The 72089-nt window shown below is 36.9% G+C and overlaps 5 protein-coding genes and 1 pseudogene across 33 annotated transcripts in view; 2 read left to right on the forward strand and 4 right to left on the reverse strand.

Moving 5' to 3' along the window:
* The first annotated feature begins 3017 nt into the window (after nt 1-3017).
* Nucleotides 3018-17695, forward strand: LOC103717934 (putative lactoylglutathione lyase, chloroplastic). Of its 5 annotated transcripts, none has more exons than XR_015972333.2 (10): nt 3018-3370; nt 4188-4392; nt 4497-4621; nt 4975-5039; nt 11050-11262; nt 11376-11423; nt 12358-12465; nt 12644-12784; nt 14851-14968; nt 15835-16407. XR_015972333.2 is itself a non-coding variant. In XM_008806552.6 (9 exons), the coding sequence occupies exons 1-9, from the start codon at nt 3217-3219 to the stop codon at nt 14890-14892; spliced, it is 1101 nt and encodes a 366-aa protein (XP_008804774.4). In that variant the 5' UTR covers nt 3071-3216; the 3' UTR covers nt 14893-15218. The 5 variants fall into 5 exon arrangements, 2 of the variants coding, with proteins under 2 accessions (XP_008804774.4, XP_088565412.2); XR_005513388.3 differs by lacking the exon at nt 15835-16407 and adding an exon at nt 16727-17695 and having other exon boundaries at nt 3071-3370; XR_005513387.3 differs by having other exon boundaries at nt 3071-3370; nt 15607-15962.
* LOC103716984 (casein kinase 1-like protein 4) lies at nt 6932-32979 on the reverse strand. Of its 21 annotated transcripts, none has more exons than XM_089926639.1 (22): nt 32704-32979; nt 32568-32608; nt 31863-31932; nt 31627-31775; nt 30223-30318; nt 30054-30124; nt 28759-28820; nt 28619-28682; nt 27743-27827; nt 27524-27650; nt 26979-27061; nt 26603-26660; nt 25053-25168; nt 22609-22809; nt 22405-22525; nt 21940-22039; nt 21746-21846; nt 20429-20486; nt 20023-20223; nt 17190-17612; nt 16912-17049; nt 6932-8185 (listed from the first exon to the last, which is right to left on the reverse strand). In XM_089926639.1, the coding sequence occupies exons 1-14, from the start codon at nt 32777-32779 to the stop codon at nt 22612-22614; spliced, it is 1296 nt and encodes a 431-aa protein (XP_089782765.1). In that variant the 5' UTR covers nt 32780-32979; the 3' UTR covers nt 6932-8185; nt 16912-17049; nt 17190-17612; nt 20023-20223; nt 20429-20486; nt 21746-21846; nt 21940-22039; nt 22405-22525; nt 22609-22611. The 21 variants fall into 21 exon arrangements, with proteins under 21 accessions (XP_089782765.1, XP_088565403.1, XP_089782764.1 ...); XM_089926638.1 differs by lacking the exon at nt 6932-8185 and adding an exon at nt 15063-15351 and having other exon boundaries at nt 25053-25192; nt 32704-32925; XM_088709277.2 differs by lacking the exon at nt 6932-8185 and having other exon boundaries at nt 14708-17049.
* LOC113463590 (VAN3-binding protein-like) lies at nt 15101-17634 on the reverse strand (annotated as a pseudogene).
* An 8205-nt stretch (nt 32980-41184) lies between the features above and the next one.
* Nucleotides 41185-43127, reverse strand: LOC103716897 (mediator of RNA polymerase II transcription subunit). Of its 4 annotated transcripts, none has more exons than XM_039130642.2 (5): nt 42849-43127; nt 42603-42695; nt 42028-42095; nt 41839-41911; nt 41185-41714 (listed from the first exon to the last, which is right to left on the reverse strand). In XM_039130642.2, exons 1-5 carry the CDS (start codon nt 43053-43055, stop codon nt 41613-41615), a joined length of 543 nt encoding a protein of 180 aa, XP_038986570.1. In that variant the 5' UTR covers nt 43056-43127; the 3' UTR covers nt 41185-41612. The 4 variants fall into 4 exon arrangements, with proteins under 4 accessions (XP_038986570.1, XP_038986569.1, XP_088565414.1 ...); XM_039130641.2 differs by having other exon boundaries at nt 41185-41729; XM_088709288.1 differs by having other exon boundaries at nt 41839-41914.
* Nucleotides 43128-54094: 10967 nt separating this feature from the next.
* LOC103716761 (S-adenosyl-L-methionine-dependent methyltransferases superfamily protein) lies at nt 54095-63166 on the reverse strand. 2 transcript variants are annotated; one of them, XM_008804946.5, is made up of 9 exons: nt 63014-63166; nt 62735-62791; nt 60665-60762; nt 60357-60426; nt 58925-58973; nt 57477-57565; nt 57357-57404; nt 54766-54825; nt 54095-54511 (listed from the first exon to the last, which is right to left on the reverse strand). In XM_008804946.5, the coding sequence occupies exons 1-9, from the start codon at nt 63071-63073 to the stop codon at nt 54425-54427; spliced, it is 618 nt and encodes a 205-aa protein (XP_008803168.1). In that variant the 5' UTR covers nt 63074-63166; the 3' UTR covers nt 54095-54424. The 2 variants fall into 2 exon arrangements, with proteins under 2 accessions (XP_008803168.1, XP_038986153.1); XM_039130225.2 differs by lacking the exon at nt 62735-62791 and having other exon boundaries at nt 63014-63144.
* Nucleotides 63167-65410: 2244 nt separating this feature from the next.
* The window catches only part of LOC103716693 (uncharacterized), a 13044-nt gene continuing 6365 nt past the window's right edge, over nt 65411-72089 (forward strand). Inside the window, 5 exon segments of the mRNA XM_008804833.6 lie at nt 65411-67811; nt 68469-68783; nt 68786-68869; nt 68872-68899; nt 69306-69421. Of these exon segments, the coding sequence (XP_008803055.3) occupies nt 68582-68783; nt 68786-68869; nt 68872-68899; nt 69306-69421 (430 nt within the window). The 5' untranslated portion in view covers nt 65411-67811; nt 68469-68581.

The raw sequence follows: 72089 nt of genomic DNA on the forward strand, positions 1-72089 counted from the left end.
AGCTTTTTCGGAAAGCTGTATTTTTGACAAAAATATCCATATTAAAATAACATAATTTTATAGTTTGTCCCTTTATAAACCTAAAAATCTGCTGGAGCCAAGAACCCTAGCCGTCAGACTCCCTTCCGTAAGAAAAGGTATTTTTCTTTTCAATTTTTGTATGCATTTCTTGAACCACATTTTAGAAGAAAAAAATTTTAATCCTTATCCATACCTTCCAAAATCAATCTATTGTTTTTTTTTCATCAACCTCGCGGCCCACGCTGAGGTCCTCCTCGAGTATGGACCACGAAGAAGAGCCCATGGACCGTGGAAAATTATTTTATGAAAAATTATGGAAAATTATTATGAAAAATTATTTTATACTAATAATTATAATATTTTATATCTTTATTTTTGTATTATACTATAAATATAATATCATATTATATTATATCCTAATACATTAATATGTTATGTTAAATAATTTAATATTATGTTATATTATGGAAAATTAATTTATACTAATAATTATAATATTTTATACCTTTATTTTTGTATTATACTATAAATATAATATCATATTATATTATATCATAATACATTAATATGTTATGTTAAATAATTTAATATTATGTTATATTATGAAAAATTAATTTATACTAATAATTATAATATTTTATACCTTTATTATTATATTATACTATAAAAATTATATTATATTACATTACATTATAATACATTAATATGTTATTTGAAATAATTTAATATTATGTTATATTATGGAAAATTAATTTATAATAATACTTATAATATTTTATACCTTTATTATTGTATTATACTATAAATATTATATTATATTACATTACATTATAATACATTAATATGTTATTTTAAAGAATTTAATATTATGTTATATTATGAGAAATTAATTTATACTAATAATTATAATATTTTATACTTTTATTATTGTATTATACTATAAATATAATATATATTACATTATATCATAATACATTAATATGTTATGTTAAATAATTTAATATTATGTTATATTTTCAAATATTAATTTACTCTAATAATTATATTACTATTATGCTATATTAACATAATATTATTTTATATTACAATAATATTATACTATATCGTATATTTATGTATTAATTTATGTTATGTTTTATTATGTTCTGTTGTATAATACTATGCAATGTCTTTTATGGTAATTTTGTCATACAAAAGTACTTTCTCAGTTTGTTTACCAAACACAAAACAAAGTACCACAGCACTTTACGAATGTAGTTACCAAACAGCAAACAGCTTTTTATAACAGCTCTACTTCAGACAGCTCTACTTCCAACAGCTCTACTTCCAACAGCTCTACTGCCAGCAGCTCCCCCAAACAGGGCCTTAAATCTCAAGTGACACCAAGCTCTCCATGCTACACTGCAGGTTTGAATTTTTCATACATCAGCATTTCTTTGCACTCACTAGGGTATCTAAAATCACTCTAGGATAGTGATCTTGGACCGAAATTTGGAGACTAAAAATATCCCTTAATCCGGTGGAACAAATTGATATACCAATATACCTAATATATTATATCAATATTATATTATATTGATGTTACATATTTATATTTATAATATATATTACATTATATTATATTATTAATTTTATTATTATTCAATTATAAATAAAATTATAAAATAGAAATATATTATTATTCTTTATATTTATGTTATTAAATTATTTAATATATTACTTCTATTTGCCTTATTTTTTTGATCAAAATAAATATTAGTATTAAAAATATATATATATATATAAGTATAAATGAAATATTAATCTATAATAACAATTATATGTTTTTATAAAATTTATAATTTCTAGTTTTAATAAATATATTTTTATGAAATATATTAATAATTAATATATTAATAAATATATTTCCATAATTTATTATAGTATATATGATTAATAAATATATTTTATGAAATATATTTGAGATAGTTTTGGTATTATATAGTTAGCAATCTTGAATTTCTATGAAATATCAAATAGATTACTTATGGATATTCAAGGATTTTTAATCGCTAGAATATTACATACTATCTCAGATCACTGGGATCAAATTATCTCATGATAAACATCACCTCTGTGATATTATTTAGATCACCAAACGCCCCCATAAAGTATAAATATTGAACTGCTTGGAAACATAATTTTATTGTTTGGGCAGGATCATGGATAGAGTTTAAAGAACAGAAAATGAGCAATAAGTATGCTTCAATGTCATCTACATCGATATGATGACCTTGGGACATATAGGCTTATTTCAAGTCCTCTTATTCTTCTCTTCTTTTCAGTCCAGTAGCTTCCTCCTTTTTTTTTCTCTCAATATCGTAGGAGGCTTGGGTCTCAAAATCGAAGGAAAATATATAGGGCAGAACCGGTAAGGAAAGTTGAGGAGGAAGGTCCATGGAAGGATAAAGATACAGATTAGTATGTACCTCAACAAGCCAAGAAGTTGACTATTTTGCCTCCCTTGAGGTGTGGGAAACATAGAAGTAGTTGAGTTTGCTCCGCATCATCCAAGTATCCCATGTATGAGACATAAGATTGTCTTATTTGACAGCCATTCATCCCCATAATTGAATATTCGAAAAAGTACGTGATACGAGCTAAAGGCTTGAATATAGATACCTTTCTATAGGATTTGAAAAGGGATAAGATAAGATGCAATTGGAACTCTCTAGTTTTCAGAAATTCAGATCAGGCCAAGATAAAAGCTAAACACTGCCATGTGATACTGTGTTGATTGGATGATACAAAGGTAACTTGGACTGGAAATGGTGCTATTGAAAGGGGGCCAAAGAGATTATTGGTTGGATCGGATTTACTGTGGATGAATGCAAGTAAATTTGGACATGCCAAAAAAAAAAGAGAGTAAAAAAAAAAAAAAACAGCAAAGAGGGAGGCCGGGCACTACGTTCTCCATGTCGGCTTATGGTTGGGATGGTCCACCAGATCAGCAGTGGATCTGAGGCAACTAAATTTTTATCTCGGTCGAGGGGGCTTTCGTTTTCGTGGTTTTGGTTTGGAGAATCTCTTATCGATCTCTACCGCGCTGCTCACGTGACACCTCAGATAGCTCGGATAGAGAAAGCGAGGGATTCCAGCACCGACGAGAAACTCGAAGCGCGACCCAGCGAAACCAAAGAGCCGGTCTCCCGGCCGATGATGAGGATCCTCCCGATGGCCGCCGCCTCCTCCTCCCTCCAACTCGCCGCCCTCCGCCCCCGTTCGCCCTTCTCCTCCGCCGTCCAGCTCGCGTGCCTCGATATCCCCTTCGCCCCTTGCCGCCCCCTCGCTCTCTTCCATCTTGGCAGCGGTGAGCTCTCCGTCCCGCCGGGATTCTTTTGTCCAACTGGCCACCTTATTCTCTTTCTCATCATCTCTAACCTTCCTCACGGATTCTTGAAGGATTTCGACTTTTTGTCCTTTACAATTCTCGGTCGGATACATGAGCTATGTTTTGGTTCTTTTGACTTAGTCGGGATTTGATGAGACTGAGTTCACATTATCGTAAGGTTTTTTTTTTCCAGTGTTTTGAGCGTTTTTCTAAGATGCAGATATGCTCTCCGTAACTGATTATTAAACAGGAACTTCTGATTTGATCATCCATCTCGCCCTTTTTCTTCTCAAAGTTACGTCTTTTGGTATTAATATATACGGGTTATGCAAGAAATCATCAGTGAAGATTGGAGATAGCTCGACCTGTGGTTTCTTTTTGATTTTTTTTTTTGATGGGCAATTTCTTTGGAGCGAGCCCTATGGTTATTCAAAAAGTAGTGCAGCTTCTGTGATTCAAAGCGACTTTGTTGGACCTGCTTACTGAACTGAATGGAAGTTCGTAGATACAATCCAGTCGACAAAATCTTTTTATAGTAAGTCGGAGTCAATCTCAAAATTCATCTGAAACACTAGGACTGATATTGTAACTTATTGCTAATACCTGCACCCAGTATTAGTTTTTGTTACATACTGGAAGTCATGTGCTATGTATATCTGTATATGTTTATTTATTTATGTATTTATTTCATTGGTTTTGATTAATGGCAAGTTAAAGAAGAAGGGAATCTGGGTCTTTTTAGATATTCTTCTTTTCTGGTCCCTGAGCTGTTGACTTTTTGGGTGTGATCATACAGCTATGCATCATGAGCAGTTGTTTGGAATAAAACCTTTTAGGTTGATAAGAAAAGCGAATGGTATAGAGGCCAGTGCTGCTGGAAATACCACGACACAAGCAAGCACCACCATTAGTCAAGAAGAGGCCTTAGAGTGGGTGAAAAAGGACAAGCGGAGGCTTCTACATGTTGTTTATCATGTTGGGGACTTGGACAAGACAATAAAGTATCTTTTTTCCTGGATTCTATCTCTCCTCTACCATGAAGATCTTGTCTTTAATTTATAGGCACATGGCTTCCTCTAAATTTTTCTTTGTCCAATCGGTGTAGGTTCTACACAGAATGCTTAGGAATGAAGTTGCTGCGAAAGCGTGACATTCCTGAGGAAAGATACACAAATGCTTTCCTTGGATATGGGCCTGAAGACTCACATTTTGTTGTTGAACTCACTTATAGTAAGATACCTACATTATATCTTCTTGATGTCATGACACTTTAAAGTGTTAATTATCCCTTTAGATATTTCTTGTTATGTCATAGTTATCTTTGCTTTGTACTCTTAATAGTTCATTAATTGTTGGCTTTCTATTCTTTTGATTCTGCATGTTTTTATATCCATGTGGTTTAAACTCAACTGAATTCAACTCAACTAAGCCTTAATCCCAATCTAGTTGAGGTCCGCTACATGAATCCTTTTCTTCCATTTCACTCGGTTTAGTGCAATACTTTTTGAAAGATGTTGAGATACAATATTCTTATACATTGTTGCGGTTTCTGATGAAATTTTGTTTGTTATGAATATTGGCAGACTATGGGGTTGACAAGTATGAAATTGGAACTGGTTTTGGTCACTTTGGTATTGCAGTTGAGGATGTAAGGTTCTGCTCCCATAAATTAGTATACTTTAATCATGTGTCTGGGTTTTATGCATGCATTGTGTTTGCATATAACCTTGTACTTCTGTTATATTCATTTCTCTTTAAATGGTTGAATGGAGATTCACATAAAAAATCATTATGTACTATCAGATTTTTGTTTTATATTAGTTTTTGTGCTTACGGGTAATCTATTGGTGCCTTACTGATTATGTTACTACTGATGCCTTGATATTATATGTCCCTGTGCTTATTAAAAGTGGGCTTTTTTTTTCAGAAAAAAATCTTGTTTGCAAAGAACTCGGTATATATCAATTTTTTTATACACTATATCAACTAGAGAATGAAGTGCATCCAAATAACTATATAATAACTCTTTGTTGCAAATTAAAATTATAGCATGTGTGACCGACTTTTCTTGCCTTACTAACTAATTGTATGACTATGGAAATTTATGGAATTGACTTGAATGGCTCGAAAGAAATCTAATGTATACAATGATCCTATACATACAACTAGAAATGTTAATCACTAATAACTATCTGGTAGATACTTGAAACTTGAATGGCCATGGTCTTGTCCTAGAGTATGAGTACAATACTTGTACAAATATCGTGTGTTTTGAACATTATAACACACTTATGATATAATGAAATGTCTGATGCATCCCTTAAGCCTAGAAGTGTTAAATCATTGATAACTATCTGATGGATTCCTGAAACTTGAAAGTGTGTGTGTACTACAACTTGCCTGAAAAGAAGTATGTATTATGTGCTGCTTGATAGACTAGTTGTTGAGAGACAAAACAAGAGAACTCTAAGACTCCAAAAGGAAAATGTTGGAAGACAATGAAGAAATGGAGGATAGTGATTGAGGAGACACATTTGGGGGATATGTCCAAGAAGCAAGTCTTGAACACTTAAAAGTTCAGAAGTCAAAGGAGTTGAGGGGAAATAAATTTAGGGAACATGAAGAAAAATATGAAGGAAACAGAAAACTTGCACACCAAGAAGGGGGGGGGGGGGGGGGGTGAGATAGAGGAGACCTTGGTCCTGATTGGACTCAACATAATAAATAATTGGGTTGGCTTGGGAGGTAAACCCAGTTCATGATAGTGGACAATAGGATTATGAACTTTGAATGCCCAAGGAGATGATGAAGCAGGACCAGAAGGATCGGTAGATACCAGTCTTAGGTGTTGAATGCCTTTTGTTGGAGCTGACCAATAATAAAAAAGACAGGCAAGAACAACTCTGAAATTATGTAGCTTAATCAACTCTGATGATTATTGGTAGATTTGAAATTGATTTTGAGCTGACCAGGAGATTCTGGTTCACACTCTTATTATGTGGATTAGAGACATTGGCGGTTGTTGATTGGCAATGCTATAATAATAGTTTGATGGCTGCGTCTAACAAAGTACCTATGTGCTCATTTTGATGTGATTTGAAGGCAATTTTAACTAAGACTTGTTAGTTTAGATCCAAAATGACATGTCAACATGTGTCAATAGGGGAGAGAGAGTAGGGAGAAAGAAGGATAGTGGATTGGCATTAAAAAGGTGAAGAGGTGAGAGAGAAACGAAGGAGGGATAGATAGCAAGGAGGGAGTGAGGAGCTGAGATACTATCACAGAAACACCACCATGGCCTGTAGCCCGCTGCAACATGATGCCATGAGGGAGTGAGAAGGTGAAGTACTTGCCATGGGAACATCAACATGCCATGAAGTCTGCTATTATCGTGATATGACAATCGACCGCTGCTGCTATCTCTGATTATAGTCTCTGCAGTCCACTGCCGTTGCAAGGCATCTCCTGTGTCCTCCCAAAAAGAAAGGAGGAAGGGAAGTGAAGTAAATCAAAGAGGGCATCAAAATGTTGCCCATACTCTTTTGCGTAAAAACACCTAATATAGGGTAACCTTTTACTTAGTCATCAAGTCATACATAAATACCTATAGAAATCCTTAAGCTATAATAAAATGAAAATTGACCTGGGCCCAGCTCAATAGACAGTAATGACCTGGGTCTAGTCAACAACTTTGAATGGCCCAAACCTAACTCTAAGTATGCAATATTTTCAAATTTAAGATAATTTAAACAATCATTTTGCCTGCTATCTCTCCTGGTATCTTTTCTTTCCTTCTTGCCTAATCAGATGCTTGGATACGTGTCTGAATCTTTCACTATCTTGCCCATGTCCATGCAATCCTGCAGGGTACATCATCTGTTCACTTTATGAATTTAAACTTTTCATAGTGATCCATATAACAATGTTTCCAAGTATTGACACCACAAAACTTCTGGAACTAGTGTTTGATGACCTGTAAAATGCAAGCTGTGGCCCTCGTATGTATGATAGGACTACAACACATCTAAAACAATGCATGTACATAAAAATGCAATATTTTGCAGCAGCTCACAACTATAATAATTCACAAAATAGAAATATTAATAAGAAATCATTATATATTGCAGCCAAACCTATAGGAGTGTCAATGAAGGCTAAATAATTCTGGAGATTTTAGAAATTTCATCAACTAGAGAACCTTGGTTAATGTACGTTTTGGCACAAAAGCAAGAGAAAGTACCATGTTAGTTTCCTTTTAAGCTCATGAAGACGAAGACATATGTGCACATTTTCAAGCCATCATCTATCATTTCCTTACTTTTCTCAACTTGGACTTATTTGTCTGATACCATTACTTGAGTTCAGTTTGGCTATTGCCTATTGGAGATTGATCTAGATGCTATCATACATGGTTGCTGATAAGGGAACATATTGCAGCTTTGGCAGTATTTAAAATCCCTAATTGTAATCTTTGCCCATTCCTTGAAGCTTCACATACACCTGAGAAAACCATGTTGCTAAAAGAGCTTCCTTATTTGTCAACATATATGTATAAACTCACAGATGTTTAGTTATGTAGAATATGATGCTGAAACACTGAAGATGATTAGTTTGATCTTTACACAGGGCTGTTTTCTATTTATGCCAAAATATCAATAGTTACCTGTATGCATCAACCTTTTCCTATTGACTTGCAAAACTCAGGGAAACAAACCCTATCATGTGACCCGTTGTTTCAGCTTTATTCTAGCCATTTGAGAATCAATATGAATGCCTTCTAGATACCCTTACAATCTGAAAATTATAACAGAAAAAGAAAGGTAAAATGATCAGTCTGTTATATTGTTTTCTAATATATGATCCTAGAACAAAATGACTTTGCAACCAAAAAACTTCAATTGCAAAAACCAGAACATCAGAAAAGAAAGGACAACAAAATGCAAGAAAGAAGCCTTTCACATTGGGATGAAAGGCTTTAATCATTAGAAAAGTAAAACATATGCTCATAGCGGATTGAAAAGCATATGTTGATTGGAAAATAGTTCACATTGAATTTTAACTACAACGTTTTGATTTATCTTAATTCCAGATACAGCTTGAAGCACCATGCCAAGTTGTTTGTATTCTTTTAGAAGTACATATTTGTTTTTGGGCATAAGGCTGGATATTAAATAAAGACATATGAAGCAAGGTTCGCTGTCTCAGTACTAAGCCTCATACCGGTACTATCCTATTACAGTGTCGGTACACGGTATGGTACGAGACAACAAGGTATACCGAATGTTGGTACGGTACGAGATTGCATATTGGTTCGGTGCTAGTACAGTACGATTGGTATGGTACGGTACTGACCGCTATGGTAAACCTTGATATGAAGCTTGAGTTGACAAGTCTGCTTGCTTGGAACCTTGATTTAACCTCATGTTTAGCTCCCATAGGGATCACTATTCTATCCAACAGGCAAATATCCCATGGCTATATGTATTATCCAGAATCACTTTTGTTTCGTGGGCTACTTTTCAGTACTCTTGAAGTGTTGCTATGCTAAAGCCTCATCTATGAGTCGCATCATGATGTTATGCTAGGTTCATTTGGCCGAAATAACACCTTCAGACTTGTAAAAGGGTTTGAGGGTCAGACTAGATAGAGATACGATCTAGAAATATTTCAATCAGTTTGTCATGTTTTATGTACATATTTACCATGGCATGAACTATGTAGTTGCATATTATTTATTATTGCACTTGCAATTTTGCAAAAAATGTAAGCACTTCTGCTTATGGATGTGTATAAATGTAGCCAAATCCTTGAATCCCCCTCTTCGAGGTCTAGAAAATGTGAATCCTTCGACATATATGGATGCCCATCTAATGAGTTCCCTAGAACTGAAATTAGAAGACTATAGACAAATTGATTTAAAAATCAAACATTTTAATGAGAAAATTCTGTTATATATCAGGGAGCCGTCCTATGGATCATATAACTTCAAACTCATAAGGGTTTAGTAGATGTCAGACAACTGATGCCAAATAAAGTTTTTAAGTTATATTTTGTTCTTTGTTGCTTTAAAAAGTCTTCTAAGTTAATTTCGTCGGGATACTTAAATAGGTGCATGGAGTTTTTCCAATGACTGGAAGTTAACAGTGGACCAAACCTTATCCATCAAGTCCTTTTATCAATTTAACTCCTGCGATGTCCTCTGTCCTTTCTAAAAAAGGTCTTTGAAGTTCTATTGTACTTGAACAAACTAAAATTTTCATGTGGTTTGCTGTCAAGAACCACATCCATACCACCGAGGTGTTGAGGAAGAAAGGCTGGATAGTTTCTTGTACTTGTGCTCTCTGTGGAGCAACAAATGAAACTAGCTCCCACCTCTTCCTTCTTTGTGTTTTTAGCAGGAGTGTTTGTTTCGCTGCCAAGACATTCTTAGGTATCAAGGGCCACCTTCCCACCCTTTTGTCCTTGTCGTTGACGGGGAGAGCCAAGCGAATCAAGGAGCCCACCAGATGTGGTTGGGACCAACTAATTGTTCCAATCTGTTGAAATGTTTGCAAGAGGAACTATAGTGTTTCTGCAGAAGAATGGCACCATCATACAAGTTCTTCGTAACGCCCTTTCTGATTTCTTGTCTTGGGGAACCCTCTGTTGCTCAAAGAAAGCCCATGCTTACTCGATTGTCACTGTCTTTCTTCTCTGATGGCCATCTCTTGGTTAACGTTTGTTTCTGCACTTTTTCTGTCTTCTTTCTTTCTTTCTCTGTACTTTACTTTCTTGTTGTAAATTTGTCTTCCTTTGAATAATATTCCCTGAGGTGCAAGGACGTCAATCCTCCTTCCCAATTGCCAAAAAAAAGGAGTTGTTTCAATGCCATTGGATATGAGATCAAATGCAATGGCAAATCAAAGGTCGAACTTTGATGAACAGATTCCCACCATAAAATTCATATTTCCCTTGATTTAGATTTTCTGTTAGTCTATACCAGTTGAAATCCATGTTTACTTAAACATTAATGTACTATATTGTGTCATGCTTGTTTTCTTCAGTGTCTAAATGCTCATCAGATATCATGTTGTACTGCACTGAAAACTTGGGGGAAAAGATATGCAAATCTATGAAAAGAACTAGAATATACATGTGAAAAGAATGATGTAGTTCTATCATAGATTTCATAAATAAAAATTCAGCAGGTTTTGAACATCAAAAGTCCAGCTTTTGTTCATCTAAACAGTACAAATACATCGTAGCTATGCCTTCTGGTGCTTATAACAATAACCAAAACATGTTTGTTATACCATGTCAGTAGCTTTAACTTATAAACTAAAGATTCATCCATGCAATTACTATATGCAAGATGAAAATACACTAATTAAATTATTAAAGTATTCCAGTTAATCTGCTTTTTTATATGTGCTTTATTGAAAGGCAAGAATCTCGAATATGGAAATTACTATATTGTTAAAGATTTTCATTTTTACTGGAGGGATAGGCTAAAACAAGTCATTCAATATGCTCTTTGGAAAATAAAAACTCTTTCAAAATGAAATCAAATAATATCATATCCGTAGGTTTTCAAGTATTTGATCTTTTTATGTAGATATTGTCATATTCACAAGAATATGTCATCATAATGTGAGTATTTGCTTAATCTTTTATAACAGGTTACCAAGACAGTGGATCTTATAAAAGCCAAGGGAGGAAAGGTGACCAGGGAACCTGGTCCTGTAAATGGGGTCAAAACTGTGATTGCCTTTATTGAAGATCCTGATGGCTATAAGTTCCAGCTTTTGGAAAGGGGCCCTACACCAGAACCCTTGTGTCAAGTAATGCTTCATGTAGGAGATTTTGATCGTGCCATTAACTTCTATGAGAAGGTGAGTTCTGTGTGAGGAATTGAGGTTATTTTGTATAGATATGTTTGCCATTTGTCATCAAGTGTTGTTGACTGAGTTTGTCAAGTTCTAAATCAACTCTCACTTTAAAACAGGCATTTGGTATGGAGCTTCTATGCAAACGAGACAGTCCCGAGTACAAGGTAAGTCAATATTCATCATATCATCTTCTTATACATGTATGTCAGCTATATAAATTACAGATCAATCTAATTTGCATGGATTATCCATATAAAATTCTGCAAATTATGCATAGCCAATCATATTAACAACTAATTTTCAGCCATATAAATGATTGATTAATCTAGTTGATTGTAGTCAAGGTTCTAAATACGGTGGGATGGCTTCATCCTAGTTTCTCTGTGGAATGAGATACCCACGTACCAACACACAAGACAATCGATATTCTGTGACTCACGTCCCAGTCCATTTCTTGACTCATCCTGTCCTGACACTTGGATGGTGCCCCATCTCGAGACTCAGAATGGGAGGATGCCCCACTGTCACACTAGTATCTAAAATCTTGATTGTAATGGAAGTTGTGTATGCCTTTTCTTTCCCTTTGGTGCATGGTGGTAGATGGATGCATGTGTGAGCATGCATGCATGCTTCATCTTCCAAGGCCAAATCTGGGTTCATTATACACATTATACCATTTCATTTTTGTATTCTTTATTACAACTGATATTAATGCCTTAATCTTCAGCTTTCTATACATTGTCCAAATTTCTAGGAGCCTTATTCACCGACATCAATAACATACTCTTCTTTCATAGATCTAACCATCATTGACTGAAACCATATCCACTGTTAATCCACATTTTTGAATTTGTTGATATCCTGATAACTTCATTTTGAGCCTAAACTGCTATGTAGGTTGTTTTATGTGATGTACCAACTCTGACCATCTATTTTGTGTCAATATCATCCTTTTATCTTCTCTTTTATGTTTCTTAATTTTTTTTATCTCTGTGTTCCTCAATATATTTGTTTATTAGCGCATAATTATTTCTCTTACCTAGTAGCCATGGTTCATTTCAACCTTTTTGATTTATATTTGCTTGTATCTATTTTCAGTGTACCATAGCAATGATGGGATATGGTCCTGAGGATAAAAATGCAGTGCTGGAGTTGACCTACAACTATGGGGTTAAAAAATATAACAAAGGAAATGCCTATGCACAGGTAATTTTTATTTTTCACATGTGACGTGCATTTACAGTTGATAACTCGGTGATGCCATTTTTGTGACTCCTATCACAAATTTTTTCTTTATGGTTACAGTATCCATCATATGTTAATTTTTACTGTGCATTTTTCTCTGATTACATTCTATGGCAATTAACACTTCATACCCTGTCAGATTGCAATAGGCACGGATGATGTTTATAAAACTGCAGAAGCAATAAAACTGTATGGGGGAAAAATTACTCGTGAACCAGGTCCTTTACCCGGCATTAACACGAAAATCACTGCCTGCTTGGATCCTGATGGCTGGAAAACGGTATGGTACCAACATTTTTTTTACTTTGTTGTTGATTCATTTGGCTTTAAAGTAATTTTTCTTCCTGCACTTCTCCAGAAAAGTTCTATACTTCTACTTATGTGTTAAAATAGTTTTCCCCTACACTTTTGTCTTATATCATGTAGTTTAAAAAGATTTCTCCATGCCATTTCATTTACACTGGCATGGATGTTATTGGATATGGTGGCATAAGCACATAATTACTAATTTCTTGGTCCAATATTTTCGCTTATTAGTCACGATTTCTGTGAGGCAGCTTGGGCTGGATCTTTGCCGACTTCGCCCCTCCTCTAATGATGGAAACAGATTTTATAGATGAGTTGGCTGTTCAGTTGTCTGATTAAGGTTTACTTGTAAGGAAGATCTAGAGTTTCTTTTTTTTTATGTGTAGTGGCCTTGTCATAGGCTCCAAACAAAAGTATGCCATATCATACCGAACCGGACGGTACAGGGGTACCAAACTAAGTGGTATATAGGTACCAAATAGGGCAGTAAGGGATACCGTGCTGTACCGGTTCGGTACCGACATGCAGTACGGGAGTGTATCGATACTTAGTATGCCGAACCAGCCTCCATATCTGATGTACTGACACAGTAACAAGATGGCATCGGTATAGGGCCTGGTATAGAGATGGCATACCTTGCTCTGAGCTATGTTTTGGACTATTATAATAGGACCATTTTGAAGACAAAAATTTTAAAAATCTACCGATGTTGTTTATTATGTTAGAACAACAATTTATAGCCATTCTAACTGCATACAACAACCTATAGCAGTGGCACAAGTGCAATGAATCTGAATACTTTTTTTTAGATTTCAAAATTTTGTATTCAAATTTTGAAACAATGACAGTGTAATAATTGTTATGATGGCTATTTTTTTCCGATAGAATAACTGCTGCTATGATCTTGCTAATGGTTGCGACACATGTATGATGGCCATTATTTGTAAATGTACTTGAACAAAACCATGATAATAATTCTTATAACAATAATATTGACATTGTGTTTCTGTTTTTGCATGTGTGGATAATTAATTTAATGACTCTGGAACTCTTATGGCAGCATTTGCCAATAGGTATCTGGCTTACACTAAGTAATATAAATACCAAAATCAATTCCAAGCTGTGTATTGGAGTGCAGCCAAACCAAGTTGATTTGGCTCTTCAGTTGTTTATTTTTCCATGGTAGTCTTTTTTTACTTCTCTAGGTCAAGTCTCTAAGTATGCTGCTTCACAGAGTAGTTATATTATTTTGTATCGAGCATGGTCAGCGGAACTGTCTCAAACTGGACGGTTCGGGGCGTACCGAGCCGTACCAACGACAGACCCAGACGATTCCGGCAACCGAAATGAAAAACCATCGATGGAGGGAGAGAAGGAGAAGAAAAGAGGAAAAAAGAGAGAGCGAGTGGGGAGGGAGAGAGAGGGAGGGAGGTGGAGGCTGGCCGGCGAGCCACGCGGAGGAGGCGGAGGAGACTAACTTCACTTAAAAAGTGCGAAATTAAAAAGGGGCCTCCTCTGGGACCCCTGTTTCGAACAAAATAAGGGAGCCGGAGGCGGAGCGCCTCCTCCGTCGGTCTCCGCCACCCTCCTCCCTCCCTCCCTTTTCCCCCCTTCTCTCTCTTTTCCTCTCTCACATTCTCCCTCTCCCCCACCTCCTGTATTGTATCGGTATGGGCCGGGTATGGAACGGTACAGGAGCGTACCGACCCATGCTGCCGGACAACCGGTCTAGGCTCCGATTCCGGCACAGCAGACCTTGGTATCGAGAGTGTAAGATGTATGTAGTACATAATGTTTTAGCAGGCATTGTGAAGTTGTAGTGCATTTCTAATGCGATAAGCCACTAATAGAAGGCAGATCATTTCCTATATTGATTATTTTTTCCTTTTCCCCAACCTTTTTACCTCTTAACAATTTTCCTGTTCCAGTTTAACACTTTGGCATCATATTGTTTATATGCTGTGGATGTATTAGTAGAATCTGTATTCATGACTTAAACAATATTTAATGACATGGATTCCAATTGTTTTTCTTTTGCAGGTCTTTGTTGACAACATAGATTTTGCCAAGGAACTAGAGTGAACCAATTGTTATGCTGAGATTGTCAAGGAATGTCTGGCCTCTGATCACTTAATGCAGCCTTTGCCAGTCAAGTCTTGTAAATTCACCAAGTCCCTGATCTCATTCTGTAGATAAGTCATTCCACCATTAAGTAACAAGCATCATCCATATAGCTCGGTGCGGATGTTCGATTTTGATGCAATTTTAATCTATCATCATGTTAATCTAGTTTGCCTCCAACTCATTTTTATTATATTTGTTCTGCTCATTAACTTGACATGGCAACATTCTTGTTGGCATGACAATTCAACATCTGGCATGTGCCTTCAATCCAGATCTGTTGGTCACGTTTGTTTTTGCATTCAAATTTAATTATCCTTTCGGGTGTTTCGATCCCAAAATAAGCTCTTTGATGGTGGCTATCTTTCATTTCTCTGCTGGGCCATGCTGGGATATTAGAGCAGACATCAAGAACAATACCTGAAAAAATTGCATCACTTAGTTTCATGTACTGTATTATCTAAAACTCTGTATGAATTATGCTACCAATCTTACTTTTTTTCTTCTTCACGAAGGTCCCAGCCATGTGTGTGCTTTTCATCTTAACAAACACTTGTATTTTTTTTTTTAATGGATAGGTCTAAAGCAATATCAATCATATACAAAATCAAACTTATGGTTTATGCATAGTTTACCTGCCAACTGGAGTTTATGTATACTGAAACTTGTTTGCAGTGTCCTGCCAAAAGAGTCCACTCAGTCTTGTTTGATGGGAAAGTCCACTCAGTCTCTGCTACTAAGCCTTGCATTAGTTTGAAATAAATATTTTTAATTAAAACTTTCTAGAGATCGGAAGAGTTGTGTATATTTAGTTCTCACAGCTTTCACACAGCTTACTCCAGTGTCTGGATAGACTGTGTATGCACAATTTTAGGTAAATTTAATCTTTGTGTTGTTTTACAGGGGTTATGGTGTCTGTTCTATGTCCTCTAAATATAGCTGTCATTTAGTTTTGAGATGGCATTATGGCGCTGTTGTGTGCTGGGAAAATATCCATTATATATGTGCTTCTCCCTTTGGAAAGCTGTACACTTTCTTGTGCGTTTAAGAAGATCCACCCCTCTGGAAACAAAAGTCAAGGCTGATGAGCATCCCTCTGATTCTTTGTTTTCTCCTGCTAATGCTGCACTCTGAATTTCCTAATGTTGTATTGCCCTCAGTGTTGCTGCCCCACGTAAGACTGCATTAAAACAGATTATGCCAGAGAACTCTACCCATTACTATTTTGCAACGGATGGCATGATTTGGTATCATAACCATTTTACAGGAACCTCGTAGTGGAGATTTTAATTCTGGTGTTCCTACATTTTGCATAACTGGCCACTTTTGTGATACTTGTTAGTAATTGCTCATGGACTCTGCCATATTTTTCTGCTGGGTAAACTGATATTAGCGCACTATATTGGACTTGAAGTCAAAATAAGTCTAGAAAACTACCAATTTATTTGTTATTATGCAAATCATACATTAAATGTTTAGACTGCATGGTTTGATTTTTCGTCATATCAGGGTTAAGCTGTTTGAACTCTGAGCTGGAATCAATCTGGCCTGCATAGTTTGTGTTGTATATTGAGGAAACCCCCAATCATCTTCTTCAAGTGATTAGATTGTATTCTTTTTTATAGAAGGTTTTAGCTGCAAATTTTGAAAAACTATATGATTACTTATCCTACCATTGTTATCTATTTAGATCCTCTGGGGGATCATAAGCGTATTCTATTTGTATAAGATAAGAGGTTAGATGATTTGGCATTTAAAGCTAGACCTGATATATGGAGCTTTCTACGATGGGCAGGATGACTGTAGACAAAAAATTGGGATGGCGGAACGTGATAAGCGGAAGTACTAAACCAAAATTTGCAGTTGGACTTGAAAGTTAGAGCATGGACAAGAGTTATTGGTTACGTTTTTATGTTTGCTTAAATCCTGCTAAATCAAACCCTTGAGAGTTGAGAGTGAACTTATTCAAAGAAGAGATACCTGTTGCAGCTCCAGCAGTCAAGTGTCATGATATCTCCACTTGGTCTGTACATTAACGGCAGGGTGGGTTACCGACAAGATCTGCTCATGACTGGCCCCAAAAGCTCGAGCCATCGCTGCGCAGTGATGCCACCAGTGCTGCAGCAGAAGCAATGGCTGCTGTAATCTTTGAACCAGAGTTGGTTTTTTCTTTTCTCCCCACCCATCGTCTCCCCTCGTGGCAACCCACCAAGGAGCTGGACGTTTGGACGAGTTAAAATGAAAAGTTCAGTTCATACCTATATGATCTCTTGGAGAGATGGGAGGGCCAGTGCCAATTGATTCAGTTGGCGCCGATGGTGTAATTGTCGGCTTTTTCAGTGAACCTCCATCTTCATATCTGGCTTTAGCCAGGGCATTCAGAACATACTTCAGCTGAAGGCGGGGCTGGTGAACTGAAGTTTGGTTTCTGCATGCATGTGGATTCTGAAGGACCACTGCTTTCAAGCATAGCAAAGGGGCTTTCGAGATCTCTATGGCAGATAGGCTCCATGACTTTGCAAGGAACTACAAGGTCTCCGTAGGAGTTTCAGGAGCCTGCACCGATGACGAAGGCCAGCTTATGAGGCCTTCCTCTTCAATGTTCTCCAGCTGCTCAGATGGGCACTTGAGATGATTGACGCTGATATGAACTTTGATCCAGGGCCTCAAATAATTGCACCCTTGGATTGAAACAGTGACACAAAGTTAAAGGTATTAGCATATATTTAATGAAATGATGGAAACAAAACATATGTGAAGCAAAGATATCGATTTAACAGTCAGAGATTTATGAGCCAAATTCTTTAGTAATATCCACTAACAAGTAGAACGTGTGTCAAACCATACTCTACGTGGGTTTATGTGCGCCGGCCCTCTCTGTCTTATCCCTATAAAGAGTTCCCTCTAGTTTGGGAAGTAGCGTGAGCCGTCATTGGTTGGTTTGGTGGGCCCCCAGATCCAAATAGTATGGGCCTTGCACATGAATGCTCATTTTCGAACATTTAGTTAACATACGCTACAGAATCCTGAACTTGGGAACACGAAGCCATTGTAATATTTTAGAAGAGAATAAGAACAGTGGTTTCCGAGCTTCCCACTGTTTTGATTGATATATAAATATGTATGTAGACTTGGCTACACTCAATTGAATCTCCACTCAGATTTAATTAAGGCCCCATCAAATGATGATTGTCCTACATCGACGATCCATGAAGTTGGATATGATTTATTACCTTTTAAACCACTCGTATACCAAAAATTATAGAATTTGAAGATCTCTAATCCATGCATTAAATCTATTTTTTTGACTATCTAATGTAAGACTAAATTTCTACAAATTATATAATTTTTGGTACATAAGCAAATAAGGGATAGCAAATTGCATCTAACGGCTCAAATCATTCATGTGAGACTCTTATCATTCAATCTACCTGCAAACTATGGTATCATTCAAACTAAGGTTTTTTTGGTAGTTTGGTTTACTTATTATATGACCACCTTGTTCTTTGCTTTGGTTCACTTCCTACAGTCCTTGGAAGATAAAACCATGACCATATTTTGCATCGCTGTAGCCATAATGAAGACAATGGGGCATCCCCATTTGGCAAGTCCACACTCTATTCCACTCTAATAAAGCTCTAGGACTACCATCTAACAACCATACAACAAAAATAAGAAAGCAAATCATTCTCTCGTCACCATAGCATGCTCAATGCTATCAATAGTGACTAAAATACAGCATATGCATGTCAAAAAAAGAGAGGATTATTTGATGAATGGCTATCATCCCTAATCCACCTGCAAATAAAAATTGCGTTAGAGAGAGGTGGTCAATTGTACCACACCCTAGGGCTTAGATCCAGGTTGTAGGTCGCAACCAAGACAATCAGGAGACCGAGGTTGTAGATTGTTGCGGAGATGATAAGGAAAACAGTCTGGAGGTAATACAACCGAGGAGCATGAAATTACATGAGTGCACACACCACCAAATGAAAAGCTAGGCATAATGCCATGACTCAATTCCAGCCACTCCACAATTGGTAAAATATTGGGGTTCTAAACAAAAGATCTTAGGCTCTTTTTCGGCAAAGCTTTTGAAGAGATAGAAAGCATTTTTGATATTCGATAAAAAAAAATCTAGCAGCTCTTTTAACCTTACAAAAAAGCTAAAAATATTTACTTGGAAGAAGCTCTATTTTAAAGCTTCTTCCCTTTCTAGTAGATATCGAGAAACTGTTTTAGCTTTAATAAAATTTTTGTGATAGACCAAAATGCCTACAAACAATCTCATAATTATCATCATATCATACCATATCATATTATTCTACTGTAAATATATAATGACATATTATACAACATAATTATATTATTATATTACACTATTATTATTATAATAATATACTAATAAATTACTATATTATATCATATCATATTGTTATACTATAAGTATAATATTATATTACATTATACTAATATAATATTACTATATTACATTATATTATAATAATAATATACTATATAATATTATTATATTATATTATACCATACTATTCCATACTATAACAAATTATACATCAATAATATACAATATTATATTACACTATTATAATAAAATTATATTGTATTTAAAATATTATATCACATTATATTATACTACAATAATATTATATTATGTAATAATGTGTAATATTAAATTGTATCATACTATACTATAAAATACCATGCAATATTTTTTATTATTATTTTATCGTACCAAAAATATTTTCTCAAATTATTCACTTAATATATATTAAAATTCTATATCACTTTAAAAATAGTTACCCAACACCAAATAGCTTTTTTTTGCTCCAGACAGCAATTCCACATAGGGCCTTAACCTGTATACATAAGAGCCTGATGGCTCTTTCTCAACCAGCAATTCCAATGCCGGGATTCATTTTTCTATGGCCATTGCTTAACAAGACTCCTTTGTGAAACTTAATTTATTAAAAAAATGGTAATAAACCAGATAAAGCAATGCAATGCATTTAAATCCAAATAAGATCAATTAAACATGCGCCTGCTATTGTATGGGTTTGTGCCCTAACGTACCCCAACCGCCTGTTACGTGCAATTATCCAAGAACCCACTGTGCTGCTTAAACTTGCTCAATCCCATCATTTTATCAACTACAGGACTGGGATGGAACTCATCAAACAAAGTACAAGATTTCCAAGCATGTTCTCAATCAAGCTGGCCATGGCTTCAACGGGGCATGAAAACTCGGCTCCCAATTCAAGCCTTCCTTGCAAGCTGAGATAGCCAAATAAATCAGGAAACAATAGCCAAGATGAATTAGATTGGATACAAACAACAATGACGTCACATGGATACCGGAGGGAAGAGGATGACAAATTCAACAAGAGAGAGAGAGAGAGCAGACAGGTAAAGCAAGCTACAAAAGCATACATTGATATAAGAAAGCCTAATTTTTGAAGCTAGGTCCAATATTACAGACCTGCTTAAATCTACCTTCCATAATTATTCTGCTTACATCTCCCGGATCGTGCATAATTCTGAAAAGGTAGCAAGCTGAAGTCACAGCATTATAAATTAGCAACATCTGCTATTTAGATAAAACAAAGCAGAAAAGAAAAGCGCATATACAATGCCACTGGGCATGTTAGCATGGCAATAGAATCACAATTTGTCATTCAAAATATTCAGCAACTGATTTAGGAATTATATATCTGAAACACATATACCAAAGTCTTGCAAAACAGGTTCAACAGAGATACTCCTATATGGTTAGCATTCGAACTTCAAACCAAGTAATTAAAAACCTGGTAAGCTAACATGCAAAGAAAGCAAAAAAATATGATCATCAAACAAGTGTAGCATTTTTCTTAAAGCATCACACATTTGCAATTCTGCATTTATACCCTTTTCCAAACACAAGGTTTTTAGAGAAGCAGTGCTGTTGCATAGTTAGATGGTAGCCTTTCTCAATCACAGCAGAGCAATACAATCATGAGACAATTGTAGTATTTTGTTTACAACATCAAAGGGATATGACACATACAGTCCGGCATTTATACCTGTTCCAAACACAATGTTCTAGAACCATAGCACTGTCACATAATTAGAAGGCAACCTTTTTAATCACTTATGCACCGTGCAAACCTTATAATGCATCACAAACTTCTACCATATGGGGGAGAATATATTAGAAATTACCTTTACTAGCAATTTGACAACAGACGACATACTACTGGACATAAAAGAATAAAGCAGGCGAATAAGAACAAGGTTAGGAATGGGCCTACAAATTTTGAAGGCAAACATGAAACTACCCAAAGCCTCCCTCCTGCAAAAAAATCCTTGAGTGAACAGACAACCTCACAACAGCTGAGATATTACATGAAGAAGATATATAGCATTCCAGCTCCATGGGAAGATGCTGATGTTTCAAGATTCAAGCAGTTTAATTATATGAATTTCAAGCACACCTTAAGATTAGGCTAGGATTAGACGATTCTGCATCCATGAATGCGAAATCTGGCAGAATCTCATTTGTTTGGGCCATTTTGGAAGGTATTTATGAGCATAATCTACATCTTTAGATTTTTTGCTCACTTGTATGTTTCTATAGAAAGAAAATCTTTCCGGATCACTATGAATAAATTCAACCCTTTCATCTCCCATGGTAATCTTTCAGAAATTCCCAGAATTCTGTGACATTTCTCAATCTGCAAAACTATGCACAGAAATCATAGAGAATTATCATGATCAGCTCTTTATAGTGCAGGGAGCATGGTGCGCCACCAAAGACTACCTTGTGGCTCTCCATAATCTGGAAAACCTGTTTATATATTCTCCATACTGAAAGCCAGGTTTCTTCAAAATTATCACCTTTTCAACCATTACAGCATCATCCTATGAAGAGTAGAAAACAGTAGATGAGATAATAGACATAAAGTTAATTCATAGAGAAATGAATTGTGTAAAATTCACAATTAAAACCTCTACCTGAAGAAGACTAGATTGCAGTAACCGACTTACGGTAAAGATGTACCGCTATTTGATGAAAGCCTCTTACAAAAAAGGATGGAAGATTGGCACCTGAAAACTAGATTATTGTGCTCTATTCAGATCCTGAGTGACTTGAGTTTGTAATACTAAAACTATTTCAGATGACCGTCCAGGGGTTTGAACGAAAGAATACAGCAACATAAAAAACATACAATGATAGAACCCAGAACAAATGAGCTCCAGAAAGCAGTAATTGTTACAACACACCCATGTAGCAAGGACAATGAAAACCATATAATCTATTAACAGAATAATGAATAAAGACATTTCACATTATCCAAGTTAAATGGAATGATAAAATATGCTAGACCAACATGAGTCAACTGTTTTAGTATTCAACACAACAGCAACCATGCCTTGTGAAGATCAGCATTTAACATCATCCAATGTGTCTGTAGTCACCTTAATAAAAATACAGCACGCATCCTGGTATCCAGAAAGTGACCTGAGCAATCATCACTTTGTAGCCATTTTCAGCAGCAAATGTAAACTGTTCTTCAGATCCTTCATGTTTGCATGATACCTGAATAACCAAAAGAGAACACCCTCGATAAGAGGAAGTTATTTATATGCAAGGCATGTGAACAGATAGTCGTACCAGCTTACCAGTCATTTGGCTGAAGCATTTCGCTGCAATGTAGGAATCCAACTGCTGGATGAACCAAAGTTGCTTCCTGAACCCTGACCAAGGTGTGAAGCATCAGCTGGCCCAGATTGTTTTGAGCTTAGAATATTTCTCTTTGAAGCACCAGGAAGAGCAAATGATGTAGGTGGCACCTCTGCATTTTCAGCAGTTGTTCCCACTCTCTGAAACCGACAAATTCCAATCACTTTTAGAAACTAAGAACTGCAAGCCAATTCATCTTGCATGATACTTCAAAGAACTTTTAAAAGACCGCCGTAAGAGAAAATTTAGATTACACTTACCATTACACCCTGGCAATAACTAGTTAACCAGAAAAGGAACAAGACCAGCAAAGAATGTTAAAAACAAGAATAAGGTAGCCAAGACCCAAAAAAACACCAGTTTTGGCCCAATAAAAGAAAATTAAAATGCAATATATATCTATTAATTGGTAATAGAAATTTCTTAGGAAGGAACATAAAATTATATAAAAAAGTCAGAATGAGGTTTTTGTTCACAATGGAATGTTGCTCTTGCACCCATTTTCTAAGTTCACCTCCAAATCTACAAGTAGAAGAGCAAAACCCAACGAAGATGGATTCTTTTGTATCGTTTATGCTATCCAGCGGTTTTTGTCCAGGTAGCCCAAAGAACATGTCCTTCAAATTGCAATTCAAATGCCATTCTGTCTTTCAAGGAAACTGGAGAGAACCAGATCCTTCTTCATTCAGTCTTAACACCAATGGAATAATGCAAGATTAGTAAACATGTCCATCTAACATATGCTTCAGATTTCCTCCAAAAAAACCTCACTAAAATACAACTAAAAAATCCCTTTGATAGAAGGCTGAGAAAATTTAAGTTTGCTCTGTGGCCGGGAAGCATAAATCAATTTTAGACCAGCTGATGGAATTTATGAAGTTCTCACTTCTTTAAAAATTAAGCTCCAATCAGCATCCCAGCAAAGCCAGAGAAATCTCAAAGAATTGAAGAAATTGTTAGGCTTAGGAAGGTACATAAAAACATCACAAAAGAAAAAAAATCAGAATGAGGTTTGTTCACACGTGAAATGCCGACGCTACACCCCTTCTCTAAGGTGTATCTACATGTAGAGTGAGACTAAACTGAGATGCAAGGTATGCTGAACGGACCGGTATCGGTCGGTTCAGCCCGTACCGTACCGGTGCCGACATGCACCCATACGATACAACTATTGAAATCGGTTCCGACCCAATCTAGGTCGGAACCGATCGGTTCATAGCCTGTACCGGTGCGAACTGGCTCGGTTCGCACCGGTATGGGGTGTTCTTCACGGGAGACAGCGTGTGGCTAAAGCCACGCGCTGTGGCACTTTCGGTATGGTACCGATTCGGCTCGGTTCGGTACCGGCACTGTATCGGTATCGAACCACACCGGTACGTCGGTACGATCGGTATGGCGAACTTTACTGAGATGGATTCTTTGGTCTTATTTATGATATCCCCCAATTTTTGTCCAATCCTGTAACCCAAAACACACATCTTCAAATTGCAATTCAAACGTCATTCTGTCTTTCTAGGAAACTGGAGAGAACCAGATTCTACTTCATTTGAAGACCTAATGCCAACAAAATAATGTAAGATTAATAAAATCTGTCCATCTAACATCAGATTTCCCAAAATACCTTAGCAAAGTACAACATCAAAATCACCTTCAATAAAATGTTGAGAAAATTTATGTTTGCTCTTGGCCAGAAGCACGAATTAATTTTTAAACCAGCTGAAGGAATATATATGAAGTGCTCGCTTCTTTTGAAAAACTAAGCCCCAATCAGCATCCCACCAAAGCCAGAGAAATCTAAAAGAATTGAAGTAATTGTTAAGCATATACCCAAAAAGGAATCAGGCTTAACACAACAAGATGGCAATGTTAGACAATAACTGCAAGATTAATGATAGGAAATATTAAAACATGCTAAAAATCAATGGTATGAACAGAAGTTAGAATATTTCCCATACATACATGCATACATGTTACATATATATTTGTGATTTTCAAGCAAATTTTATTGAATATTTAACCTTTTTCGATTTAGGGTGCTCGATCAATTTAGCAAAGGTAATTACTTCGTTGGAGAGCCTTTATGACAGTGAGGTTTCTAGGTGTGACGGGTTCGAAACACGGAAAGTCTCCCCACAAGCAGGGGAAGGTTGCATATATCTGACCCTTCCCAAACCTGCAGTGACGAGAGCCTTGTACAGCGGGCTGCCTTTTTTCAATTAGTCTGCTAGTGTGGTTTCAGACTAATACTCACATTATGATGAGTCCACTCCTACTAAGGACCCTTTTGAACTAAATAAACGGGAGACACTCATTTATTTTCTGAACCTCTTAGGCTCTCAAATTCAAAGCTGTGGAAACTGTAAACAGTGGATAAGTATGTTACCATCTTCTCAAGATGCTGCTTGTCAGAAATCAGATTTTTATCAGCTGAAGATTTAAACTGCATTTGAACTGTGGGACGTCCTGCATTACTTGGTCCAATGCGCTTTGTAGTATCATCTGGACAAGTGACATCATTTACCCCTTAAATTGGAGCAATTGACCGAAACAACAATGTTATTACCAAGTATTAGACAAACTTTATACTTTCTAAACATTCATGAATTCTAAAACGAAGTAGCAAGTACTTCTTGAAAACTTGATACAGCATCTATCAAGTAGTGAATAAGAATACATGCGACATCAAGTAGTGCAACAAAATTTCTAACCCAACCATCAGTAGCTGTTCCTTTAGAAAAGTATATATTTTTAAACAGCGGTTGAACCAGTTCTTTTCAAGAGGATGTCCAGGATGATGCTTCTAACTCCTTTATCAACATTATGTCCAAGTCAACTAATCAACTTTGGGAAGAACATGAGAAGCCAGTTAGTACTACCTAAAAGAGTTCACCAATATTTGTTTGGCCCAAGATATATGTCCACATTACACAACTTCAGAAAGTCTTTATAACCAAGTTAATAAGACACATTTGCAAAGCCTTTGGATTAAAAAAGTTGACTTGGAGTCCTTTAAGATACAATCGGGAATATTGGTTTACATTATTTTTGACTATAGATGTAGGATCGACAGCATTGATGGATGATAAGTTCCATCTGAAAGTAAATTGAAGCTCAATATCTAAACCTATAGTATATTAAAATAACAGGATTTTGAATTTGTGGAACATTCCATTTTGATTCTGTCCATCAACTGTTTACCCAAAATACCCTTCATTTTCTCCCTTTGTTCCAATCAGAACACTCAAATATCACAATTGATTTCTTTGTTTCAAATTATTTTGCTTTTGCCGTATATACAGCTATATGTATTCAATTTATTTATTTTCTATTTGCATATAACATGAATTTATCATAATTTTTAGAATATCAGTTAAACAAGAACAATGTCTACATTTATGCAATTTCTCTAAACATGTATCGAACATCCCCATTTGCTTGTAATTTAATATAGACCAATTTCTTGAAGGGTGAATCACAAAAATGGTCATAATGACACTTTTGCATGATCTGGTAACCGAGCATTATGATATTTTTTCCCCCGATCAAGATCAGAAAGAAGAGAAACAAATATCTGATTGTCGCTAAATCTACACCCACCACTTTTTTCCTGAAACCCCAGACAACTGCAAGAATGTTGTCTATGCCATAAATTATTTTTATGTTAAATCAATCTGAAAGGAGATGCCTCGCATACCACACTCAACTGAGAATGGAATATTCGACAGAACATCAAATTGGTCATTATTATCAAGTAACTCCATGCTGCACTCTAGTTCTGTGCAATTTTCACCCAGACCATCACATAAAAACATTGCCGACCACATCGTGCTACCAGTTACTGATGATCATCATAGTCAGACCACTTCCATTTTAATTGTATTGGTGTACTATAGCTATAAGTAAATGAAAAGCTTTCATGCAACTAGAGGCAACCTTGATGTTTGTCGATATCCATCGGGATTGCTTGGCTAGTCATTCCACCAGAGGCTGGCTGCCATTTTATACATCAAAATTTAATGAGTACCAACAGAGTTGCATCCCAACCTTGACTGCTGCAAGGAAAGATCTGAAGAAATACATGCATATTTTCTCACATGGTAAGAAAGCTAAATGATTCCTATATTAGTTGCCTCATGTATAAACACAGTATCCCCCCACAATAACAGTGAGAAAAACAGAAGTGTGTTTGTAAAATTTAAGTTGAATGCATATTGTTCCCCAGCAAGGAAAAAGTAAATAAGCATAAAAATCAGAGGAAAAAAAATCAGATGCTACACAGATGAGTCCTCAGTGAAATTAGGATACAAACTGAAAATCGAGGCTGAGCTTTTGTTCTTTGCGATTGCTGGTATTTCAAAATGCTCCAGTCAAAGATATAATCAAACTCGAAACCTGTCATAAGTGAGAGTAAATAGCAACTTCAATCGAACTAATAAAGCAAACGTTTTAATAGACCCTCATACAATTAGCTCACAGAGGCAGACTATGAACAACATGTTGGTGATAAATCCTATACAATATATGATTCAGCACTTAATATGCAAGATGGATCCCAAGGAAAACAAAAATAATTCACGAATTGTATCTCACTCTGAGAATTGCAATTCTACGCCTATTAAGAGAATGATTAACAAACTTTGCCACTTTTAATATCCCTTAAAAAATTAATTCTTGCATTCATCTTTTCATTTACAAATATAATATCATAATATCAAATGACCAAGAAAAAGCAAGCAAAGTGAATTCAAAGTTGGATATCATTCATCAAGACAGAGAACTGAAAATAAGTAGGGGGAATAGAAAGAGTTTCAGCATGCAAGGTTGGCAAAGTTGATAAGATTCATCAAGCCATACCTTCACGGTGAAACAAATCCCGGAATAGGCGCTTCAGAAATCCATAATCAGGTCGTTGATCAAATGTTAATGAATGACAGTAATGGAAGTAGGAGGCAAATTCCACTGGATGGGACTTACATAGAACCTATAAAAAGATCATTTTATCAATATGTCAATAAATAAATATCATCTAGAATTTATGGTTTATATTAAAATATATAAGTGATCAGTACAAACCTCTATAGGAGTCGAAAGCTTTTTCTCACATATTTTATCATATTTCTGCTTTTTCGTGGCTGCTTTTAGACCCTGCCATGGAAGACTTCATACAGTAATAGTATAACAAGTTGATTAGACCAGCCAAAAAAAGCAGACAACCACAGGAAACAGCAATATGCATAAGCAAATTCTTAAAATGTATGGTTGCACAGCATTGGCAGAGATACCAGATAGAAGGTAATGTTATAGTAAAGTGAAAAATGGAATGCTCCAAGTACGATTTTCATGTGACGGTAATTACTATTTTAGCATAACAAGACTATATCGTGTTTTATTTGACAACAAAAGGGTAAAAGATCACTTAACACACTATTACTAATATAACTGGACTGAAAGATTATAAACAGCAGTCTCAAAAACATAATGAACATGATTCTCTTAATTAGATACACAGAAATCTTCTATCCATAATTGAACAAAATCTATCAAGCTAAATGTAAAAGAAAACTGTAGCTATAACAACTTCCAAAATTGCAGGTGCAGCATTCTTGAGTTTCAAGAAGATTTTAGGAACTAAAAAACTTGATTCTATTAGAGACATTGCAACAAAATCATATCTTTGAAAAAGATATACCTTCCTCTTAGAAAACACAGAAGAACACAACCAAGTGATTCTAAACATAATGAACATGATTCTCTTAATTAGATACACAGAAATCTTCTATCCATAATTGAACAAAATCTATCAAGCTAAATGTAAAAGAAAACTGTAGCTATAATAACTTCCAAAATTGCAGGTGCAGCATTCTTGAGTTTCAAGAAGATTTTAGGAACTAAAAAACTTGATTCTATTAGAGACATTGCAACAAAATCATATCTTTGAAAAAGATATACCTTCCTCTTAGAAAATACAGAAGAACATAACCAAGTGATTCTAAATCATCCCGACGGCTTTGTTCTGGTTGTAAAAGGCTAGCGTAAGTCAGATCAAAAAATTAATCATACTTTCATAGTTTTGACTGGTCATCACTTACCTATGCCCATATGAGTGTTGCAACTTGCATAGCGAGCAGTACCAGTTAAATTTTTGTTTTCTCTGAAATAGAAACAGGAAAGAAAAAAGAATGCAACCAAGCATTCAGAATCATGAAGATGCTACTTGGTAGAAAAGAAAATATTAAACATATTATATTTACATAGGCACATGCATTGCACATTTGAGGAAAAACAATATAAAATTTTAATTTACAGTATACAAAATTATAAAAATAACATTAAAAATAATTAGATTTTTCTTACTTGTTTGCAGACTTTTTTGTATTTTCTATCTTTAAACTACTCTCACAAATACTATAGATATTTCCTTAGCCATCTACAACTGGTATTTCTAATTTTTCCTAATTTGTTTACCCTCATAAAATTTTATATTATGGCATTTTCACTATTTGTTTGCAGCACGATATTATTTTTTTAAGGAGGGAAAATAACAAAGTGAAAGATTTTTTTTTTGGCATGATCTTACCAAAAAGAAAATATTATATTATATTTTCCTTATATATTTCTAGTTGGCATCTTTAATTTTTTTCTTAATTAATTTTCTATTACAATTTTTTTGGTATGATCCTTTCCTTATATGTTTGTAATTATTTTTTGGATTTTTCCTTATCTTGTCGAAAGGTGAGATTTTTATTTTTTATTTGTTTATTGTTACAATTTTAATTAGGTAAAATTTCTTTATTTGTCTAAAACCGAGATCTTGATTTTGTTTCCTTATTTATATATAACCAGGATTGTATAGGTAATTCAAAAAAAAAGTGGAAGGCTATTTTCGGGATCAAAAAATGACAAACAGAATCTGGTATTTTTCAAAAATTATATTTTCATAGAGTAGAGATACATTCACACATATATCATAAGACTGTAATGAGTTTTACATGATTGGAGATTTTATGTATCTATATACTACAAAAGAAGTCAAAAGAAATGTTGGAAATGACATTTACAAGAATGCAGAAACTTGTAGCAGCTGCCAATAACAAGCATGATTGGAGATCATGCAGCCATCCCAAGACACAAAGCATATTTACAATTTTTTGTCATGTTCTACTGCCAGCTGAAAATATGTCATACTCCACAATCAAAGCATATCATGGAGACAATATACCAGATGAACAACATAATATGCACTTAACAATCAGCAACAACAACTAAATAGATTACTCTACTTCAAGATGACGAAAGTGGGAAAAGAATCAAGGTATAAGTTCGATCATAATAAGAAAGAATGCTCAGCTCATATATATTTTACTCAAGTAGTCACAGCTCTTACCTGTATGGGATATGGCGATTGGTGGTAGAATCCCGATATCTTTTTGCAAGACCAAAGTCGATGATGTATACCTACACAATGACATGGATAAATATATGATTGACGAAATTGAATTTGATTACATAAATGTGCCGACCATGGACTGATTAGAGCCAATCAAAGTCATTACCTGGTTTGCTTTCCGCCCAAGGCCCATGAGAAAGTTATCAGGTTTAATATCCCTATGTAAAAACCCTTTTGAATGAACATACTCAATTCTCGTAATCTGTAGTGGATCACCAAATATAGAGTAAGCATTACCCAGTACTACTTGTTTACAGGAATAGATAACTAAAAGTTAGGGTACTAAAAAATTAAACAAAGTGATATCAAAGGAAAAAAAGCCCAAAAGTCATGCTAATTCCATTCAATTCATTTACATTGTGTTTGGACAGGGAATAAGTGGAGGGTTAACCCTCTATTCCCTGACTTATCCTGCCAAACCACCTTTTTGGCCTGGTAGGATAGCCTATTCCCTCATGATGATTCATGAGGGGATATCCCTCCCACTTAAGGGATAAGTTTATTCCATGGGAAGGAGTGGAATAGGCTTATGCCCTCTCACGTTATAAGACCAATACTATATTATCCTCCACTTTTCCTATCCACTGTTATGTACACAAAAAGTGGGAGGGTAATTTTATCTTTATGACAAAAATCTAAATCATCGCAAAATCCAAAGTGCATTGAATGCACTCTATTTCCTCCCCTTATTTCCTCCCACTTATTCTTCCAACCAAATGCCAAAAGGCACTTATCCCACGGAATCCTACAAAATAAGCCCATCCCTTCTACAATTGCTGGATAACTTTTCTCGTTTCCTTAAAAGTTATTCTGCAACCAAGCATAGCTTCACAAAGCCCAGGGGAATTACTCTCCTCACAACATAATATATTTCTTAATCAGGAAAGTAGGTATGAAAGAAATAAGAGATAATAATTATCCACAATCCTCCTTAAAAGTATCATTCTGAATGCAACAACAAATTCTAGAAAACAGCTGCCAGAGAACAAGAGGTAAAGTGCATGTCGAACAAAGCCATCATGCGTCTCAGCTAGGTCAGCAATAATATGTTCTTAAACAGGAATTACTCTAATTTCTTAAACAGGAAAGTAGGTATAAAAGCAAATAAGACATAATTATTCACAATCCTCCTTAAAAGTATCATCCTCAAACGCGATGACAAATTCTAGAATACAGCTTCCAGAGATCAACAGACGAAGTGTATGTGGAACAAAACCATCACAGATCGTAGCTGGTCAGTAAGAAGGCTCATAATAGTTATACATGTAAATACAGAGGTTTTACCCACTACCTCATTGCTGTGTTTGTACACACAGAATACTAGATGCTATTCATCATTAAATGTAGCTTAGTTGCTTGGTGCTTCTCTTGTCATTTCTAGGCATAGTACAAAGTTTCAACCATTATGCTGCAACTTTTCTAAAACTACTTCGGTAAATATTTTATGACATAGGCATCAAAAACTTTTCATGATGATTATGATTTCCTGATATGCTAATTTTCTAATTACCATCTGATCTGCCAGAATCAGAACTGTCTTTAGTGAGAACTTCCGACCGCAATAGACAAACAGATCTTCAAGGCTTGGACCAAGCAAATCAAGAACAAGAACATTGTCATCTCCTTCTATACCGCACCATTTTATGTTTGCTATACCACCTGCATGAAGGACATCACAATTCAATTATCAGACATGTCAAGAACCTAGCAGTAGGCAGATGGTGTTGCTGTAACACTAAGACATACTTCCACTCTGAAGAATGTTATACAGCTTGGCCTCATAAAGCAACTGTGGGTGTTTGGTCTTGCTGTTCTCCTGTGCACAACACTCGTAAGATAAGCCATGGTTAAGCTTCGATTGAAATAAACTATAGGACCTAGCAACTAGAAACACCAGCAAAACCACGCCTTGATATAAAACTGAACAGATTACTGCACTCAAATTCTAAAAGAGATTACTGCAATTACTACTTTGTAGAGCTCCAATAATGTGAATTCTCAATAAAGAAATCAAAAGCCACAAAAAATTACTGCTTTTTGAATCCACTAAATAGATCCGGAAGGATCAAATCAAATTCAAAACAAGCTCCAACAATCAAAAACACGCCTTCAATAGTCCCTCCTAGATGGTCTGTACTCCGTCGCAAAACCAAGGGTTCCCCCCAGCAACTAGCAAAGCGATCACTTAAAAAGAAAATTCCAGGTCAAGAAATATCCAATTTTCTACTTGAAGAAAAACGTTTTTTACCCGACAAAGATACTCCATGACGACAATTCCCTCATCTCTCCTCGTCACCGAAATCAAGAAATCCCGATCAGAATAAAAACCAAACAAGAAACACAAATATCGGCACGAACATACTCCATGACGAGAATTCCCTTATCTCTCCTCGTCACCGACATCAAGAAATCCCGATCAGAATAAAACCCAAACAAGAAACATGAACTCACGATCTTGACCGCGACGATCTCGAACGTGTCAACGTGGGTCGCTGCAACAGATCAAACCAGCAGAAAGAAGAAATCAGTACTGCAAAAATATCGATCGATGCCAGAATTAAAGAAGAGAAGATGGCCGCGGACTCACCGAGAAAGATCTCACCGAAGGATCCGCTCCCGATCTTGCGCCCAAGCTTATACTTCCCGCCTACGATGCGCTCCATGCCTTATACCTACTCCCACCTCCTCACAAGCGCATCGAGAACTAGGGTATGGAAGAGAGAAGAGGGAGTGGAAGAGGGAGACAGAGGTGAGGTGCGTTGAGGAAAAGTCTCAAAAGACCGGAGATGGTTTGGTCATAAAAGTCAGTAGGAAGCGACACGAGGGGTATTTAAGGTATTTAAAGTTCACAAAAGTAACCTTCGCTCTCCTGAGCTAAGGGTAGTTCTATATACACCCCCCCTATTGCTCAGGACAACCCCCCCCCCCCCCCAAAAAACCAAAAATAAAAAACCCAAACTAACCTTTAGTGTAATTACCATATTGCCCTTGAAATTTTCTCATACACCCCCCTTCCTCCTCCTCCGTTTCGTTTTGAAAAGAAAAAAAAAAAACACCCCTCAAAAAAAAAACACCCCTCAAACCCCCCTTAAACCCCTCCTCCCCCGTTCCCCCTTCTCCCTCTCGTCGCCGGCATTCTCCCGATCTCCGACCACCTCACCGGCTTCTTCCGGAACCACCTCGCCGGCTTCTCCCGAAATTTTTTTTTTCACGGTTCGTGCTCCGTTCGGCACTGGATCGCCGAACAAAAGGCTTCTATTCGGCTGAACAGTGCCGAACAGAAGCCTTCTGTTCGGCAACCCTCAACCGAACAGATCTGTTCGGCTGCACAGTGCCGAACAGAAGGCTTCTGTCCGGCACTGTTCAGCCGAACAGAAGCCTTTTGTTCGGCGATCCAGTGCCGAACGAAGCACGAACCGTGAAAAAAAAAAATTTCGGGAGAAGCCGGCGAGGTGGTTCCGGGAGAAGCCGGCGAGGTGGTCGGAGATCGGGAGAATGCCGGCGACGAGAGGGAGAAGGGGGAACGGGGGGTTTTGGGCGTTGGCGAGGTGTTTTGGAGGGGAAGAGCGGGGTGGGGGGGGGGGTTTGGGGGGTGTAGAGAGCAATTTAGGTGAGGGGGTGGGGAGGGTGGGGGGTAATTTAGGAATTTTCAATTTTTTAGGGGTGTCCTAGCAAATGGGGGGGTGTAGAGAGTATTTAATTTTTTTTTAATTTTTGGGGGGTGTCCTGAGCAATAGGGGGGGTGTATATAGAACCACCCCTGAGGTAACGAGCTTATCCGCGTATGGTAAGCAAACAAATCGACCTGGTTGAACCGGACCTGTGACAAGGGTGCGCATGGATTGGAACAGGTTGGTTTTGTGCTAATATAAAATCAAACCGATTTAAAAAATGAAAATTAAAATTAAACCCAACGCCTATAAAAACTATTTGAAACCTTTCTAAAAAATTTGGTTCGATTTATTAAATTAATATCCTATTTTATATATAAAAGGGAAATAAGAAAATTTTAAAAAATTATTTTTTTATAGGAGATATATATGGGTCGGGTTGGGTTGGATTGAATCTGATTGGTTTGAATATTGGGTTTTTTGCATGAATACCCTTCTAAATATCGGATTTTGCATGAATACCCTTCTAAAATTGATATTTATATGTATAGGCCCGGTTCATCAGGTTCTACCACTGCAGGGCCCAATCATAGTCAAAATCTGAGTTTGATCCTGGCTCGGAAGGAACGCTAGCTATATGCTTAACACATGCAAGTCGAACGTTGTCTTCGGGGAGCTGGGCAGAAGGAAAAGAGGCTCCTACCCTCGTAAAACACTTGCTTTGCCATTCTACCCTTTTTTATTTTTATTTTTGCATATGTACCCATGTTATCTAACGACGTTAAAAAATTAACAGTTTCAAATTAAAATGACTAAAATATCCTTAATGGGTAGACATACAAATAGATTGTAATCCCGATAGAAGAAGAAGATAAGGGCAATAGCGTAATTTAAAAATTTTATTTTATTTTTAATTAATATAAATATGTTTTTTCTTAACACCGTTAAAACAATTATTATATTACGGACATTTGTACAATAACAAAATATTATGAGGGTATACATGCAAATATCAATTTTGAAAGGATATTAATGCAAAATTCGATATTTAGAAGGGTATCCATGCAAAAAATTCTTAAATATTTGTATGTGTATACGTATGCATGGGTCGGATCGGATCGGTTTGAATCGATTTTTTGAAATTCATATTGAAATCGTACCATTTTGGTTTAAAAACTTTCTTAACTAAATTATAAAAAAATTAATATAAAACAAACAGAAAAAAAAAAAAAAAACTTGAGTTTGAGGTTTTGACCGATCTCACTTGACTATTCCTGTTTGACTTGATTGGGTCCAAAACCCCAAGAAAAGTTACATCCAATTTAAGGTTATATGACTTGGTTTTGATCGCTTAGTTTTTGGATTAGGCTTATCCAAAAATTGGAGGATAAAAGAATAAAAAGCATTTGGATAAAAGCACTTTTATTATGAAAAGATGTTAGGTAAGGGGTTTTTATGCATTGCCATGATTCAGGAGTATATAAGGAAAGAATATCTCGTATGTAAAGATCGCAATGTAAAATATCATGCTTTCTTTCTTTTGGTGATTTATTGATTGGTGTACCTGTATGCTTTGGCTGTGAATGCATATGTTTGATTTGTGCTCTGGACCTCTCCTAGTAGGAGGTGGTAGATGGCATGTTAATAGACTATGGAGCGAGCAATTGGTGGTAGAACTATATGGCACCATGTCTCCATTGTATGTATGCATCAAATATTGAAGCATTTAACAAGTGAGAGGTGAGCTTGCTTTTCTTATTCTTGTTGGCAGTAGCTTTCATGATAAAAACTCAAGGTAGGAAGTTTAACAGCATCTATGTTCATACATTTGTGTTGCCACATAAATTGATAAGAAATATAAGTATCCATTCCAATACCAATAAGTAGGGGAAAAGGATTTAAGCTCCTCTGCTACTTGAGGCCATCTCTTTAGAACATTTTTACGGTGGCTTATTCTGAACTCACCTAATTTTCTCTTGGTAGGATGAGGTTGGATATCACTATGTCAATCCTCTTGGTGTTGGGTTCAAGATCCTCTACTATTTAATTTTCTGACCAGTGATATAATGGATCATATGACCAAATGCTGGATGGAAGGAAGTCACAAGAGATCATGAAAGAGGCTTAGAGGCAGAGGATTGGCTTTAGTGTTTTTTTTTCTCTTTTTTCAACTCAATTTAGGGGCAATTACATATGCTTTCTGTCAACTGATGTGGAGGGTTTGATTAAAAACGACAACCTTTAATTTGTTAGAGTCAATTAATAGCCTATAAAATCATTGACATAAAGGTGATAATCTTGCGGCATCATATAAAGGGGTGCATCCATATACATCCCATAAAGAGCTGCATGATGACATGCCTCTAGGTGATACCATTAGATGTCAATGCTTGCACATATGTGACACCATTTTGATACGATATAACCAGAATTGCATCTTAATGGCACATACATCTTTATATCTCGGCTAATTTTGTTGGATGGAACCCTCATCATGTGAGGGGCCTACTAATGCTACGTCTATTAGGATTTATCTAACTAGAAAATTCTAGCCATATTCTACTACCTATCATATTTTTATTTTCTACGTAGGAGTAGAAGAGTTTACGCAAGAAGAAATCAAAAAAATCCTAACAGCCTGTTGGCTTGTCGTGTTATTGTCTCAAAGAATGATAAGAGAGAGTCTAGAAGAAAGAGAGCAAAGCAATAGGTTCTGCTTCATTTTTTTGCATTAATTGGGGATCCTAAAGCCACATCTAATATGCTAGTGATCTACCAGAGAGATGATTATGTGGCATGCTAGTGATCTGCCACCTCATAATTTTCTTTTCTCCCAAAGATTGCCATGTAGGTATGGTTAACCACCTATGTCATGATGCATGTATTAGTTGAAAACCTCTAATCATGAAGCAATTGTTAGCAAGAAGTAAACCAGGAAAATTATGTCGATATAGATTTATGGAGCTAGGATGAGCAAATATCATCCTTAAAATGCTATTAAGAGGTGGTGTATTGACTTCTATCTGTATTTGTTTATCTAGTTCTCTTAAAAGGTTTGGTCTTCCCAAGTTGGTGCCAGCCAACAAAACTGACTTTTTTCCTGGCCAGTCCGGTCTAGATGATAGAACTAATTCCAAATGATCGGGTCGGTCCACTGTCCGGTTCGGTCGACTGTTTTAAGTTTTCAGGAGCAACTGAACCGAATCAGCCATGACTTCAAGAATCGAGAGTTAAGACATATTAGTTTGAGGGCAATAACATGCATTAACTTTGGCCGGTGTCACTGTACAATCTAGCGTTTGGCAGGATGTACAAAAAAAAGTTGCCATGGGAATAGGAATGGATTGGGTAATATCCGTTCGAATCTATTTTTTATATCCGAATCTATCCGAGTATAAATAGAAATTTAAACATTGGAATAATACAAATATGGAAAACAACTATTCAATTCTTATCCGAATATCTGATTCTATTTACAATCTTATTTAATTTTATATAGCATCAAAAAAAAATTACCATATTAATGTGTTATTAACTTGATTTATCATCTATTTAGCAATATTTTTGATTTCGTGGTCATAAAGTTTAGTTATCCGATTTATATTCGTAGTTATATCTATACTTTTGGTATCCGATTCGTATTCGTGTCTGTTGAAAATAAATATGGACATAAATTTTTGCATCTAACATCTATATCTGTATCTATATTCATCAAATAAAATAAATAAATATAAATATACTAGTTTCAATCTTATTTCCATCCCATCTTTCTTTCCACCTCTACTCCTCATGTCTGCTCGCTTGTTGCAATTATTTGATCCCATGTGTTACAACCCAAAACAAAACAGAAACATCAACGTCGGTATCATGAATCATGACTATCCAAGACCAAAAGCTTCTCTCCATGATCGAGCTGAACGGTATTTTGATCATTTTGCCGCACATTGTGCAGGCCTCGCCGATATAAGAGAGCTGGGGAAAGCCATTGATAAACAAATAATATGGTTGTTTACATGTGGGTTATATGAATATGCTTACGATTAGTTCATGACTTAAGTTTTCTAATTTAAGGATTGATAGAATTTAACATAAATTCTGACATAAATATGTTTCTCTTAATGATATTTTAATCGCCATAACCTAACCTACAAGTTTCGGAACTATAACTACATTGTCATATTTTTAACATTTTATCCTAATTTTATATGAAAATTATAAGTTAAATATTGAAAATAAATAAATATTCTTTGAGTATCCATGATTAATCTTCATCGTCAGAACGGGCCGATGCTGTGGATAACGGGTTGTAAAATACTTATAAATGTCTATTTATATTCCACAGTCGGCAAGGATTCATGACCTCAAGCGAAAACTACTAATGGGAGACCGGAAAATATATATACGTCTGTTTAGGGGGCTAAAAATAATTCTTTCTTATCATATTCTAAAGTCGGCAAACCTGCCAAAAAAATTGCAAAATAATCGGTTGTTGTGGTAACCTACAAGTAATTATATCATCGTATACTCGGTTCAGCTTTCTTTTTACGCGCTCCAAGTCATAACTGGAGACTTTGAAATAATTACTTGTCCACCTAGGGGCGTTAAAATAAGATTTTCCATGGCACATCTCCGTGAACCAAGCCGAGGGAGCGATTGAGAGCGACGGGGCGATAGCGAGAGAGAATCCCTCATCTCGATGATCAACGTCTCCGGCCTCCTCGCTCCGGAAACGAATCGCCGCCCCCTCCGCCGCCGCCCCGCCTCTCCACCTTCGAAGACTCCTTCCAGGCCAAGTTCTGCCTCCGCTCTCCTTTACGTTATCGGCGGAACCAGCATTCCGATCCGTTCCTCGATTTATGACAACAAAATTTAACCTTTCCTGTCGCCCAATGTAGCTCTCGAAGCCTACTCACGTTGCCTGGTACGCAATCGATGGTAGTTGTTCGAGGTTAGCTTCTGCTCTCATTCCAGAAATATATTCATCTCCATTATTCAATGTTCCAATCTTTTAAACTCTCTCATTCACATAACTTGATTGATATGTCGTATGTTGCAACGCATGCTCGCAAATCGAATACAATATCTTCTGGGAAGGTAACACTTGAGTGTTTGTGTGAATCTTTTTGCAATATGATATATTGTTTTTATATTTGAAAGAGTTGGTTCCTGGTTCCGGACTAATTAGGTTTTATCATGATCATACTCGCCTGAGAGGACGACATCCAACCGATCTTTATTGCGATCTTTTTGGCTTTTATGTCAAAACTAGATGTGGATGACTTCGAAATTTGAATGGCCCTTGCTTGTGTTATGTGGAGATGTTGGTGAAGTTAGCTGGTATAAAAAGAGATTGCATCTGTATACCTTAAAAGAAATCAAAGTAAATCTTTTTATGCAATTAGTGTCGCAGCATTGCAACACGATATGTTTCGTCACTTGTTAAATTTGACTATATTACTGATTGCTACACATGAGAGGTGTTGTATCTCATACCTCCCATCCACTTGTCCTAAGAATGTTAGAACTGCAATATATTGTAATTTGGATTCCTTCCTTATAATATATTTGAGGAGATAATTATTAAGAAAATCTCTATCATGATAGCCGCCTAACTTCAGCATACATGTCAAAAAGATTGATGTTATGATTGTTGTGAATGATTGGGCACAAGTATAAAATAAGCACCAGTGTTAATGTTAATGTTTCAATCCCATAGTACGTAACCCATGACTCCATGTTTGCTTGTTTAGAAAACTTTGGATTCAGAAAAAAAAAAAAAAGTTTTCTTGAGGAAAACAAAAAATAATCAAATTTTAAAAATCTATTTTACATTACTTTTTTCATCATCTGAATAGTTGAAAATTCTGATCTTCTAAAAAATTCAACTCTAGATATTGAAATATAAAACAAGCACTAGCGTAAATGTTCATATTTCACATTCTGCTCGAAGGTAATCGACAACTGCCATTGGTTGGATTGCAAAATGGTTTAACTTTAGAGTAGAGCATCCATTGTTGTTTGATATTTGGAAGCTTACTAATCATTGTGTTACATTCCATGCTTATCATGTCTATAAAGCAGCTAATGGAGCGGCATTTTATATTGCACAATATTCAAGCGGTACAATATGGTCCAATTATTCTTGTATCCATTTAGACTTTTGAGATATTTTATTTTTTGACTTTATTGGATCTACTCATACCCGATAGGTATGAATCTTCCAGCTTATCAAAAAAAAAAAGGATCAACACCCTAAATCTTTTCCAAGCAACAAATTGCATTGAAGCATTATCTGCAGAGTAGGATAATCATGCAATACACAAAGGCTATGGGATCTGATCTGCACCCCCAGGTCACCTATTGAAGTATAGGTAGTGCCATGGTTACCAAATCTGCTTCTTACTCTAAGCATTTTATTTTCCTTGTTATCTCAGTCATACCAAGGGAAAGGGCTCGTAGCCAAGAAGATCAAATTATATGGTGATTGAAGCCTGTGAGCTGCAATTTTCTCCTTATGTCCTAAAAATCTGGCAGAATTAATGGATCCAAGCCATGCATATTCCCTTGGGTATCCCAAGTTTGCCAAACACTAGCATGTAGTGAAGCAAACCATACTTGTGATGCTAATCCTTTGTCGTGATGGGGTCAACCACAATCATCAAACTCACACACATGCTGTAACAACGATGATCCAACCAAATTGACATGGTAAAGCATATGTATTTAGTCATTGTGCAGTGATTTTTTACCGCAAAAAAATCCTGCAGTGACTTGATTTAATTTTTCTCTATGATTTATTGTTTATAATTTTCTACTAACGTTCACATGGTTTTCCATATTGATTACTAAATCTATTGTGTTATACTCTAATTATTCTTTCCAAGACTATAGGAATCGTGACTTTAAATATATCTTCTTTAAGTTGTAGTTAATTGGCAAATGATGGAGCTGTCTAAGATATTGAGATGATGATAAATAAAAAATGCATTATTTCATGTTCCTAAAACTATCTATATTTGACCATTGGATATATAGGCTATACATATGCTAGAAATCTCTAAATCATAATACATTTTGATGGTAAACAATTTGGAGAGATGGTCATATATATCCAATAACTTGGATCATTGGTAGTTGGGTTCCGATCTTCGTTTCAGAACTGCCTTATTAAAGCTATTGTATAGGATCTACATATTAGTTTTACTCTCTCTCTCTCTCTCTCTCTCTCTCTCTCTCTCTCTCTCTCTCTCTCTCTCTTATATATATAAGTGATTGCACTCATATTATTATATAAGATTTTGCTCTCGATAGAAATTGTTTTCTTGATCTAATGTGATAATGAATGTTTGGACACAAATTTCTTCCAGCCACTCTTCATAAAGGTTGGGAGTAAAATTGAGAATGTTCTAGATAGAAAACAAATTGTCAATCTTTTTCTCCATGGAACAATATTTGGCTAGAGACCAAACCGTCTCATGTAGTTCTGCTTTGTTATGTTTATCATTAAATAAAATGAACTCAAGCTATCTAGATTACAACAGTAGCATACATCATGACGACAGATTAAGTGATATGTTACCTTGATTCCACTACCTAGGTGACTAAGGCATGTGACAGTGCTGGCTAATAATCTATGCTGGTTTGCTATATTGAGTTCTTCAACATTACATAAATTGTCAGAACACAGACTACTTATTAACGACACTAAGAAGCACTCTTTCTGTAATCAAAGAGTTGGGAGTGTAATCACCCTTCAATGTTTTGGGAGCTCTCTTACATACATTACTTCATCAAAATACCAGACTGTGAACGTTTAACGTACACTAGATTGATTTATAACTTACTCTTGTCAAACCCATGCATCCTCAGAACCTCTTGGAATCACTCACAGTGATAATTTAAGCTCCAAATCTAGCTCTTTTGAGTCACTTGAATCAGAGTTCTGACTGACTGAACCCAGTGAATGGCATCGATCATGCTGTATCATCTTTTGCACCGAGTCCTACAAGAGTAAGCTTGAGTTAAATCTCGGAATTATTTGATAATATAATTTTTCTAAGCATAAGGATAAAATTTGAAAAATTCAAGACACAATAGTTTTGTAAACAAACCTCCATTGTTTGTGTCAAAAGAGGAAGCGTCACAGCTGGTTGAACAAAATGATGAGGCGGCATCATGTAATTGCTGCTAGATAAGATATGATAGCAATCATAAAAAGGATACAAGATGTATCATAATGGTAAGATACTCATAAGAAACTATGCTGATATCATAATCTAATAGAAAGCACATAGAACTACCTAGATGCTGCATCAGCATAGTGATCACCAAACTTAATATCCGTTCTGTCACTGCCTCCAAATATCATCTGAAACCAAACGAGATTTATCCTTAAAACAAGAGTACATGAAAAGTTTATTACAAGGCTATAGACAAAGGTAGAATTTAATTTTGTTTTCCTTCCTTTTCATCTAGTATGAAGAAAATTAAGCTTGATATGATAAAGGGATCAAAGGTGATTATAAAGCATGGGGAGTATGACTCATCTAAATTCTTGAAGCAGAAAACTTGTTTTCCACCTAAAGATTTCAGAGTAACCTTTCCGCGGCAGACATCATGAAATTGAGACATGAAAACTATGACTAATTATAACACATCAAGAAGCCTTCCTGAGCAAAAGAGTGTCAAACATGGAGATTTCGCATGTCAGACATCAACAGCTTGCTCTCCCTCTCTCCCTCTCCCTCTCTCTCTCACACACACACGCACGCGCGCGCGCGCAGACACACGCACACACACACACACACAGAGAGAGAGGGAGTTTTTGCTTGTTTATACCATGACTATCTATTTTAATCGAGTTTGACATACATACCATGGTGTTGGGATGAACACCGAAGAGTGAAGACGTGGTGGCAATTGAAGAAGCATGAGGAGATGATGGAAATCCCATGTGTCTTGCATCCTCCTGCTAGAAGAAAACCATGAAAGGAAAAACTACAACCATCAGGGGATGCAAGAAACCTGTACCTCAATAAAAACAGCTAATAGATCTGAATATATTGCAGCAGATAAGAGAGAGAGAGAGAGAGGGGGGGGGGGGGGGGGGGGGGGGGGCGACCTTGGTGAGATTGGTATGAAATGGAGGGTGAAGTGAGGGGAGATAGCCAGCCATCATTTGATTGTATAATCTGATCTTTTCCAACTGAGCCACCCCAAGTCCTCTCTGGGGCTGCTTTGGCTTGTCTGTGTTGCTTTTCTTCCCCCTCCTTGATGACCCCGATCTTCCATTTCCCAAGTACAGCTCGCCATAGTGGCTGCTGCCCATCTCCTTTCCAATCAAACAAACGACCTGCCAAACTATACGACGAGAGAAAGAGAGAGGCCGATGGGGTGTCGGGGGGGGGGGGGGGGGGGGGGGGGGGGGGGGGGGGGGTGGAGAGAGAGAGAGAGAGAGAGAGAGAGAGAGAGAGGAAGCTAATAATAAGGACACACATCCATGACCGCTTTTTAATGTGCTTCCTAAAACTAATTAATGCTTCGCTGGACCGGATTTTGATGAAGATTTAGGACGACAGTCTATGATTTTCTCCTTTGTTGTCTTGTTTGATTATAGATCTTCTTTGTCATAGTCTCCGAGAGCCACCGTGTGTCAGGGACGGTCACGAAATGCTTAAGACCGTAATTTACTAAATGATTGATATTCTTTAAGATTCCCGTCTAAAAATAATGCCCGGGCAACTTGGCAAATGATTTAGCACACGATCTACGCTTCCCTCTCCACCATGAAAAGAAATCTTAGAGAGATCCTGATAAATTTGTCTGTCATCAAGGCTCTAAAATGTAGATCGAGCGTATCCACATTTATTTATAATAGCAAGAAATTTCCTTCGAAGTTCCGGCTTGTCACGTGGAGAATATTTAGGCATATCTTTTCACGATTTTAGTTCTAAATTTGTGAGTGTAAGCCCGCTTGTGAATGCTAATGTTATGTGCACCTGGCAGAGAGAGCCCATAAAAGAAAGGCAACTTGTAGAGGAATGATAAACTATTGGTGCACTGGAGCAAGGTAGTCCAAACTTAGAGACCAACTTAATTAGACTCTCAATGCAGCAAAAAAAAAAAAAAATTGTTTTTGAGAGAACAATATAACAAACGGCCAATGAATTACTTTGCTTTAATCTGGTCCCATTTGACAACAACATGAATACTCCATCAACCTGACCCAACTCCTTTTGTTAACCCAAAGTCAATTTTATTTATTCAGCTTTAATCTGATATATAGGGATAATTTGTCTGAAGTTGTTACTTGATAATATTCTGATGGTAACATTACACTTATCTAATTAGGTTGGGTTAATCAGAAATGCAATCGTAATATATAAGTTAATAACTTAACTCGAGTTAGCTTTCAATATAAACTCTACAATTGTTGATATGTTTTAGCTTCAATCAGACCAATCTTTTGATGATTTTTCCATCTTTTTTCCTTTTTTTTACAAAAGAAATTCAACCAATCCATTTTCAGCGCAAATGCATATATATATGGACCTGAGCCAAAAGAAACTATGGGTTTAGTACCTTTTTTTTTTCTTCTTTCCCTTCTTTCTTCCAGCAAATTAACTTAACCCTAGAGGTTGCACCCATAAAAAAGACTTCCACTTGGTGGTGTGATACACCAGCCGTGAGAAACAGCATCACGGTGCAACAGGTCTTATCATTTTGCCTCTCATTTGTCTTTGTTCAAGGGACAAGTCCATCATACTATATACATGATGTGCAACCCACTTGACCTGCGTTGGTTGTCAATTCGTTTGTAGTGGGACAGTTGACGTGAGAATAATGTTAATTTAGAAAATAATATTTGGCCTTTTTTGTGGTAAAAATAATATTTGGCCTTCAAAATCTACTAATGCTTACTGCTTTTTATTATTTACTGTATTTATGGATACATTTTTTCATAAAAGTAATATATACATGATTGCAAAGTAGTTTTTGTTTTAAGAAAAAAAGATAAGTAGATTTTCCGGTTCTAGTGAGAATCATCGTTGTGATTAATCTAAAATCTCTGCAAAACATATAATGAAAATTTTGTCAGATTATGTCCATTTGTTGGCTACAATACTGCAAGGAAAAAATGATAGATGAAGCAGAGACAATACATAGACATCCATTAAACAGTCTGAAAGTTAAATGAGGAGTTAAAGTTGTAAACCTCCCCCTACCTCTAAAAAAAAAGAAAAAGAGAAGCTAAAAGTAAGCACGGGTGAAAACATTAAAGCCTTCAAATATTGTCAGGACATACCATATAATGCAATCCTACCATATAAGTCATTGAAAATCTAAATTATACATTATCTCTCAAAAAAAAGAGAGAGAAAAGAAAGAAATATCCAAACTATGCATTCTCTCAGGGGAGATGGGGAAATCTGAATATGCTGACTTTTCTTCTTTTTTTTTTGGTGAAAAATATCGTGACTTTTCTTTGATAGCTCTAACTTAAGACTTATAGGTGTCACCACATTAAACTATTGGCATGAGTTCTAATAGGATATTAGAATCCCAGGCCAATATCTCACTCCTACTACTCTTGTTAGACAGCAAGTCAAAGACAAAATTTTCTTTTTCAATAGATGTGGGGCAGTTTGTGTATTTTACAAGTATTTTTTTTTGATTAAAATACTTTTTTTTGGAGAAAGCAAGAATTATCTGCACACCAATTAAATATTTGAGAAAACGCATCTCAAAATTCCATACGAAAGAAATTTCTTTCATCGAAGTTAGGGTATAATTGTTGGACTATAGCTCAATTTGCTTGTTCTTGTCATGCTGCAAGAAACAAAACATATCCATCATTAAAATTTCAAGCCATACAAGCCACATAAAATTCCCTTTTAAAGGAATCAAATATGATCACATTCAGTTGATAATATTGGACAATTATGTTCTTCAACACATGTATAGCGTATAACAGACTAATAATACTCCACTTTTTAATGATTAGATCGTCCCATGCCTCCACTAGTGAACCGCTAGAATGTTGTAAGATAAAAAGGAAAATAGAAGATCAACAAGACTTATTAGATGTCTCAAGTTTGAAGAAATTTAGGTTTTCTATAAATTAATTTCCATTTCATTGAAGAATGTGAACTTTTTATTATTGTATTATATAACTCAAACGAAACAAGTACATGCATGGCAGAATCATTATTCGAATCTATAATTCATAGCTAACTACCAAGATGAGACTCTAATATTTATAAATAATAGATTTTTTTCCCCATCTCAAATTCTAAATATGCATGAAGACTTATCAACGACAAAACAAATTGAAGATAATAAAACCATGATATGCCACGATGGTCCCAGCTCAACCATAATATTGTTAGCAGAGCTCACCATTAGCTTCCTCATCCTCTACATTCTTGATTCATTTGGAAGCTCAGGGCTCCATACTATTCTAAATATGCATGGTTTAAAGATAACCACTTTCTTCTTTGTTGCTTTCAAGGTGAAAATTTAGGAGAATTTGAAGGCTTCTATGATCAACATTTTCTTCCTCTCGTAGAACCCTTCTATTTTTACGCAAGTGTCCAAAACCTGCACCCAATGGAAAGTGCTATAATTTTCAATATTGGATGAAATATTTAATCCACTCCAATGTTTTGACAAAATGATGCACATTAAATCCTATTAAATTGCAAAATGTGCATGCTTTAAGATGTTTAGATGACAAATAATGATGTTGGTTTTTGATTTGCATATGTTCTTAGCATAGTTTTACTCGTTATTTACACATGCGGATGTTTATCCAAGCTATCAGTAGTGTTAGGGCAAAAAATCAAATCGGTAAAAGAAATTATTGGTGTCTCCTATAGCTTTCTCATGTTCTCATCATTTTCAAGACAAAGATGCCAAATAATTGAGCCTTTTATTAATTGATCATACTCATAGAAATGAAAAAAGATGTGTAGGTGATAACTTCAACTAGTAATCATGGCAAATCTCTTAGAAGATGTAGTTGATCATTTTCAGAGACTAATCAAATCAGATCGAGAATCTTTTTAACTTGATCTAACTCGATCCCTTCGAGGCACATGTTTATCATAGATCATAGCGGTCTCAATCACGCTCCAACAAAAGCTGTCCTAACACACCTAACTATATATATGAACAACCAATCGATCTACGCATACGACAAATTATCACAACCAATGTTTTATATGGTCTTAATATGTGTTATCTAGGCATTGAAAGTACCCGCAATTTTTGCAATATTTACTATGATCATGCTTGGTGGGTGTTTACACCGAGAACACCTACATGGCATTGTTCTATAACATCCATGCATGGTTGATATATAATATCCATCATGTGGAATGCTTGTGCAAGCTTATTGGTACACACACATAGGCAGAATCACATAGGACATGGGGCGCACACGGTTTATCAGTTTAGTTTCTTAAAAAGAATACATATAATATACTGTCTACATGTATTTTACTCTTAAATACTCATCATATAATTTTAAATAGTTTTTTCTCCCAAGAGGTCGGGAACTCCGAGATTTCGTTGTTTCCCGCCAGCTGTCCCCTCCCATGAGAGAACTCCTAGACCAAGCTTTTTCTTCTAAAGCAACAAAAATGGGCGAACCGCTGACCAACACGTCTCTTCTAAAGCTGCTAATTTTAATTACATTGGCAATACAATAATTTTAATTCTTAGATGGGGACGAAGGTCCAAAAGTATAGGGATATGAACAGGACAAATTTGGTTAGGTTATATTCTCATAAACTATAAATTCTCGAGATCCGCACTCAAACCAACTCTGATCTAATTTTAACCAACTATGTATTTCGACTTATGAAAATTTGGGAACAGAGCAAGTCAAGCCAAGTTGAGCTACAAGTGATGAATGAAAATTATGTAATTATGAAACAGCAAGTTACACACAAATGGCATGTATTATATAATTTGGACAACAATATGTAAATGTTTACTTTGCGCGTTAAATATATTGAGTTCTACTAGGTTCACCGAAGGATCTCAATATATGCTCAGATTGGAGTTGAGTTGCACAGATCTTGAACTTTAGCCTGACCAAACTATACATCATAAATTGAATTAATATTTAGAAGTCAAAGACCGATCGGACTTTAATACACTACCACACATTATGATCCATTTGTTGGATTGGGATGGTTCGGGTTCGAGCGAGATTAGCCACCACATGAAGGAAGGCGGTTTGGAGCCCTAGCACCAAAAGGTCACTGGAAGTTGCTGATTAATATTTGGATTGTGTTTTTTCTAGTTGGGTACGTGCCAGTTGCGTTTATCCAGGAGGACCAAAGTGATTATTATGATATTGGAAAATAAATTTTTTTTGGTAATGCCGTTACCAACTTGGAAGATGATCTGCTAAAACCAAATGGTTCATGGCGACCTAGTCCTTGTGGTTGTACTTTCAGTGTGTAGTTTACGTCATTCCATCGACTTGATTGGCTGGAAACGAAGAGTTTAGGTGCAGAAGAGGACAAAAAATTCTTTTTTGCGTGGAACGTGCCATCATGCAGAACTTTACGTTCATCTCAGGAAACGTGCCAAGTTGCATTCGGTGCAGTCCTTTACATTTGTGATTTATGTCAACAACATGCCAAGTTGCCGGTGGAACCCAACAAACACATCTTTGCTGCTCTTTTTTTTTTTAAAAAAAAAAAATTATAGTGATACCCTCTCCTCAATTTTAAAAAACTCTAACAAATCAAGTAAATTTCCGAATCATATAAAATAATGATATATGGTCATCATATAATAGCATAAAATAGTTATAGAACAAAAATATTCTTGGTACGTATTGAATAGAGTAGAGTCTCAAAAGATATCTCATGTGGAAGCACAGATATCAAAATATTTTGAAGTATATGGCTCTCTCTCTTTTTCTCTCCCTCTCCATGTTTGTGTTTTAACCTTTGTAGCAGGCGCATGAAAACATTTTAGGACGCATCAAGTTAGGTGATTGGATAGGCGTGTGGATCAGACGTGAATCATGCTCATTCCATTTGCATCACAGAGAATTTTGATTCACGGGGGTTCTACTTCTTAGTTTCATGTCACAAATTCAATATCATTTGTAGGTACTACATAAACCAGTTTCATATGCGCATGCATGTGTCTAAACATGTATGCTTGCTTGCTAGGTGTGTGCATTCTTGCCTAACTGCATGCCTTTGGCTTCGGTCCTTCAATCAAAAAACATCAATTCGATTCACCAAAACTTATCTCCGGATAAATATTTGTTAAATCTGTTCTTGTACACCCAAATCCAAATTTCGATGGCAATAATCAAATAAACATCAATTCTATTCTTGTGATTATAACTTCTTCCACTGGGAGAAGTTCTATATGGTTCTTTCACAACCCTATTAAGTCTCTGTCTACACAAATGAACTTACTAGTTTCTGCCTCCCTTGCACGATCCCACCTGCTATTCTTGTCTCAAGCGCTCTTATGTTCAAACCAAACCATAACAAATTATCAAGCTATCAGATAGTTTTACCCTATCAAACTAGCTTTCTAGGTAGGCTATCTAGCTCTGTGACTTCTGGTACCCAATGCACCACCAAATTCAAACCCTAATTCCCAGTCATAGAAGGAAGTGGGAACAAGTGACATGGTTTCAATGCAACGTAGAATGAATATTTGATATAATAACCGTTGGTTTGGTTTTCATGAGTATATAATACTGAAAAAAGAGGCCAAGTGGAGATACGAAGATTTGGTGCAACGTAGGAGAAAACATAAAATATGCATTCAAGATTGCAGCTATATGCATCCCCTTGTAAACATCGCTTTCGATGATTTGCTAGCATGAGTTGGGAGATGATCTCAACTCAATAAACTGGTCTTTCCCAAACATGCGGACACCAACGCGCCCCAACGTCACAACGCAGGGCTCATTTGAGCCCTCCTCTCTCTCTCTCTATATATAAGTATATGTATATATATATATGTATATACATATACACACACACATATATAAATATATATATATACACACACACACACACATATATACACACATACATACATATATACATAAATACATATGTAGACACACTCACCAAATTATCCATAAAAAAAAAAAAAACTACAGCAAGTTCACATTTATATTTTTTATTTTCCAAGAGACATCATACACCGAGGTACTTTTATAGGTATCGATTCTTGACAAATCATCACAATGTAGGCCATAATCCAATGAAATTACATAGCGACACTATGTGGAAAGAGGCTCTGTATTTGAAGTTCAAAGAGTTTTTCTCCCAGGACTAGAGGTGTTTCAGACTAATTCCCATAAAAGAAATCTCTTTGTCAAAACCAAGTTGAAAATCGATTTTATTCACTTTCTATATCCCCGGGGAGTAAACCAGCGACTAAGATAAATCCAGTTGGCTCTTTAAAATTGACATGTAATCATATTAGTACATTTCTTTTCTTTGAACAATGTGGTGGTCATTTGCCAACCAAATGAGCTAACAGCTTTTGGCAAATAAACTACTTGCTATTGTATAGGTCCTTCCTATTCTACATCCTCTAAGAGGTTTGGTTGATTTATTCAACGTATTCTCTTTCCTCCTCATTCTCAACATCATTGATCATTCTCCAAGGTATTTATCTCCTTTTGGGACCCTGTGTACATCTGGAAAATCTTATTTCTTATTGAACAATTTAGCATCAACTTGCAAGTTGCAACGAATTAGATGAAGATGAACATGGAATCGAAATGGTTAGATTGTTAATTTCCACAACAGTGTTACTTATTTTTTAATTGAATAATCAAATAACCTTCTCCACCATCCAGGTCTCATATACACTTATTTTAGATCAAGTTACCAGATAAAATTTTACAGTAATTTCTAGAAAATAACTTGAAATTGGTTCAAAATTTATTTTCATTACTTTGTGTAAATTTTAATAATGCCTTACATATGCTTAGTACTCTCATAATCTTTTTAGAGGAGGCTCCATCAAATTATTAGTAGATGACGGCAACAGATAAGAAAAGGCTCTTTATGCACTACCTCACAGGTACCATATGAGTCTAGGAACACTATCATTTCATGTGGCAACTATAGCTCAACCCCATGGATTGACTAGGTATCATTTGTCTAGTTTCAGGTCATGCAAATTTTAGTTAGGGTTTGGTCTACGTGAAAATGTTCATAAAAGTCTATGCATGTTGGATTCAAGTCAAATGCAACAAATTTCAATTCATTACCATATGTGCTATATTATAAAGCAAATACCTCACCAAGTGATTAGTTTCTACATCTTCTCTCTCTTTCTCTCTCTCTCTCCCTCCCTCCCTCCCTCCGTACTCACGATGGAAAGTTTAATTATAGTAAACTGTAGCTTGCTCTCATAATTACACCTTTTTGCTTAGCAACCAGAGCTTTTAGGTTAACTGTAGTGCTGAAAGTCTCTTTTTCTTTAAATGAGAAAATTTAATTGTTAAACCCAAACTTCATAGATGCCTGCAATATACTCTCTTTATCACTATTTAAGATAGACAGAAAAGTGAACAGGCCAAAAGTCAGATTTCATGTAATAGTTTCGCATAAATCAACAAAATTTTTAAGCAATTTTTGATCAAAGCATATCAATATTGCTTCTTCTCGCATGCATTGCATGTGCTTCACATTATAATTCAAGGGGAAAGCTAAAGATGGTCACCCTTCTAACTTATTTGGAGGTATATGTTTAAGGCTAAGGGCATAATAGAAATAACAAATATAAGAAACTAGTGTGGAAGTCTAGGATAATGGCAATCATTGCACAGATGAGACTCTATACACTGCTTTATTATAAGTGCTAAAAGCTTATTAGCGATATTCTCTTGATTATTGTACCAAGGTGGTTGCATCAAGGACTTTGTGATCAAGAGCATTAGGTTCCAAATTGCAAGAAATCTTAAAAAGATATCCCCTAAGTACTAGGTGGTGGAAAAGAAAGAGAGGAAGTTTAAAATATTTTTTAAGAAAAGTCAATTTTTTTATCCCTGTAATTGTTTTATTATTTTTGCTTTTTTTGGTGCATGCACTAGATCGATGTTTAACTTCCCCCCCCCCAAAAAAAGGGCATTCCCAGAAAATTTCAAAAAATAAAATCACCACAATTGTTTTCATTTCTCCAAAGAAAATGCCTCTTCTACTAATCAAGTGGCTCTTCTAATCAACAAATGTCTCTAATTTTTCCAGATTAATTATTCTTATCTTCCAGCAAGGAGAACTTCTGCCCTGCCATGGACTCTACCACCTACAACACTGTGCTTGTCTTCACAAGAGACTCGATCGGCTAACTATTTAAGATTAACGAACCAAGGCTCAAGTAGTATGAAAGTACGATAGCTGAAGCTTGAGTTAAGTTTTTCATGACCTATTGACCTCGTGGATACCTAGACTTGTTGGCCAAGCGCACAATTGAGCTGCAAAGGGCAAGAAGAAGGCACAAGTAAACTTTAGTTTAGTCAATAATGAACAATACCAAGTTTTCTCTATTTAAGGAAGTAGTTCTTATGGATGCTATATATCATTCGAAAAGGACTGGTAGCTAACCACATTGTTCATGACCACTTGTTGAGATACAATTTTTTTTAAAAACAAATCAATTAACCCTTGCTTTTTTATCAAATGGTGCTGGGGCCTGGGAGGAGGGTCGTCATAGGACCAACATCCAAGTTCCATCGAATCACACGTGTTGATTGGTTGAGAGCCAACCCATTCTATTTTTAAAGACCAACGAGCATGGCGTGGTCCAATTTTTTAAGCTATTGTCAACCAATCCATTTTGTTTGTAGCATGAGGACGAGAGAGACCAAACCATCGGTGTTCCATGCGGAAAGGTATCTGGCCTACGAAATCGTGCATGGGATTCGCTTAGCATCGTCCTCCCAATGGGGTTTTTTTTTAATATTTATATGACACACAAAATCTCATACGGGATACAGCAGCCTACTGGCTTCAGATACGGGTTCCGATAAAATGTGCCCGAGCACCGAGGAAACTTGTGATCTAAGCGATGAGACGACGCCGGAATATTTTAAGCGATGAAGCTTCTCTGGCTGGGAAGCTTGTGGTTCCAGGAGATGCCAACGCCAAAAGACGCGAGCGCTTATCACCATCCACGTCTCTCTCTCTCTCTCTCTCTCTCTCTCTCTCCGGAGAGAGTAACCAAAAGGAGAGCATTATTCAGGCACCTATTGATGTTGTGTGCGGAAAATTATCAAGAAAATGAATGAATGGCAGGTTGCCACCTTCCTTGCTAATAAAAGTGAAGGACAAAACACTAGGATGGGATCAAATTAGAGTAATATTTTGTGCAACTCCTATCCATATGGTTGCTCAAACCTAACATTATGTCATGGCCTTTTGATCCATACTAGATCATAGATTTAGCTCCCATGGTCCAACCTAAGATTTGCCATACCGAGAAATACCAATATATACCAATCATATTGTACCAATACCGAACTGACAATACATTACAGAAAAATATTCGATACGCCAAACTGACTCCTATACTGAGCATAATAAAATAGTACCATTACAAAATCCGCAAACCTTGGTCTGAACTAATTAGGCTAATCCATAACCTACTCTACTCCATGTGATCTCAACCTTGTTTGGCCTAGGGCTCGATCCCTGCAGCACGTTGCAGCTTGGAGCGAGGTTGCCAAAGACCAGGTGATTTTAGAAACCTCATCACCCAATCATGACTCGTGAACCAAGCCAAGCAGATTCCACGTAAAATTCTTTCCTACTAGATGGAGCGAAATCAAAAGTCTGACCGCCACTCACATGTTTATATTTGGAGGAAAATAAAAAATCCAAGCCAAATCTGACCAGAATGAATACACATCAGAACCATGCCACGGCAAAAACATAACCCGTAGATTAACTTTTTGCCACCGCAAGAAGGCACCTCCATCTATTAGTTTTGGAACCATATATTTCATAAAGCATTTAAAATTGAACGCAACAATTCGCCAACTTTTCATGGTTAAGGCATCCCATTGCACAATGTCGTATCTCAATGATGAATGTTATTGCTCGATGATCAACATGCCTACTTAATTTTGACGACTGGCAAAGGAACATACTGACATTTTGTAAGGAGGCCTGAACATAAAAGTTTAGGTGCCGCAGATGGTTGTGAGCTCAACCTGAAAGACGAACTTCTTCAGCAGAGGTCTGAACCAAGATGGACAATTAAGTAGTGCAATTACTAAAAATACTAACACCACCAGCAGTCATCCACTCTTGAAAGTTTTCTTAACATGGTTGCGATCATCACATGATAAATCAAACATTACTTCAATCAGGTTTCTTTCTTCGAGAATTCTTCTCAATCAGCCTTCATCATTACATAATCTACCATTCAAAAACCAGCCATGTTCATCAGACTTTGCACCGAATCCAATATTTAGCATGCAGAAATACTTGATTACAAATATCATCGGGTAACAGTTTGCTTTTCCCCCTCATCACAGCATGAACAAGCCATGTCACAACTGGGATGACTCGGTACAATCCAGAGATCTTTGCCCGATTAATGGAATTCCAATTAAGCCATACCATGCACCGAAGCGTTTTTGAGTCCTCGTACTTGAGAATAAAATTTCAGCCCCCCTTAACTGAGTCAAGGAACAAAACGCCAGAGATCCACTGCTATATCAACCTCTTTTTTCTTGTGAAACTTGTAAAGCTGCGGCACATCAAACTTAAGCTACAAAACCCAGTAGCAAAAGGGCATTAAGGGGCATCAACATAAACATCGCTCAGAAATATAGACATATCAAGAGAAATACCATGCTTTACTACAACATTAAGGTAAATACCATATCTAGAGAAAAAATTGAATGAAATTCATATGTTGGAACTAGGATGCCACTCCTATGAATTCAAGCACGCAAAGATGGATGCAAGCTCCTAAAAGGACGTCACATGAAAAATTCAATAGGGCATCGTTTCTGTTTATACCTCACACAATACCTCGGCGCTTTTGGCGTTGCAATCCCGCAAGGCTGTTCTCTTTACGTGCTGTGCATCAGACAAACATGAAACAGAAAATGAAGGGTAGGATCATGGCAACCAAAAGATCCACATGAACTAGTATGGCAACATGAAAGCAGCGGATAGAAAATGAGATTGTGAAATGTAAGTTCCACGTTTATAAGGGGAACCCTGCAGCATCGGTTACACACAGTGCTTGATGCGCAAACAAAAAGGAATTTTATTGCTAATAAAAACATGTCTACTCATTCACAAATGGTTGATAACCAACCAATCTTCTCAGGACATGAACCTCCAAGAATACATACACATTCAGTTTTTTAATTCTTTTCATAAAATAAATAACTTGAAATAGCATTTATAAGGTAATAAAAGCATCAGGTGCTATGCCTGCATAAATCGAAAGAGAGAACCATGGGAGAATCTGGACTGATCAAAAAGACTGAACGATTTTGATGATACATATTTGATGAGTTCACGTATATACAGAAAATGCCAGACAGATAAGGAAGTAACATTGGACAATATGGATTTGTGGAAGAAAACTTAAGAGGATAAGGGCTTAAAAATGAACAAAACAAAGATAACATACGGATTATAGTTTTAATGAAAACAAAATGAAAATAAGGCCATAATGAAGACTGATGAACAAGAGATATCACAAACCAATCATTTTTTTGTTATTTAAGATCTAGTATACAGTATATGGAGGGATAGACAAAAACACGTAGGGTAGAATTAAGCTAGTTAATGAAGTGAACAGCTGCTTCTAGGGTACCATATGATCAATGCAGACCTCAGTCACAAACATGAATTCTATAAGATGGCAATAAAACACGAAATGTTATATGGATCAAAATATTGAACGACAGAAAGGATAAAAAACTAGAAAGGACAGATGGAAATGAGTTGTAAGAGTAGCATAAATTAACGGCAAAGTGATGGAGAGTCAATCGAGATGTTACAGGCAGTCAGGCACATACAACAAAGATTCAGTAAGGAGGGGCATTGTAATTTGCATTGAAAGATATTTTAAGAGGGAAGAAACCTAAGGTAGCATTGATGGGGGTTATGAGAAGAGTTAGGGAAAAGCTTGAAATAACATCAGAGATGACCCTAAATAGGAAAGCTGGGTGAATGAGGACCCATAATGCTGACCACAAATAGTTGGGACCGGGCAGGTTATTCATAATTATTATGTTGCATTGAAATCACAGAAAGTTAGGGGGGAAACGATCTAACATGGAGAAAAGGCACATTAAAGACGACTGGATATGAAGAAAAATCGACAAATTCTAATAGTTATGCAGCACAGTTTCAGAAAGAGTTGGAACTACACTAAGGCCATATATTCTTATCTCATCACAGTTACAGATAAAGTTTCAATTAAACTCAGTAAGAGTAATGTGCCATATATGAATAATATGTTGTTTAGGTTGTGTGCAAAATGCGACTGAAAATTAAATTGTGATATGAAGAGTAGGTGATTAAAACTTAGAATATCGATGGCAGGAACATAAATGAAATGATCCATCGGATGGTGAAATTTTAATCACCAATTCAAAATAATGAAGAGAACTGGCTAAGGTAATATTGACTAGGAATTAGCACAGATGGATGAAATAGAGGTGGTTTTAGGAGACACTGAGTGATCAGATTGAACCTCTTTGACTTGTAGTATTTTGTTTGACAATAACAAGGCCATCAAGTGGCATGGATCCATTTGGGCGGTAAAGAGGCCTGCAATATCAACATGCAATAGTGGATATGTGGCAAAACTAAAAAGGTTTGGGTTAGGAATTAGTACATCGAAGGGCTGAAGTGACAAAATTTAGAAGGATGAAAAAATTGTGTAGTCATTTGGTGATGGCTATGATAAAAAGATGATCTCTGACCGTAGTAATGATTAAACCCAAAAAGAGGACAAAGCCTAAGAAGACATGGGGGAAATTATAGAAGCTTGTATTGGTAGTGAAACATAATGCCTAAAAGGAGCAAATTGCAAAGAAGATTTTGCAAGGCTGATCCAAATAGTTGTGGCTTGAAACAAGACTTCTTGATTAGGGCACTGGTTGTACTTTTGAATAAAGTAACAAGAGTTGTTGCCAGAAAAAAGTGTACTCAAAAAGAATCAGGCGGCACAAACATAATATCAATGAAGGACACAGACGTGTATAGTATTTCTTTTTACACATCTAACATGACAAGACAACGACTTAAATGCCATACAGTTTCTCCAATGGCTTTGCATCTAACACTTCATATAAAATAAACATATTCGTAAAATGAAATTGTCATGGGCATCATATTGACAATGAATAAAACTTTCATAATATTTATGAGTGTGTGTCTGAGATCTTAAAGCTTCTGTAAGCAATAATGCTACAGTTTAAAAATTCTTCTAACATATAATCCAGATGTCTATAGGGTACCATGGTATGCATGAGAAATTTTGAGCCTCTGTTAGTGTAGTCGTAGACCAAAAAATTCAACATGCATCAAGAAATGACACTCTCAACTCAATAACCTAATTATACATTACAAAAATAACTACTCACATCTCTTGTTGTAGTCTTATGCAGAGAATAGACTGCTTCAGATGCAACCTGATAACAATTGGTAGAGTCAGAAACATTAACACTCGATGGCATGGCTTATGAAAGAAAGTCAATTCTCACTTTCAAAGCAATGGTTAGGAACCCCATGTCAGACCCTTTCTTTCGTGTTCCAAATGGAGGATTCATCACAACAGTGTTTACCAATTGACCTGCACAAGATATATCAAGCACTTCAATAAATATTATTTCCCCTGGTGAGCTGAAAGACAGTTGGTGCAAGTCTTCTAACATATGCTTTCTGTTGCCTTGACCATGAGCAGCGAACTTTTCTCACAAAAATCTAGTGTTCGTATTTTACATTTTATTTCAGCAGTTTCTTTCGATTTATGGCCATAACCCACCATACAAAAAATCTTCTTAAGTCATTTCTCACAATTCACTACCTTGATCTAGGTCAATTATTCCTTTTCTTTGAATATTTTGTTATTTTTTGTTTAACAAAGAAAGGAGATGAATAACATGCATATCAAATGACAACAAGGAACAAGATAAAAAACCAGCAGAAAAGATCACCCAAGAAGCCTGCAAGGCATAAAAAAGAACAACAAAGCCCTTAACAACATACAAGGTATAGAAACAAGAAGAAATAAGCCCTTAATACGCAATGAAATCGTTTAAGGTCCACAATAAATAACAGAGATTTATGCAGACAACCCTCCAACGCAACCCCCCCTTCTCTTCTGCCAGAAGGAACAAAAAAAAAAGAGATCGTCCCTGGCGGGCTATCACATAAATGTAAGAACAGAAATCTACCACCACAGGATGTGAGGAAGGGAGGGGGGGGGGGAGGGAGGGAGGGAGGGAGAGAGAGAGAGAGAGAGAGAGAGAGAGAGAGAGAAATTTTGCATTTTACACTCTCCTTATGTGTTTAATAGAAATTAGGTATACGATGCAGCTTAAATTGTATCTCTATGATGTCCACAAAATTCTACGGCTTAGCCAATATTTCCTTTCACTAGCCTAACAATGAAGTGTATTAACTGAATAGTCTATAAGGCATTCTTTTTCAATCTCTTATAACATGTCTATCTGCAGCAAAAATCCAAAAGGCTCCTCCACAACATATCAATCAATATCCCTGGTCAATATTCTCGTTTGACTACCTAGACAAGTCAAAGAAATATGTTTTCATCATGCATGGAGCAGGAAGACCAGCAAAAGTAATATCAGCATCACAGAAGACCCAACACTGACATATCCGATTTGTCCTACATATCAGGACATCTTATGCAAGTACAGCCCATCTTTATTTTCTCAGCACCAGGCAGGACTTGAAGCTAGTACATCCTCAACAACATATCCTGAAAAGACGAAGAGTATGTATAACAAATAAAATACTGGTTCCGCCTTTAGGGTTAATACACAGGTTAATGGTTATGTCCAACATCATTGTCCTGTAGAACTCAACTGATGCATGAAAAAAAAGAAGATACTTTTCACTAAGGATAGGAATCGCAAAGGGTTCACCTCAGAATGAGAAGAGAGAGTGGTGTTAGAGCTGTCATTACCTCTCCATCCTAAGTTCTTAATGTCACAACAAATGAAATCTATGTCCAACTGCATGAAAAGATATTTTATCCCAAAGAAAAGCAAAGTGTTAGCCTCATCCACATAAAATGAACTACAGATAAATTTTGATACAATAATTATTTAAAATAACTGGATTCCTCGACTAAAATTTGACATTATTATCCTGGTATTACTGTTATCATAAAGACAGGTCACTAGCATAGTAAGTATGGGATTTTGATTTAAAACTCAAGCTCACTATATGCAGGAATCGGACTAAAAGTTCAGAATATTGCAGCTGACAAATATTTAGCAAGTTTTGACAGATCTCTCAATTATGAGTTCATGATACCAAGAGAAGAATGCTATAAACGATAAGCTTGCCGAGACGTGACTTGCTAGAGAAAGAGCTCATTTTTAATGTGAATATAAAACAAAAAATGTTTGATTTTCATGTTGAACCTTGTAAACAACTAACGGAATTGAATTTAGATGGTCTAGATTGATTCTGAAGTGTCTTGAATAGCAAGAGGTTGGAAACCTTGAATCTTAGAGACCTAAGGCAGATTGGTCAAGTAGAGCAAATGCAATCCATATTCTTACAGAAGCAGTCAGTCATAAATCAAGTCATGTGGATCCAATTTATCACCACTAATGTTGCATGATGCAGCCTTAATGATAAACTTTGCCATTCAGCAGGTGTTGGATTGAGAACAGAGGAAAAAATTAGGGTATAAAGGCACATCTACAGAAAAATATTAGAATCATAAGATATAAATGAGTTTGATTTAGGATGAATGAATGAGATCAATTGCAGACCATATTGCCTAATAGTAAGAAGCCATCTTGTATAAGTATCATTCGGAACTTGTTCATCAAAGGTAAATATCAATTTGTTGTTTGACCGGTAGTTTATGCTCATGGAATGGTCGTCTTTATGCAGCCCACAAATTGTACTAATCTTACCAGTTTAGGATTTCTATATTCAGCATTACTCCACATTTAAATGCATTTAAGTGCTTCTTAAGCATGCTTCTTTTCGTTTAGCAATCCAATTAGATAACGGTATTAATGACTAAAAATTGGATCAGAATATGTTCTGCATGATTTTTTTCATTCCTACAAAATAAAGATTCCCCCTCTAGAAGAATTCAGAGGAGTTCCACTGGTATTGGTACACCGACTTATGCCAAATAAGCGTAACTAAAAAAGGTATAATTGTTTGAGAATCCATGAAAGGTTCAGCCAAACCTGTTGGGATTAGAAACTGCTCAATTCCAACATGTCAAAAGTCCAGCTTATAGTGTCATAGTGCAAAACAAACGTTACCATCTTAAGATAACTTTTCTGAAGCAACTAGTTATAGGTTATTAATAAAGATAAGTTAAACAATAATCACATGTTGCAACTAGTAACAGATTAAGATAATACCTCCAGATCTGCAGCATTTTCTGAAGCAATTTCAAGGGCTTGTGAATCAATGTCAATGCTTATGACATGTCTGTTCGTATTACAAGAGCAGGATATTTAAATTAAACCTTCATAAATGTCCAAAGTAAAAAAGAACTGCAAACATCATACTTTTCAGCATGTGAACATAAGTTAAGATCAGGAAAATGCATAAAAGATCAAAATATTAACAAAAGACGGCAAAAGGCGAGGGTTTTGGCAATATCTAACAAACAACCATACCAAAGGAAGCAAATGGTTTTCTTTCTAAAGGATTAAAAATTACTCACTCTGCACCCAAAAGAGCACTTGCAATACCTAGCGTACCACAGCCACAACCAAAGTCAGCTACTACCTTGCCACTTATGTCACCAAATGTACTCTCAGCCTGACATGTTTACATAATAACAAAGTATACATAGACATTCAGAACATTTTAACTTTTAATGCTCTTAATTATCATTATAACAATACTCTCATTGCATATTAAAATAGTTTTACGACTTAATTAAACAGAACCAAAGGACAGGCACCTCAGAAGCACAAAAGATAAATCAAAAAAGAAAACCACCTAGTGAGACATACATCAACCAGACTTTTAGATATCTGGTCCTTCTACTTGGCAGATATATGTTGCACATGTAAGTTGTATTACTACTACACAAATCAGAGATAGAATAATATTAGAATTCAAGTTCCAAGGAAAATCACTGCAAGATTAAAATTAAATAAAGTTCCAAAGAATAAAAAGCTTCTGAAAAGTTGACTAAAAGAATAACCATTACCACCAGTAATTTATTCCAGCTCCCCTTTACATTTGCTAAATTGATCATAAAAGCATTATGAACCTGGAAAAATTAGTAAATTTACCGATTTACCAAGTCTCAGCTAAACTTATTATCATTTGTCACTGACCACTGAATACCCTGAATAACTATTACAAATGGACCGAAAGTTATTCATTTATTTAACTAGAGGTCATAAAGTGCATGAAATCCCACAAATCATACTTTCAGAGTATATGTTTTAATGTTACTGTTATTATATTTAAGATGCCCTCTTCCATACAACAGTCTTTCCCTCCCGTTTAAGATTCATAACTATATTTTTTTGCATTTCAAAATAACACCCTGAGAGTCATCTTTCAGAGAATTGGAGGACGTCTATGATATCTAATGAGAGCAAGATATCTATGATGGATGTCTGAGGCAAGCATGAAGAGTTCCAAGGTGAGGCGACTAACATAAGCCCAACTTGAACCCAAAAGGATGACAAAGGGTAAATGAAATTCTTGCTATAATTGGAGTATCTCAAGTTTTCAACATAGTCTTCTCATGCTTTCCTGCTTAGTCTCATATTATCAATGAGCTTCTGAGAAAAGTTTTTGATTATAAGTTCTAGTGGAACTTGAAGTGTTTATGTAAAACAACATAATGGAAAAAGTTGAAAGAAGAGTGACATTATAACTAAACTTTCAAGAACTTATCTCATGTAATAACCAAATTTTGAAAAAAAATATCTAGCATATCAACCAAAGTTAAAACTTGAAAGATCAACAAGTTCTTTTCTCCAAAGAAGTGAATGTAGAAAAAGATTTTTTTCCTTCATTCTTTCAATGCATAAAGCGTATAAAGTTAGCTTGTAGAAATGCCAAAACCTAAGAAATACATAAAATTTTGTTTTTCTCATAAAAATATTAACTAATAACTGAAATTGATTGTTCATTTAATCTTTCCAGAAAATGTGCTCCCCAAAATTGGGCTTTCTTGAAATGTAAGGTTGTTTAGCAACTAATATAGCAAAATATCAGGAAAAAATTTTGCAACTTACCTATATTTCTCGGATGCCAAGCGAAATACTTCCAAAATCTGCAAAATCTTGATTTTACTAATACCAAAATGCTTCCGAAAGGCCCGCCCAATCACCACAAAAGCATATATCCTTTTTTTCATAGTCAAAAAAAAAAAAAAACAAAAAAAACAAAGATCCCCAAATGAGTCTAACAGGCCAGTACACCTACCAAATCATCCAGATTTGGCTGGACTTTGCTGAAATCAACAAAGCTCAGCCTCAGCTGATGGTTTCGACCAAAAGATTTTCCTTGAGCTTAGACCAATGGAATTTACTGATTCTGATTGAAACCAAAAGACACCCCAGAACTAAGGTCGATTTATTGTCCCCATTCTCGAAGTTGTTCTTTATATATTGGCCGAGATTTTGAGAGAATATTAATTTTAGTAAAGTAACAGCAAAGCATAATACAAGTCAAATCAAACCAAACCAATCTACGAACCCAAAGCAGTATGCAATTAAACTTGATACCCAACAAACACCCAATCAAGATTTGACAGAAGCAATACCATATAAAGCAATCTTGATGCAATATGCGGTCCGGTTGGATACTGTTCCAGCTCCACCTGCTCAAATTTGTTCAGCCAAAAAAATATATACATACATATAAATTAATTTACGATGGAATTCCCGAATCTTTGCACGGAAAAAAGCTGAACAGAAAATCAAGAGAAATTCTTCAAGAAATAAATAAACAATAAAAGGAAATCAATCAGAGAGAAGCATATATTCGCTGGGAATTAAAAGGAAGAAAAGATCTTAGAAAAAGAAAAGGAGTTATCTGACACCTTTGGGTTGGAGAACTGCTGGAGGGTTCCCAAAAGGCCTTCTACCTGCTTGAGCTTCATGTGGTAGCAGGCGGTATCGAAGAACCCTAAACCTCTCCTTCTTGGTGGAAAGGATAACAACAGCGAGTGCGAAGGAGAGCCGGTTCTTGAACCCGGCCGGAAGTCGGTTTTCTCTTATCGGGTTATCGGTTCGGAACCGGGCCGTAGTTAAACCCGCGTTTATCGGGCACCATTTACCGCCCTGTTAATCTTGTTTAATGTTATCGCTAATTATTATTTTCTTGCACCATATGAAGGATGATAATATGACCATCGTCTCAGATTCACAAATCCTTGTAAAAAAAATATTTTAGACATTAACTAGTTGTTTTTTGTGATGAAAGATCATTGACATACATGAGGACCTTCGATGTGTAGATTTTTTTTTTTTTTAAAGTCGAAGTTACCATAAAAATTTTCATGAAAAAACTATTCATAGGCTCTATAGCTGCATAATTTGGTCATATATAAAGGTCATGTGGAGCCTTAATTATTTTATGTTGAAGTATATTAAGACGTGACAATTTTTTCACTTACTATCATCTAATTAGTCGAATATGTTGGGCTCAATGGGTTCTGATGTATATAAATATTTTTTTTAAAAAAAAAAATACCACAACAACATGGTCAAATATGAGTTATATACCATTATTTTGTGGATTTTGTTTCTCGATGCATTTAGAATTTTATTTATCATGGTACCGCCGTTCATTTACAAGGAAACTTATTTATTCACTGAGGACTCGCCTCCCATGGCCATTCAATGCTTGCAAGGAGCTAATCACTGTCATGGATATTGACTTAATGACTTATACTATCAGGTTTCTGATGGGTAGATGTGTGATTCAAGCCGTAGTATTAAATGACATTATTCTCTTATTAAGTATGAGTTTATTAATTTTTTAACAAAGTGGTCGGAAAAGAGGTTCAAGCTATCCTTAGAAATGTAGAACCCAATGCATCATATAAAGCAACTTTTATGTTATATGCAAAAACTGATATAAGCATCCCAATAGAAGTTGTTGCCACCAAAATCTAAATTGAGAAGACCGGATGAGCTGGAGAACAAGGTGAGATCAGATTGTGCTCATACTATTGTACCCAGAGGAAGAAATCAACTCGGAGATTTGAAGCAAACCTGAAAACAATAAAAATTAATACCAAGGTTGCCCGATGGGGATCCTCTGATATCTAAATCAAGTAGAAATTTTGGAAAACAACAGTGATTGGAGAGAATAGCGAAAGAGCATCAACGTAAGAACGAATGTATCTAGAAATCCCCGGATGCTCTTTATATAGGACGAAATTAATATAGATTATCGAGGAGGACAATCCAAAAAAACTGTCTAACTCATATGGTCGGAAGCTCTCTCTATGTCCAGCTTGATCACCATGAGACCTCGTCAATAGGAAGCTCATTGAAGATCAGATATAAACTCTTGAGCTATAAAGATGTTGTCAGAATGCACCGAACACCCACAAATGCCCTTGCTCAGGGCTGATCAGTATGAGAAGCAGTGGCTTCAACCTAGCAACCATGATCCTTGCAATAGCCTTGTATAGAGTGGTACACAGGCTAATCAACCTAAAATGATAGAGCTCCGACACATCCCGCCTCTTTGGAATTAGAGTGATGAAGGTCTTCTTCTAAGTATTAGTCATCGTGATAGAGTGAAAAAAAGCTGGATAGACGTTACCCCCTCCCGTCGTATGATAGACCAATATATTTTGAAGAACGAAGGAAATCCACCTGGCCCTGGAGCTTTGTCATCTACCATGGTCTAAAATGCCTCCCGCAACTTAGTCGCAAACATAGGCCTAATGAGAGTAACATTCTCTGACTCTTTAACCTCCTACATCCGGAGTTGGAAAGGTAAACGAGGCAGATTGCCCTAGGCTCTCCGACCACCATGCTCTAAAGAAGTCGAGGATCAGTTATCGAATCTCATTTGCCTCCTCTGTCCGATCCCCTAAAGCATCCCTCAACGTCCAGATCAAGTTGCTCTGCCTCTTAATAATAGTGGACCGGTGAATGAACGAGTGTTCCTATCCCCCTTCTTTATCCACTAAACCTGTGACTTCTAGCGCCAAAAAACATCCTACTACCGCAAAAAAGCATGGTGTGCTGTAGGCTTACCTCGAAAGTTGGCCAACTTCCCATTCATCAAGCCATCCCCCAGGTCCTCTCTCCCTTAAAGTCCATAATGGAGGCCTTGATCTTATCCAGACGTTTGAAGATGTTGCCCACGATCTCCTGATTCCAGCATTCCAGCCCATGCTTTATGAGCTCTAACTTATGGGTCACCTGGTACATGACATCCCTCTGGATAGGAACTACCCAAGCACATCGCATAATGTCCTAGGACTGCGAGTATGATAGCAACAACTTTTTGAACCGAAAGAGGCTCCGGTGTCCTAAGGTCTCCTTCATGCTGATCAACACCGGGGAATAGTCAGAAGTAATGCTGAAGAAGTGACGAATCTGATAAGTAGAAAAGCACCAAATCTAACCCGCCATAGCAATAGCCTTATCATTCCTCTCTCAAACACGAGCATCGTCCGTCCGATTATTACACCAAGTATATCTCAGGTCAGAGAAGTCGAGGTCCACCAAATCATTTGCATCGATGAAATTCTGGAGCTCTCTAAACTCAATCTTGTCCGTGTAAACTTTGCCACTCCTCTTCTCATGGAGTCCGGGCTATGATTGAAGTCCCCAGCTAGAAACGTGGGAATTTCCTGCCTGGTCAAGCTAGAGATCACATCCCATAGCACCTGCCTCCACCTATGGTCAGTACTTCGTACACAATCTCAGACAAAATTGAAAGAGATCATTTACTTCAGAAAGGAATAAAAAGGGCTTATCAGCCCCCGCAAGCTCCAACGGCCTCCTTCACCCGTGCCACAGCCATCGCATGCTCCATTCCTTCGTCGAGCTGCACCCGCCGGAGAGCTCCATCCACACCACGCTCCCCACGCACCACTGCCGCCCCGATCGGGCCCATAGAACAGCCAGCCTCAGCCTCCGCCGGGGAAGACGTCGGCTTCTCCCCCTTGGACCCCTCATCGAGCGCCCCCCCAAGCTCCGCAGGGAGATGTCCTCCGCCTCCACCACCCTAGTGGGAGAGCTGGCCCCAACCATCGCCACCGCCGCTGTCCTCTTCTTCCTCACCACCGGTGAATAGGGGACCGCGTCAGGCTCGGTCGCAGTAGAGCTGTCGGGCCGGGGCAATTTCGCCAGCCCGCCCGACCCGCCTGCGCCCTGGGCCGCGTCCAGGCCCTCAACCGGACCGCTAGCGCCCGACTCCCCCGCCAACTTCACATTGGGGCCCCCCAGGCCGGCGTCCACCATAGATACTTCTGGGCCACCCCTCGACCGGCTTGGGCCCCCAGGCCGCTAGTTTTCTTTTGAAAACTCCAACTCATTACTTTTCCGTTGACCCTTTAAGAGTTCAAATTTAACATTCCTCACGTTGAAAGAAAGAGCATCCATAGACCCTTCTCTCTCCAACTCTCTCGAGTGTACGCAGTTCATGCACACATGCAAGCTACTTTTCAACCACGCACCACCCCCCCCCCCCCCCCCCCCCCCCCCATAACCGCTCTCAGTGGTCGGATCCTCACCGTGGCGAGCCAAGGACCGAACACCGGTCGCCCCTCCGGCCTCATTCCCTTGCTTTCCATTGGCACCGAGATCGACGCCTACCTCCGCGCCGGTGTTTTCTCCAGATCGGGCAGATCGCCAGCCTCCAGCACCGGCTCCAGTCCCGAAAACTTGCACCCGTTGTCCGAGTTCCCAATCCTACCACACCGATAGCAGAATAAGGGCACGCTCTCATACACGAAAAGGGTTGCGAGAAGATCCTAGACCTCCCCTTGATTTGGATCCCGGGCTTCAAAGGCGCTGTGGAATCAATAGCCACTTTCACCCTTGCGTACCCCAGCTTCTTCAGCTGGTCAGTGAAGGAATCCATGGCCAGCGGCCGCCGCGATCTGGAGAATAGAAGCCTGATCCCAATATTCCAAGGGGAGCCGCGGCAGCCTCAGCCAGATGACCGCCGTTCTGACCTCATCCTTGCCGGGAACAAAGTCGGGAGCCCACAGCTCCACCGCCAGAAGCTGGACCGCGACCACCCAGGGCCCGCCGGCCAGTGCCTCCTCCCGATCATCCTCCGACTTAAACCGGAGTTCATGGTGATCCTCCGCTAGTGGGAAGGTTTCCACATCGTACCCGAGCTTCCCCCGGATCTTCATCTCCCGGGCCACCTATCCAGAGCGCACCAGCTGTTCGACGGGTTTGCTCAAAGAGAGCGCGAAATTAAAGCAACTCTATGCCTTCCCTTTTCGAGCAACATTTTATCCCTCTCTCGCCAGACTCCAGCGTCCACAGGGAGGCACCCAAGAGAATGAGAGGAGGAAACGTTGGCGGAGAGCGTGCTTTCGGGTCGCAGGGCCCCTCCGACCCTGCGCGCGGACAAGGCAGAGGAGGAGGGCAGCGGCGACGCTTCCAAGACCAGGAAGCACGCCCCCCTCGCCGCTTGGCTTCCCAAGAACGTGACCGGAAGGGCGGTGCCCTCGCGGCCGTGCCTTCTCTTCGCCTCCCTGCTCCAACTCGGTTTCCTCGCCGCCATCTTCTTCTCCCGCTCTCGGACTCTCTTCTGCGCCTTTTCCTCCTTCGAGTCCGTCTCCTGCGTGACTCCTTCTGGCGACAGCATCGACAACCTCGCCACCGAATTCGGATCTCTCGGCGTGCCCTGGTGTAAGCCTCTCTCTCTCTCTCCCCCCCCTCCCGACCTTCGTACGAATACTGATCTGGGTTTCCGAAGGCATGGATTCTTGATTGATAGAGCGGTTCCTTTTGCCCCTTTCGTTGATTATCTGATGAGTTCTTGATTTCTTTCTAGTGTTTCATTCCCCGGTGTTTGATTTGGATTTTCGCCTCGCCACCTTGTTAGGATCTTGGACTGATTCGCTTCTAAGATTCTTTCCCCCCCTTCTCCCCCCCTTCTCTCTCTCTCTCGATGCATTTGATGACATTACAATTATATATAACAAATATCTTGCAGAAACTTTCATAGAGTTTGCTTATTGATCACTGGTGATTTCTTGAATCAATGCATTTGATGACATTACAATTGAATCATAGAGTTTCGCGTAGTTTTGTTGATTTCTTCTCCTACGTACTGTATTTCTTTTGATTGTCCATGCTCTTTACACAAGAAAAGTTCAACATTACTTGGTGAGCATTCTGTCGGATGCTCCTCATCAAGATTTGAATATAATGCACTCATATAGTGTTTACACTCATACAAACAAATGGCACTGATTTGATCATCAATCCTGCAGCTTGCTGTGGGTTCTTGTTACATAGTTTCTACTTTTGCTGTGCTTCCTTAATTCTTGTTCCTGGCAAAAGGCAGATGAAAACATGGAAAGACAGTGGAAGGGACTTCAAAGGATCTGCTCAAAGGCTTGGAAGAATTTGCGCCAATATATGAAACCCATCCAATCAAGAATAACAAGTATGTGATGGGCTTCGACCGCAGTTTCGGGCTATGGTTCATGATGTGCTGGGATCTGATAATAGAAAGTGGCTTTTTCAAGGGGCACTCCACATGGGTCCTATGATAGGCGATGCCGGAGAAGCTGATCATATCCCTTTCCCCTCACCACCCAGAGAAGTATTTGAGGAAGGGGCCTGCCTATGTGGATAAGAGCTGCATATATTTTGCCAGGAGTATTTTCTGGACTTTGGGAGTGTTGATTAGGGAAGCATCATGGAAATACACGAGATTTCAGATCTCAGTCCGGTTCTTCTTTGAATGATCATCGAAGCGGGTTGAAAAGGTATCTCTTCCCTTTGCTAGGATCTGACTTCTTATTCAAGATATGCAATTGATCCTTACTAATGTTTTAAGTTTTAGATTTTATGGAACATTGGCCTAAACATTTATCAAATCACAATTTTCTCCATGGTTTCTATGCTCTAGTTTTTTGTTATTTTAATCTTGAGAGGCTATGCATGCATTATTTTGTGTTATCTTCCTTCTAGTAGATTTTTTAGTCGTTTCTTCCTCATTGTAATTTATCATTATGCTTTCAAACACATCCTGATTCTTAACTTTGTAAATATGTTATGTCAAGCATGAGAATACGAGACATGCAGTTTAAAGGCCCTATTATTTTTTTTTAATCTGATTCTTTTATACTTCACCCATAGTTCTGGTTTTCATTCTCACTGCCTGCTGGATAGATTGAAGCAGGCTCTGAAAGCTGGCTTTCAGCATCTCATATTCGAGGACGACTATGACACTGGTACTGGTGACCATTATTCCTGGAGGTAGATCTGTGATCAGTTTTTTATCAGAGGTACCTGGATTTGGCATTTCCTTTTTTTTTCCTTATTAACGCTTCATGCATATTTTTGTTCATGTGATCTTTTCCATGCCTGGGTGCAGCAGGTGCACTTGGCATTTTTATTTGTTATGTCATTCACTTAGCATTGCTTGTACTATTATTTCTCCACTGACTTAGCACATAATGTACCATCTTGGATGACTGATTAACTTAAAGAAAGCAACTAAAGAATTTAGCTGAATTGAAATCTAGGAATCAGGAGAGGTCTCATATTCTGATAGAACAAGCTTGCTTGTGGTTACTTTCCCTCCATGTATAAGAAGTGCTGTGGAATCTTGTAAGTATTTTTGACGTTCCTGATGTGCTATATCAGAATATACTGCTTTATTTATTTATTTATTTATTGTTAGCATCAGGTCCACTGATACTACCAAAATTATGATGAAACCGTCTCAAATCTTGAGGACAATTGCGACACTGGGACTGGTGGCCGTTATTCCTTGAGGCAGATCTGTGATCAGTTTTATATCAGAGGGACCTGGCTTTGACATTTCCTTTTTTTTTTTGTCCTATTAACACTTCATGCATATTTTTGTTCATGTGATCTTTTCCATGCCTGCCTGCAGCAGGTGCACTTGGCTTTTTCATTTGTTATGTCATTCACTTAGCATTGCTTGTACTATTATTTGTCCATTGACTTAGCGCATAGTGTACTATATTGGATGACTGATTAACTTAAAGAAAGTAACTAAAGAATTTAACTAAATTGAAATCTAGGAATCAGGAGAGACCACATATTCTAATGGAACAAGCTTGCTTGTGGTTACTTCCCCTCCATGTCTAATAAGTGTTGTGGAATCTTGCAAGTATTTTTGACATTCCTGATGTGCTATATCAGAATTGACTGCTTTATTTTTTTTTTAACATGAGATCTGCTGATACTACCAAAAATAATGATGAAACCGTCTCAAATCTTGTTACGGCTGTTAAAAAGTTATTACATATCAGAAGTGAGGAACATATGGTGTAGATTCCCTAAAAATTCAAAGTCCAACAAAATCCGAGGATGTTTTTAATGCTTATATTCAGAAAATTAAAGCATTAAGCAACCAAAAAAGTACATTGCTGGTACAAAGAACCTGAAGTCCGGGTTACTGCTCAATGACAAACTCCTATGACCTTCATAAGGGTCCACATCAATTACTTCTGCAAAAGGACTTAAATTCTACTAATGGATATGTTGACTCTCTTTTTTTTGGCTGATAGGATGTGTAGACTCTTTTCTCATTAAAAGATTGAACTGGAAATGAGTTGTTGATTCACGAAAAAGGTTCTTTTTTCTCTTCAAAAATTTACAGTTTCCTTTAAGACATGTGATTGATATATATGTAGGGTCTCCAATATTTAAACTCCTCTCCAATATTTAAATTCCTCAATGATACTTTTATATTTTTTAATTCTCAACAACATGTGGAATAGTCCTTGACCTGAATTGTTTATTTTTAATTTACAGGAGTTGGTAGTTGAGCATTGGCCTCCTTTCTCCCAAGTCTAAACCCTTTTCTCTTGAACCCTGTCAGGTTTGTTGCTTTCATATAACAATGTCGATATTACAAAGCAGGTTTTGATTTTACTACCTATGCAATTCTTTTGGATTTTTGATAAAATAAATTCTTGCATTCTTTATTTTTAGTGTTCTAGAACCATAGAATTGTTATTGACCATGGTGAAGAACATATCATGCTGTATGTTTTAAGGCCAGATTTTGCCCTCAAAATTTGACCACTTAGATTCACCCTAGTAGCCACCTTGTATTTACCCAACCCGTAGCTGTATGATGTTTGGCCTCTCTGTTGAACCACAACAACCTGCAAGTAAGCACATCAAATATGTCCATACCAGCACAACACCTTGCCGAGTTTTGTATTTTTTTCAATTAAAAAGTGACCTTTTTATGCAATGGACTGATCTATCAACCTTCAACTTTATCTATATTTCTCTTCTGGAAACGTTCCTAGTGGATACAGACCCTGAAAGAAGGATGTTGATGGAGATGATAGAATTCTATGTGAGAACTGACTCAGTTTTTCCCCCCTTCTCTTCCCTCTCCTGAAGAAGATAGGGTTTTGATTTGGTTGTTGGTTAGGTTGTAGCTCTTAGGGATGAGCTACAGAAATGAGAATTCTGAGGGTGGGATAGTGCTAAGACCTTTAGATTGTCTTACTATGTATGGATTTAGATAGTGGAATGTGGATCTAGAGGGGGTGAGACTAAACTTGTTATTGGGAGTCATAGGGGAGACTAAGGCTTGTTAATTGGAGATACAAGGGTAGGGTATACAGAGGGGCAGACTGCGGGGGAAGAGTAGAGATAGAGTTTATTGTGTGATTGTTGAAGAGTTCAGCATGGGAGCATGGGCTAGAGTTTGTTGATTGAAGCATTATTTGATTGCAATTTGATGTTGGGAGAATTGGTATACAAAAGATTGCCCAGAATCCAATTCTTTTATGCTGGGTATTGAATATATGTTTGGAGTTCCCCTTGAAAAAGTACATCAAGGAAATTAAGAGAACTTTTAGAGTACAAAATGATAGATACCTTTTGAGAACATCCTAGAGTAGAATTTCAGGCCTTTTACTTTTGGGCTTGATTGCATCAGTTTTCTCAAAGAACTAGTTTG

Source organism: Phoenix dactylifera, chromosome 12 (assembly GCF_051530095.1).
Source record: "Phoenix dactylifera cultivar Ajwa chromosome 12, Ajwa_hap1_PhDact_Kaust_v1.1, whole genome shotgun sequence".
NCBI classification, from domain to species: Eukaryota; Viridiplantae; Streptophyta; class Magnoliopsida; order Arecales; family Arecaceae; genus Phoenix; species Phoenix dactylifera.

Coding starts and splice junctions, on each gene's coding strand:
- LOC103717934 (XM_008806552.6), top strand. CDS start 3,217: ATGATGAGGATCCTCCCGATGGCCGCCGCCTCCTCCTCCCTCCAACTC. Junction 5,040..11,049: donor TTGGTATTGCAGTTGAGGAT/GTAAGGTTCTGC, acceptor CTTTTATAACAG/GTTACCAAGACAGTGGATCT. Junction 12,785..14,850: donor ATCCTGATGGCTGGAAAACG/GTATGGTACCAA, acceptor TTTCTTTTGCAG/GTCTTTGTTGACAACATAGA.
- LOC103716984 (XM_089926638.1), bottom strand. CDS start 32,779: ATGGAGCGCATCGTAGGCGGGAAGTATAAGCTTGGGCGCAAGATCGGG. Junction 28,821..30,053: donor AATCGCCATATCCCATACAG/GTAAGAGCTGTG, acceptor TTTCTATTTCAG/AGAAAACAAAAATTTAACTG. Junction 22,810..25,052: donor AGCAGCATCTTGAGAAGATG/GTAACATACTTA, acceptor TGTCGGTTTCAG/AGAGTGGGAACAACTGCTGA.
- LOC103716897 (XM_088709287.1), bottom strand. CDS start 43,055: ATGGGCAGCAGCCACTATGGCGAGCTGTACTTGGGAAATGGAAGATCG. Junction 42,096..42,602: donor GTGTTCATCCCAACACCATG/GTATGTATGTCA, acceptor GTTTGGTTTCAG/ATGATATTTGGAGGCAGTGA. Junction 41,730..41,838: donor TTTTGACACAAACAATGGAG/GTTTGTTTACAA, acceptor TTACTCTTGTAG/GACTCGGTGCAAAAGATGAT.
- LOC103716761 (XM_008804946.5), bottom strand. CDS start 63,073: ATGAAGCTCAAGCAGGTAGAAGGCCTTTTGGGAACCCTCCAGCAGTTC. Junction 57,566..58,924: donor TAAGAACTTAGGATGGAGAG/GTAATGACAGCT, acceptor TATCTTGTGCAG/GTCAATTGGTAAACACTGTT. Junction 54,512..54,765: donor GCGCCGAGGTATTGTGTGAG/GTATAAACAGAA, acceptor TGGGTTTTGTAG/CTTAAGTTTGATGTGCCGCA.